The sequence below is a fragment of the Numenius arquata genome, chromosome 9 (genome assembly GCF_964106895.1).
Source record: "Numenius arquata chromosome 9, bNumArq3.hap1.1, whole genome shotgun sequence".
NCBI lineage: Eukaryota > Metazoa > Chordata > Aves > Charadriiformes > Scolopacidae > Numenius > Numenius arquata.
Genome location: NC_133584.1, coordinates 60,760,467 through 60,828,421, shown reverse-complemented (window position 1 = coordinate 60,828,421; position 67,955 = coordinate 60,760,467). Strand labels below are relative to the sequence as shown.

The following is a 67,955-nucleotide window of genomic DNA, read 5'->3' as shown; positions in this document are numbered from 1 at the left end:
GAGTGTTGCCTCCAGCTCTGGGGCCTCAGCACAGGAGAGACATGGACCTGTTGGAGTGGGGCCAGAGGAGGCCACGGAGATGCTGGGAGGGCTGGAGCCCCTCTGCTGGGAGGACAGGCTGAGAGAGTTGGGGGGGTTCAGCCTGGAGAAGAGAAGGCTCCGGGGAGACCTTGGAGCCCCTTCCAATCCCTCAAGGGGCTCCAGGAAAGCTGGGGAGGGACTCTGGATGAGGGAGGGGAGCTCTAGGAGGAGGGGGAAGGGTTTGAGACCGAAAGAGGGGAGATGGAGATGAGATGTGGGGAAGAACTTCTTTGCTGTGAGGGTGGTGAGAGCCTGGCCCAGGTTGCCCAGAGAAGCTGTGGCTGCCCCATGCCTGGAGGGGTTCAAGGCCAGATGGGAGGGGGCTTGGAGCAACGTGGTGTGGTGGGAGGTGTCCCTGCCCAGGGCAGGGGTTGGACTGGATGGTCTTTACTTTACCCCTTCCCACCCAAACAACTCTGTGATTCAATGATTCTATCACCTCCAGGCTGAGTCAGGCAGGGGACAATCAGTGCTGAGCAGTGAGGATGATGCTGCAGAGAGGCCAGGACACGGCGACACTCACAAGGGTCTCATTGTCCAGCCGTTTCCTTAAAGAAGGTACTGGCTGCAACATTCCCCACACCAACGCAGCCTCTCCAAGCTGGGATCATACCCAGGAGAGCGGGCAGCGGTGCCAGGTGAGTCATCCTTCCCACACCAGCATCCCACAGCACAGTGGTTCCATCTTCCCTGCCAGGACCCAGAGAATGCCTCTGAAGGACACAGCCATGTCCCAGCTCAGGATCATTCTCTGGAGCCTGAGGTGAGCACAGAAAGTCTTTGGCAGGTTCCTCAAAGCTGCCAGAGCACACTCAGCCCCGGCCCCTGCTCCACGCAACACTCCTGGGAACAAAGCCAATGGCTTCCCGCAGCACCAGGGTGCTCATCACCCCCGTTTCCCACCACCCTGCTGGCCCAGCTTGCCACCCCAAACCCTGCTTTTCTCCTAAACATGAGCTCCACGATGTGATGCCCATCTTGCTGCAGGTCCTGACCTGCCCTACATGGCACTCAGGACTACCTCCCCACCCCACTGCCTGCACCTCTCTGGTCCCAGAAGATGCTCTTCCCACCCATGGGAAGTCAAAATGGTGTTTGCCGAGAAACATGTTTTTTCCTTCTTCTCCTTTATCACCCTGGAGAAGTTTCCACCTTAAAGGACACCATGAAGATGCACTGCAACCTACACACAGCTGTGGGATTCTCTACTGGAGCGTAACCACTTCCCAGTCTCCCTCCGATCATGTCACCTCACTGAGAACTGTTTTACCCCCAATGAGGCTTTGGAAGCATCATCCACGTCATACCTCCGTGACGGTGGAGTGGAAGGCCACCTCGTGCAGGTGGAACTGGGGTACACACTGGAAGGTGACCATGAGAGAAGATGCTCTTCTCACCCATGGGAAGTCAAAATGGCATTTGCCGAGAAACACGGCTTTTCCTTCTTCTCCTTTGTCACCCTGGAGAAGTTTCCACCTTAAAGGACACCATGAAGATGGACAAGGATTGCAACCTACACACAGCCCTGGGATTTTCCACCAGAGCTTAACCACTTCCAGTCTCCCCCTGACCATGTCACCTCACCAAGAACTTTGTTTACCCCCAAGGAGGCTTTGAAAGCATCATCCATGTCATACCTCGGTGAGGGTGGAGGGGAAGGCCACCTCGTGCAGGTGGAACTGGGGCACACACTGGAAGGTGACGGTGAGCACGACGCCCAGGCAGCCAAGGTGCAGGCGGGCAGCTTGGAAGATGTCCGCGTTGATGGACTCGGAGCACTCCAGGATCTCCCCCGAGGCTGTCAGCAGCGTGAGTGCTACGACCTGCCGAGAGGGAATCAAAGCTTCAGAGAGGGTTCAATGTGTCCCATCTCCACACCAAGACCCTGCGGCCACCCCCAAAGGGCTGGGGGTTAAGAAGGGAGACCCCCATGCCACAACCGGCATCACAGGGTGCTTTCTGCTGAGCTTGGCTCCACCAGCCCCTCTACTGCCACCTTTGATGTAGTGACATGAAAGGATCCTTCTCTCTCTAGGAAAAGCTACCAAATAAAGAAGCAAAACTCCCCCAGATCACTTCACCATCACCATGGGTGGAATGACCATTTGAGCTAGAAGTGGAGAATTTTCACAATTGTCTAGTTAAAAATAGACGTGGGCCCTGCAGATACTTGGGTTTGGGGGACTCCAGTACAAGAACAGCTTTCCCTTTGGTACAGATCTTATTCATCGATTGTAAGTCCATAAAGCTCAAGGACGGAGGAGTTTTGGGCTGGATCATGTTTTGGATGTCAGGTGAGAAGGTCCCACTGTGCATGGGTGACTTGGGGGTCCCCCATAGCAGTCCCATCCTGGGGGACAGGACCTCTTCTGCTTGCTGAGGACAGCATGCTCCTTCCTTACCCCAGGGCTGGGCACACCAGACCCAAACAAGGTGGTGGGACATCTCCTGTGAAGCCCTCAAGATGCTGGTGTCCGGGCATCAACACACTCCCGACTCGTGTCTCACCTGGGTGGGGAGGATGCCGTGCTTGATCCCGGTGTTGTGTGTCCCCGTCCCAATGACACCGGCCGCTGCCACCTCAGAAACAGCTCCTAAGCTGGGAGACAGACAAAAGGGCTGGTGAGGACCTGAGCATGTGGGACGGGTGAGTTTGTTGGCCATGTGTGCATGTCTCCATGAGACATATCTATCAGGATGCTGCTACAGTCCATGGGGAGGAAAAGGCAGCTGGTAAGCCCAGGCCACCATACAATCATAGACTGGTTTGGGTTGGAAGGGATCTTAAAGACCACCCAGTGCCACCCCCTGCCCTGGGCAGGGACACCTCCCACCACACCAGGTTGCTCCAAGCCCCCTCCAACCTGGCCTTGAACCCCTCCAGGGATGGGGCAGCCACAGCTTCTCTGGGCAACCTGGGCCAGGCTCTCCCCACCCTCAGTGTGAACAATTTCTTCCTGAGATTTCATCTCAGTCTCCCCTCTTTTAGTCCCAGGGACAGTCCCATGCACATGTCCCACTCACTTGGCCAGGGCCAGCCCGTGCTTGCTCAGCTCGACATTCAGATCTGAGAGGAAAATCCCACCTTCCACGGTCACTTGCTGCTTCTCCTTGTCCACCTGCAAAGGATGGGATGGGAGAGGGGAAGGTCACACAACTCGGGAGGAGAAACATGACTTGGGAAACACCTCTGCTCTACCAATGTGCTTGATAATGTCCATACAGGAGAGCTGTGGACCATGAGGGACTTGCTCCACCCTGAGCTCCCACCTGTCTCCCACAGGGACATTTCCCACCTGACACAAGAGCCACGGACACCAGGACACCATGGACCACGAGCATCCAGCCAGGTCTTTGCCAGGCTGCTGCCTCTCAGAGACCTTTGCAAGCTCACATCTAGCAAGCCACGAAAGCTCATCCTGCCAGGAACCTCCTCCCCATCCAGGAGACCATGCTGTGATGAGGACATTGTGCCAAGGTTAAGCCTTTGCTGAATACACGGTGGGAAGACATCACCTCTTTGCATTTTTATAGCTGCTCCACACACCTCCTTTGCACCAGGGATGCCTTTATACCAGGAAAATGCCCGTTCCACACGGTTTCAGGGTCTGGTTTGGGAAAACTCCTGGCTGTGAGGAGGAGAAAGCCTCTCCATCCTTCCACCTCTCACCCTGGGTATGGCAGTGTTGCTTTTCCCCTCAGTGGCCACACAAACAGAGGTGCCACCACGTTTCAGGGCCACCTCCCAGGTGCAGGTCTCACCTTGAGGACCCTGTTCATCTTCCCCATTTGGATCATGAAGTCATCGGTGCAGGCGATGTCCGAAGGAGAGTGGCCGCCCCCCACCACCTTCACCCTCTTGTCCCGCTGCCTGGCCATATCTAGGATCTGCAGAGACAACAGGCAAGCCCTGAGCATCCAACACCTCCCTCAAAGCCGTGTGCTAAGGGAGGTGCCAGAGGAACTGTGAGACATCCCAAGCTAAAATCTCACCCATCATTGACATCACCCTCACTTGGACATGAACTTTAAAGATGAACTTTAAAGGTTCCTTGCAACCCAAACCATTCTCTACCCACCCGAGAAACCCTAGGGTGACAGAGGTATCTCTGGATTGACAAAAGTGACACAGGACTCCCACCCCTCAGCATGGCAGCTGAGGCAGGCAGAGGACTCCAGAAGGATGCCAGATGCTGATGCCCAAGGAACAGAGTCCAACTGGGGCCAGGCATGATGTTTTCCTGCAGCTTTTAGGTGTTTGACACACCTGCTGGAGCACATCTGCAGTTCAGTAGGGTGGGCCATCTCCTGGGACTGAGGGAAGGACTCATGCTGTCACCATCTGTGACTGAACCTGAACACGATGGAACATCACAGTCTTTACTGGCCTTTCCTCCATTTCTAACACATTGTCTCCTGGGAGCATCCCACTTACCTCCCGGATCTCCTCCACCGAGGTGGGCTGGAAGTACAGCTCCGGAGAGGAGCCATAAGTCTTGGCCCAATTCTGAAACTTGACTCCTCCTTGGCCATGAACCTGGACCAAAAACAAGAGTTAAAGCAGAAGAAAGCAAGTGCCTCCTTTGCTTTTCCGTATATCCCATCCTTCATCTGTCAAGGCCACTGTACCAGAGCCAGGTTTCCAAAAGGATTAATTATTTACGGACACAGAAGTTCAACTCAGCCCCTTGAGGCCCAAGACTGGAGATGTTCCCATGTGAGCAAGTCAGCTCAGGCTTCTTTGCAGTCAGCAGGGAGAAGCAGAAGGATGCCCCAGTGCGTTTAAAACATCTCCCTTGAGCACAGCCCATCCCTTCCTCCTACACCATGATGTGTCCTGGGGTCCTCTTGGTTTGCTTGGCCTCTTCTGCTCTGGTCTCCTCTCAGACCTGATCTCAGTATCCATACCCACCTTGTGGCTTCATGTTCCAGTGTCCCCAGATGGTCTCACCGTGAGGGGCTGACTGGACCAGGTTGGGACCTCCCTCCAACCTCATCCATCCTCCCTGAGACACTGTCCCCAGGCCTGGCACGAAGGGGTGCAGCCAAAAGACCCAGCCCCATCCCATCTCCAGACAGAGGTTACCCCAAGGTGGTTTGGATGGGTCCTGGCTGGGGTGGGGGGGTTACAGTTTCTCCCTGGCCTTGGGCCAGTCCAGTTGGGGCTTAGGCAAGGAAGGACGTGATGTGGGGTTGGGCACCAAGCCCCAGAGAAGATGGTGACTCCCTCTGCCCCAGGCAGGACTGGATCCAACAATGTTGTCCCACCAACTCGTGTCCCACCTTGGCTGCAGGGGGGTGATTTAGTCCCTTGCCACCTTCTGCTGTCTCCTTCCTCCTGTGGCCTCCAGCTTCCTCTCCATCAGCAGACCCTCCACCTCCCACCTTCCCACCTGGGCTCCCCCCTCTGCCCTCCCCTCATTTTTCCTTCACATCCTCCCTGATGGGTTCAACTCCCATCCAAAGAACAACCCCCCAAACTGGCCAAACATCTCCAGGGCTGCAGAAGGGGCTCTCCCAGGGGTGTCCGCAGCATCACCCCCCCTCCCCATTCCCCTCTCCCCCCCCCCCCGCCCCCACCTCAGCCTCCCCTAGGCTGATTTTAGGGCGGGGTGATGGTGGCCCATCACCCAGCCCAGGGAGGTGGCACTGCCCGGAGCCAGGGCCATCAGGAAGCTATTGTAGATAGCCCCGATAGCAGCAGGGAGCCCTCGGGGCGAGGGGGAGGCGGGGCTGGGGGTGCCTCACAGCACCCCCCATCCAAGTTAAAACCCAGAGCTGGGCTGTGAGCCAGGCTACAGAGGGAAAGAGACAGGAAAAATGGAAAAAAAATCCCCAAAAGAACAAAACTGAGGCAAGCGAAGGACTCCTATCCAGCAGCCAGAGCCTGACCTGATTTATCCAGGGAATATATTGCTTTTCCTTCCCTCTCTCCTTCCCGAGACACCTTTCCTATCATGGTGGTGTTGGTTATTAAATCCATATCAAAGACAAAAATAAAATCTCATCGTCCCCACAGCCCCAAACTTGGTGTGTGGCTCCACCTGGACCACCCCCAAAACTCTCCAAACCACCCCAAAAACTGGGAAATTCCCCCCTTGGGTTTTTCCTTACCATCCCACTGGCCTTTCTGGGAAGATGCTGCTGACTCCAGCTGCTCTGGCACCAGGGACGAGGGCTGATCCTGGCTGGAGCAAGGCTGGTAGAGCTGGCTCCTGCCCTGTAGGTCAAGAAGGATCTTCTCTCCAGGCTGGAAGGATAATGAGTAACAGCCCTCCCCTTGGGCTTTGCCTGATTCCCTGGGGGAGGAAAGGGGCTGAGCCCTTTGCTCCCAGCTGCAGAGTGGGATCTGGGCATAGATTTGAACCTGGGGTCCCGTGTCCTACAGGGATACTGCAAACTCTGAGGGTTTTGGGGAGAAGGTGCTTCTGAGGATTTTGAAGAGAAGATGTCTCAGAGGGTTTTGGAGAGAAGATGCTCCAGAGGGTGTTGGGAAGAAGATGCTTTGGAGGGTTTTGGGGGAGAAGGTGCCTCAGAGGTTTTTGGGGAGAGGATGCTCCAGAGGGTTTTGGAAGGGAGATGCCTCGGAGGGTTTTGGAAAGGAGATGCCACTTCCCTTTTGGGGGTTCTTGCCCTGGAGTGGGTCCCCTGAATCTGCACCGGGCAAGCTGGCCAAAGGGGGGACAGGGAAAAGGCCCTGCCAGGTTTGGGGACACCCAGCAGCGGCCACACGGGGGGGGGGGGGGGGAGGTCAGGCTGTGGGTGGTGGGATGGCCTCTCGGTACCACATCTCCAGGTGGAGAACGGGGTGCTGGGGGTCTTCACTCCCTGCTTTGGATGGAGGAGGGTGCTCCACGCCTTGCACCCTTTGCCTTGCACCCCAAACTCGCTCTGGCGTCCCACAGGGAGCAGGGGGACGGAGGGACACCAGGATCCGGCCGAGGAACGGGTCTCCTCTGAAGGACGGGCGAGGAGCGGCGATTTGCAGGAGCTCGGCTCCCTGGCTGCGCTTTGGTGATAAGCAAACCCTCCCCCGGCCCTCATTAAAGAGGGGGATGATAACGATTTTCTTCTGAGCCGGATGACTCGGGCAAGGTGACCCCCGGGAGGGGGCACCCCTCCCAGCCCCCCCCCCCCCCGCCCCCAGAACCACCGCTGCCTCCGCCCCACCGCGGGATGCTCTCGCAGACCCGTCCTTTCCCCAATCCGGGGGAAGGGAAAATTAGTTCTTAATTACAGTGCAGCCTCGCGAAGGACCTCCCGGCACCTCCAGCTGCTTGCTTTTTTTTTTTTTTTCTCTTTTTCCGTGGGTCTTCGCATCTACTTGATCTTCCCGGCTCCTTGACCTCCTGACCATCCTCCTGCTCTTTTCCCGGCTGCGATGCAGCGAATTAATGAATAATCCCCCCGACACCCCTCCGGGCGCAGGGAGACGCCGGGGGGAGGGGGGACACACAGTCGGTTGGGGTCGGACACCTCCACGGCTCCTCCGGGTCCAAGGGTCATCAAAACCTCCAAAAATACCCCCCCCCCCCCCGAGGAGTTATTGATTAACGGTGAGGGGGATGCAGGCGGGGAGGGACCCAGCTCTCGCAGCTCGGCTAATTACAGCCCAACAGCGGGGAATAATTCAATTAAAAAAGGGGTGAGGTGGGAAAGAAAGCGGTGTTTTTCCAGGTGTCGAAGCCTGTTTGTCAATTTATTTGTGACATTTTTGGTGGGAAGGGGAAATGCTCCGGCGCGGCCAGGGCTCTCTCCTGCAGGGATCCGGGCAGAATGGCCAATGCATTCCTAAATCGCAATGAGTTCCCAAGTTGCAGTGCATTCCCAAATTGCAATATGTTCCCAAATTCTAAGTTGTAATGGACTCGCAAATTCCAATGCATTCCTAAATTGCAATGAGTTCCAAAATTGCAGCACATTCCCAAATCCCAGGGCATTCCCAAACTGCAGTTGCAATGAGTTCCAAAATTGCACTGCATTCCCAAATTGCAATGAGTTCCCAAATCCCAGTGCATTCCTAAATTGCAGTGCATTACCAAATTGCAATGAGTTCCAAAATTGCAGCACATTCCCAAATCCCAGGGCATTCCCAAACTGCAGTTGCAATGAGTTCTAAATTGCAGTGCATTCCCAAATTGCAATATGTTCCCAAATTCCAGTGCATTCCCAAATTGCAATGTGTTCCCAAACCACAACACACTCCCAAATTGCAATGAGTTCCCAAATCCCAGTGCATTCCTAAATTGCAATGCACTCCCAAATTGCAATGAGTTCCAAAATTGCAGCACATTCCTAAATTCCAGGGCATTCCCAAACTGCAGTTGCAATGAGTTCCAAAATTGCAATGCATTCCCAAATCACAACACACTCCCAAATTGCAATGAGTTCCAAATTGCAGCGCATTCCCAAATTGCAATATGTTCCCAAATCCCAGTGCATTCCCAAATCCCAATGCCCTCCCAGGCGGCAGGACCCTGCCTTGCGACCCTGCCGGAGGCTGGACGTGCAGGACCGTGACCGTGGGATTTGCCCTAAAACACCCTAAAATGCCCTAAAGTGGGGCTGGATGCCCCTCCCTGCCCTCCACCCTCCTCCCCAGAGCTGCCCCCCCCCGCCCCAGCACGGTGGGGAAACTGAGGCAGGAGAGGGCTGGGAGCGTCTGGACCAGGCAGAAACCAGGTGGGGTTGGGCTTTTTCGTTTTTTTTTTTTTTTTTCCCTTCTTTCTTCTCCGTTTAAAAATAAATCAGTAGAAATTTAATTATGGGCAGCTTTTATTCTTTACTCCTCAGTCTCCAAAGGGCTTTGGTGGCTTTTTTTTTTTTTCCCCTCTATTTTTTTTTTCCCAGTTAATTGCTTCTTTTCCACCACGGGGCCAGTGAGGAGCGTCTGGAGGAGGGGAGGACAAGGACCACAGGAGATGTTGTCCCCAAATCCTCACCAGCGGGCACAGCCCGAGGTCCCACCGCGTCTTCCAGCACCCATGGGTGCCTCGCAGCCTTCGGAGGGAGAAGCTGATGAATTTCACTGAATTTCACTGAATTTTTTTAGAGTTGGAAGGGACCGTATAGATCATCTAGTCCAACTCCCCTGCTGGAGCAGGATTGCTTAGAGAATGCTACTCAGGACTGCATCCAGGCGGGGCTTGAAGATCTCCAGAGAAGGGGACTCCACACCCTCCCTGGGCAGCCTGTTCCAGGGCTCTGGCACCCTCACCGGGAAGAAATTCTTTCTCATATTCGAGTGGAACCTCCTATGTTCCAACTTGTGCCCGTTGCCCCTCGTCCTGTCACTGGGAACCACTGAAAAGAGTCTGGCTCCCTCCTCCTTCAACCCACCCTTGAGATACTTATAGGTGTTAATAAGGTCTCCCCTCAGCCTTCTCTTCTCCAGGCTAAAGAGCCCCAGCTCTCTCAGCCTTTCTTCATAAGGGAGATGCTCCAATCCTTCAATCATCCTCGTTGCCCTTCGCTGGACTCTTTCCAGTAGTTCCCTGTCCCTCTTGAATTGGGGAGCCCAGAACTGGACGCAGTTTTCCAGTTGTGGCCTCACCAGTGCAGAGTAGAGGGGGAGAATGACTTCCCTCCACCTACTGGCCACACTCTTCCCTACGCAGCCCAGGATTCCGTTGGCCTTCCTGGCCACAAGAGCACACTGCTTGCTCATTGTCATTTTGCTGTCTGCCAGGACCCCCAGATCTTTCTCTTCGGAGCTTGACTCCAGCAGGTCCATGCCTAACCTGTATTGGTGCCTGACATTCTTCTTGCCCAGGTGCAGGACCCTACACTTTTCCCTGTTGAACCTCATGAGGTTCTTCCTTGCCCAGCTCTCCAGCCTGCCCAGGTCTCGCTGGATGGCAGCACGGCCCTCCGGGGTGTCAGCCACCCCTCCCAGTTTGGTATCATCAGCAAACTTGCTGAGGAAACACTCTGTCCCCTCCTCCAGGTCGCTGATGAGTATGTTGAACAGGACTGGACCAAGTATTGAAAAAACAAAGTGTGAAAAAACAAAGGAAAATAGCACATTTCCAGGGTTGGGTTTTTTTTTTTTTTTGGTCCAGGGGACAAGCAAAGCTGGTCACATTGTGCCACCAGGGTGGGTTTGGGTCCCCGGGGGGGGCGGCTGACGCTGTGGTTTGAGGTGTGTTGGACCCAGAGGGACCTTCGCCCTTAGCACCCAGAAAATGGGGTGGTTTTGGTCCCAGCGGGGTTGAAATATTAACCGGGCATCCCGGGGAAAGCCGAGGCCGTCCCAGAGTCCAGGGACGGGCTGGGTTGAAGTTTAACCGGGTGCCATCAAGCTCGGTGGCTACAGTCCTGCCCTCCCGTATCCCAACCCCCCCGGAGCGAAGGGAGCCCTGCCCGCTGGTGGGAGGGCTGGGGGCTGCTGTGGGGTCAGGTCCTGCAGCCCCCACAGACCCCCAGTGTGGCCCTGCCAGGGTGTCTGCACCCCTAGTGGGCACCTTGCACCATGTCCAGAAGATACTTCCCATCAGAGACTCATGGCAGAGACTCCGGTGGGGTCAGAGGGATGGGAGGAGCCTTGGGGGTGACTGTCCCCTCCAGATCGTAGAATCATGGAATGGTTTGGGTGGGAAGGGAACTTAGAGACCATCCAATGCCACCCCCTGCCCTGGGCAGGGACACCTCCCACCACACCAGCTTGCTCCAAGCCCCCTCCAACCTGGCCTTGAACCCCTCCAGGGATGGGGCAGCCACAGCTTCTCTGGGCAACCTGGGCCAGGCTCTCACCACCCTCACAGCAAAGAACTTCTTCCCCACATCTCATCTCCATCTCCCCTCTTTCAGTGTCAAACCCTTCCCCCTCCTCCTAGGGCTCCCCTCCCTCATCCAGAGTCCCTCCCCAGCTTTCCTGGAGCCCCTTGAGGGACTGGAAGGGGCTCCAAGGTCTCCCCGGAGCCTTCTCTTCTCCAGGCTGAACCCCCCCAACTCTCTCAGCCTGTCCTCCCAGCAGAGGGGCTCCAGCCCTCCCAGCATCTCCGAAGAGAAAGATCTGGGGGTCCCGGCAGACAGCAAAATGCCAATGAGCAAGCAGTGTGCTCTCGTGGCCAGGAAGGCCAATGGAATCCTGGGCTGCGTAGGGAAGAGTGTGGCCAGTAGGTCGAGGGAAGTCATTCTCCCCCTCTACTCTGCACTGGTGAGGCCACAACTGGAATACTGCATCCAGTTCTGGGCTCCGCAGTTCAAGAGGGACAGGGAACTACTGGAAAGAGTCCAGCGAAGGGCAACGAGGATGATTCAAGGATTGGAGCATCTCCCTTATGAAGAAAGGCTGAGAGAGCTGGGACTCTTTAGCCTGGAGAGGAGAAGGCTGAGGGGAGACCTTATTAATGCTTATAAGTACCTGAAGGGTGGGTTGAAGGAGGAGGGAGCCAGACTCTTTTCAGTGGTTCCCAGTGACAGGACGAGGAGCAACGGGCACAAGCTGGAACATAGGAGGTTCCACTCAAATATGAGAAGAAACTTCTTTCCAGTGAGGGTGCCAGAGCCCTGGAACAGGCTGCCCAGGGAGGTCGTGGAGTCCCCTTCTCTGGAGATTTTCAAGCCCCGTCTGGATGCAGCCCTGAGTAACATGCTCTGACACGCTCTGGGCAATCCTGCTTCGGCAGGGGAGTGGGACTGGATGATCTCTATGGTCCCTTCCAACTCTGAAAAAAAATCAGTGAAATTCAGTGAAAACAACCCCAGCCTTTCGCCAGCTGCCCCGGGGGCTGCCCCTCACGCTTCGGGACGTTATTTCTTCCTCTGCTGGGATTTTCGAGACCCACCCTGAGGTTTTCCAGACGTTTTCTTCTTCCTTTTCACATCCAGGAGCTGAGAGCGGAGCAGGATGTGGCCACCGTTGTGCTGTGCAGATGGAGACCACCTCCACCCTGGGGGTGTGTGTGTGTGTGTGGGGGGTGTTGCTGGTAGGAGTTCCCCAGCTCCTCAGCATCCCCAGGGATGCGGTTCCCCTCTCTCTGCCGCACAGGAGACCACCAGGAGGGACTTCGAGCTGCGAAAAGAAATAGCCCAGAGGAGCTGGGTCTGCAGCCAGATTTATTCCTCCGTCTCTCCGTTGCCGGGCCCTGCGGGCGATGTTAAGTGGCGGTGGCCACCGGTGCCATCGCTCATGTTTATGGCTGGAGGATTTCTCCCGGGAATAAACCCTCTGAGAGACGGAGCGAGGCCCCAGAGGAAAGCGGGGTGGGATTTCACGTCTCTTCTGATGGCGTTTGCGTTGCTCCAGCTGTGCCAGCATCGAAGCCCGAGTATGTGCTGGCTCAGCTGGTTTCCTGGAACCCCGCTCTGCAGGTGGTGGGGTGTCTCCAGCCCCACTGGTCACCCTGGGCTAACTCCATCCCACCCACCTACGTGGGCATCGGAGCTCGCTGAATGTGCCAGGGATGCGTGTCCCCAAGGGTATGTGCATCCCGGGGATGGAGGATGCAGGGACCCAAGGGACCAAAGCTACATGTACCTCGGGGACCGAGCACACGAATCATAGAATCATCGGATGGTTTGGGTGGGAAGGGACATTTAAAGGCCATGGAGTCCCACTCCCTGCCCTGGGCAGGGACACCTCCCACCACACCAGGTTGCTCCAAGCCCCCTCCAACCTGGCCTTGAACCCCTCCAGGGATGGGGCAGCCACAGCTTCTCTGGGCAACCTGGGCCAGGCTCTAACCACCCTCACACCAAAGAAGTTCTTCCCCACATCTCATCTCCATCTCCCCTTTTCCAGTCCCCCTCCCCACCCAAGCTGGTCCCAGCATCTGCAGGGGGGCTGGTGCAGGGCTGGGTACACCCAAAGCCTTGCAGCCCCCCAAGACGTGGGTGGAAAGCCCCAGATGAGGCCCCTGCCAGGAGCTGGGGGTGCGGGGGCGGGGGGGGGGGGCAGGAGGCTGCAGACACCTCTCAGACCCACAAATCCAGGTGCCGGTGCCAGGGGAGAGGCTGCTTTGGCAGTGCTCAACCAGTTTTCCGGGCAGGGCTCCAGGGCGGGTGCTTGGCCGCGGGTCCCGGCTGCCCGGGGCTGATGCTCTTGGATTTTTCATTTCATCAGCAGACTCCAAAGCAGCTCCCAAACCCCTTCCCGAGGCTGCAAACCTGGGGCTGGGGGGACAACAGCCAGGGTTATGGATAACTCCAAGCTGGAGGGAGCAGGTTTAAACCTCTCACTGCCCACCCAGGGGCTGGTTTTTTCCCCTCTCCCCCCACCCCAAATCCACGCAGCTCCTTTTTTTGTTTGTTTTTTTTTTTTTAAGGATGAATCTGGATGCAAAACATTCCCGTGGGCAGAGCTGGGAAGGGCTGGGAGGAGGGATGCAGACAGACAAACCGCAGAGCCCCAGCTGAAAATAGTTGAGGGCTGGGGAGAATTGTCACAGGGGGAAATACCAGGCGTGTTTGCCCAAATCCTTACGCCATCCTGCCTGGCTGCTGGGGCCAGGAGAAGGGCCGGGAGCTGAGGGGAAGGTGGCTACAGGCAGGGACTGAGCCCTGGCACCACGGGGATGGGCCACAAGGAGAAGGGGAAGAGACAGGGAGATGCTGCTGCATCCCGGGAACCTGCACCCCAAGGACCACGGGGAGAGCCGAGGGGTTCGGGTCACTTTGTGCTTTATTTCTAGACGTTAGAAGGCGATTTCTCAGGCAGCATTAATTATTATTAGTGCATTAAAACCTCCACGCAACGCCAAAACCAACCATGTGGTGCAAGTGGCCACCCTCCAGGACCCACTAGCCAAACCCCCGAGCAAGGGAAGCCCCCTCGGGGTCGGGGTGATGCGGCAGCCCCATGGCCTGAGGATGGGTCCAGCCCCAAATCATCTCCCGGGACCCCCCCGCCCCAGAGCATACCGGGACCCTTTTAGCTGCACAAAGCGGGGGGCGATGCTCTGTGCCACCCTCCTCACCCATTGCTTCCACCCAAACCCCCCCCCCCCCCCCCCCCCCCGAAAAATACAAATCAAGCCCTGGAGGCAAAAATCAAGCCCCAAAGGCAAAAAATTAAACCCTAAAGATAAAAAAATCAAAGCCTAAAGGTAAAAAATTCAGCCTGGGGAGGAGGGAAGGCCCGGGGCAGGGCTCCTGGCTTCGCTCACAGCCTGGAGATTTTGGGCAGGGGGGTGTCGGGGGGGAGCCCCTCCAGCCACTCCACCAGGATCCTGTTCAGCGCCGCCGGCCTGGGGGGGAAGGCAGAGAGTTGGGGTGGGATCTGTTTTTCCCCCCCAGGAGAAGGGGAGCACAGCTCCGAGGCGGGGGGGGGGTGTGGATTCCATGGATGCCAACCCCCCCGGTACCTCTCCATCTGCGTCCAGTGCCCGCATTCCTCCAGGTGCTCCCGGCGCAGCTGCGGGATCTATGGAAGGATGCACGAGAGGGGCTGGCTTGTGCCCCCCACACCCCCAGCTCTTTGTTTTGGCAAGAGCAAAGCCCCTCCTCCCTGCTGCAAGTGGGAAATGCCCCCCTTCCCCCCCGCATCAGCCTGTCCCCCTTTATCAAGTGATGTCCCCATATCTGGTCCAAATCCATCTTGGCATGATGGACCTGCCGAAGGCCTTTCCCGTGGTGGCATCTTATGGAACTGGGATGGCTTGGGTGCACACTGGTCCCAGTATGTCCCAGGGCTGGGGTGGGACGGGACCACATGGGCTTACCCACTCCTCCATGCCCTTGCTCATGCTGGGATGCAGCACCACGTCCTTCCCGGCCGTGACCATCAGCGCTGGCACCATGATCTATAAAGGGGACATGGGTGACGAGGTGGGGGAAGGTGCTGGGGGCCGCAAATGCTCCCCCCCCCCCAGGGCAGGATCAGTCCCCCACCTTCCTGTCCTTGGCTGAGAGCGCCCAGTGCCAGTTGGGTCGCATGTTGCGGTACCAGTTCAAGGGGCCACTGGGAGAGAAGGGAATGGGGTGGAGATGCTGGAAAACATGGTGGAAAACAGCCCCTCCCAGCCCCCCACCCCCTTGCCCCTTTTGGGGGTTATAAAGCAAGGCCAAGGTGGAGTTGGGGGTCCCCCCTTCTGCAGGGGGGGGTCCCCCACCAGCCCCCCAGGCTCCTGCTCCTACCTGAAGCCGGATTTCTGGAAGCGCTGGATGTAGTACTGCAGCTCGGGGCCGTGCAGGATCTGGCTAGCGGGGGGGCTTTCTGGGAAGCCCACCAGCAGCCCCCCTGCAAGAAGAGGTGTGGCATTGCTGCTGTGTCCCACCCCACGGCATCCCCACCCCACGGTGGGGTCTCCCCCCAGTTACCTCGCTCCCGGACCCCGTGGAAGTTGAGGGCGAAGGGCAGGCGGTCCTGCGGAGAGAGGGGAGTGAGGGCAGGCAGGGAGCAGCACCGCACCCCGGTGGGAAAATCCATCCCCGCGGGGGGGTCCCCGTAGCTGCCAGGGAGAGTTGGGGCTCCTCTTGGCCCCTCCTCGCCGGGAGCCAGCACAAGCATCGCTGCATCCCGAGGGATACAGGAACCAAACATGCAACCCTGGGGCACAGAGCCAGGAGCAGGTACAGAGCATCACTGCATCCCAAGGGATGCAGGAACCAACAATATGGAGCCAGGAGCAGGCACAGAGCATCCCAAGGGATGCAGGAACCAACTGTGCAGCCCTGGGATGCAGAGCTGGAAGCTGGCACCAAGGATTGCTGCATCCTGAGGGATGCAGAAACTGACTGCACAGCCCTGGGACGCAGAACTGGGAGCAGGCATGGAGCATCACTGCATCCCAAGGGATGCAGGAACCAACAATATGGAGCCAGGAGCAGGCACAGAACATCCCGAGGGATACAGGAATCAACCATGCAGCCCTGGGACACAGAGCCAGGACCAGGCACGGAGTATCACTGCATCCCAAGGGATGGAGGAACTGACCTAACAGCCCTGGGATGCAGACCTGGGAGCAGGGACGGAGCATCGCTGCATCCTGAGGGATGCAGGAACCAACAACGTGGAGCCAGGAGCAGGCACAGAGCATCGCTGTATCCCGATGGATGCAGGAATCGACCCTGCAGCCCCGCGGCTGCGGAGCCGGGAGCAGCCCCGGGCTGGCAGAAGGATGCTGCCGTTGAGGCACAGCCTCCCGAGCGCTCCCGGGGCGCTGTTATTTTAAACCGCGACGGTTTTTCACCCTGAAGGCAGACATTAACATTTGCAGGGCTCAGGGAAGCGAGCGGCACTGGCGCTGCGAGGGCACGGGGAGAGCAGGAGCCTCTGCCAGGCCGTGCCGAGACAGCCACCCCGCAAATCTGCTGTTCCCCGGGCTGGGATGTCTCCCCCGGAGGCAGCACAGCTTTCTAGAAGTCTCCTCAATCCCTGCCCAGGGTCAGCTTTGAGTCCTAAAGAGGTGTGAGCCCTGCGGAGCTGCCCACAGGGATGCGTTCACTCTGGTCCCTACTGATGGCTGACTGAATGCAGACTTTGCTGAGGACGGGCAGCAAATGGATGGCAGACACGGGGTGGGACATGCCTAAGGGTCACTGTGGACCACCACAAAGCCACTCCTGAAGCTTCTGGTTCCTGGCACGGGCAAGGTGGAAGGGGAGAGGGTGGCACAGGCCGGAAAGAAGAGCTCCAACGAGGCTAGAAGGGCTCAGAGAAGACATCAGGCTGGGTTGACTGTGGAGTGGAGCCTTCTGCTCGCCCCCCAGGTCCACCCTCAGCCCCACACCTACCTCCCGGCGCGTGGAGCGGATCAGGACCTTCAGGGTGCGGCCGATGTCCTTCTCCAGCTCCGCTTCTGCGACACCCTGCATGGGGGAAAGGAAGCACCGCGGGCGATGCCAACCCTCCCCAGGGGCCCAACCCACCCTGGGGAAGGATCCCACCGCCCACTGGGATTCGTCTGGAGATGGGTTTTTCCAGAGTTCAGCATGGGAAGAAGGTCTGGCAGGGGGACAACAACCCAACTATGGGGCAGGTGATGCCCAGCCATGAGCTGGAGCCCCCGACATGGCACGTCCCTGTACCCTGGAGGGGTTGGGGGGGGGCTTAAGCCCCCCAAAAAGAGGGGTGGAGGATAAGAAACTGTGGTCCCAGACTCACCGGCTCCTGGAAGTAGAACTGGTAATCAAAGGTGGGGTAGGTTTTCATCTTCTCCACGATGTCCACGGTGGGGTCAGCGGGTCGGTACGGGGTGTTCAGCGAGGCCACGGCTCTGGGACATCACGGGGGACACAAGGAATCATCATCACACCCCGATTTGGGGTGTCCAGAGCGAGCGGGGAGGGGGGGAATGGAAAGGGAAGGATCCAGGGTGACCGGAGGGACTTGGGGGGGACAGGATGGGTCCCCAGGGAGCCACCTGCGTGGCGTGGACCCACCTCACCCTCTCGGGGTAGAAGAGGGCCATGTTCCAGACCACGGCACCGCCCCAGTCATGACCCACCAGCACCGTCTGCGGGATGCCCTGCGGGGAGGGGGGGCCCATCAGTGCACCCCCATGGCCGAACCCCAGGGAGCCCCTCAAAATCCCCCCCAAAAGCAGCGTCCAGGAGCAATCAGCAGGTGAGAGAGGAGCCTTCCCTTCCTCCAAAGCAGCAAAGAGATCAGAAAACAGCAATATTTTCTCTTTTTTCCATTTTTTTCCTCTCCCCCCCCCCCCCCCCCGCCCAGGAACAAGCATTACCTGATCCCCTGGAGCAATTTGCTGCAACTTAATTAAACGTTTCAAGTACCTGGGCCCTCCAGAGGAAAGAGGTTTGATGTTATCAACCAAAAAACACGTCTGGAGGCTGCTTGTCCCCTGGGATCACCCATAAGGGTCCCCCCCGGCTGCTATCGCACAGGGTGACAGGAATATCTCAGTATAAATATATAGATAAATATATATATATATAAAATATAAACATCTCGCAGCCGAATAAACCCCCAGCCCCTCCGGGAAGGGGCTCGCAGCATCCCCCACGGCTGGCAGGATCCTGCCCTGAGCATGTCGAGCTCACTGTTCCCGCCCCCCCACTCCCTCCAATTCCTTTTTCCTGACCCCTCTGGGCACCTACAAATAAATCCAATTAAAACCCGCGCTCCTGACGATGTAGCAGCCGGTTCATAATTAGCTGATATTTAGAAATGTAATTAAAATTCCCTCCCGGCGGACACAGCTCGGGGCTGGCTCGGTGCCGGCGAGCCCTGCTCGCTGCCGTCCGACGGTGGGAAGCGGCGTCTGGGACCCCCCCCACGGGGGGTGCGGAGGGTTTGGGGGGGCTCCCGACAGCTCCCACCTCCATTGTGGGGCTGGGGAGGGTCCCCCCCTGTGCTGGTGGGTTTCATCCCAGCATCCTTGGCCATCACCGTGATGGTTCCTGGACCGCTCTGCATCTTCTGCATCCCAAATCTGGGCTCAAACAACCCGTGAAGCTTCATGAAAGTCATTTATCTTCCCTCAAAATCCCCTGGGTTGTCCTGGGGGGGGTGAGAAGGAGCCCCCCCAGGGGGGAGAGGAGCAGGATGGGTCCTGATGGTGGTGAAGGAGCATGGAAAACCGAAGTCCCATCCATAGGACTCACATCCCACCTACCGAGCTCACCCCGAAGCACAGCGGGTGCCGACCCTCTTCCCAATCAACGGGCACCTCTTATCCATTTTCCTTATCGTTTTTAATCCCACTTGAAGGCGATTCCCCCACCCACCCCCCCCCAAAAAAAAAAAAAAAAATCACGGTGATTTATTTATATTCCGTGATAAACCTGTGACATCCAGCTTGGTCCCCTCCCAAAAACCCATCCCTGCTCCGATGCTGGCACAAAACCACCCTTGCTCCTTGCACAAGGAGCCTTTCCAAAACCTCAAGGGCTTTGCTCTTTCCCCCCCCTCACCCCCCCCCTTTCTTGAGTTATTCTTTTTTTAGCGCCCCGTTTCGTGAAGGACTCGCTCCCTCGGAAGCTGCTTCGCAAGGAAAAAGCCCTGCAGATGTTGGCATTTGCGGGCTGCGCTCCTCCCCTCCGCTTCATCGCTTCTAAAAGGTGCAGAAACCAACCCCATCCCCTCCCCGGGGTGGGAATTAAACCCGGGGCCTCCAAACCCAATGGAAGGGATGTCAAGGTGACACCAGATTCCAGCCGTGACAAGGGACAACGTTGGTCCCCAGCCACTCAGGAGATGCTACGGTTGGGGTTTAAGGGGGGGGCAGAGGCGATGCAGCCCAGCATCCTTCTCCATGAGTATCTCACCACCTTCCCAAAACCCAAACCAGCCCATCTCCTTGTCCTCAGCAAGGACATGAGGTCCAGGAGAAGGTGACATGGAGCTGGAGCCCCTCCCAAGGATGGGTTCTCCCCACCAGCAATGGGTTGTATGAACATCTCCATCCCTAAAATCCCACCCATGAGGAACACAAAGATGGGACTTGGTGTCCCCCCAAGCAGTTTGGACCAAAGTTACCGAGAAGCTGAGATGTCCCAGCATGGGACAAAGTCACTGAGGAGCTCAGTTGTCCCTGCATGGGAAGGAAGAGGCAAAGGATGGCTGAGGGAACACACACCCAAACCTTGCCAAGAAGGGGGGTTCCTCACCAGTTTGTCCAGGAAAATCGCCAGGTCCTGGGGGAAAGGAGGAGAAAAAGAGTCAGATCCTGCCCAGGCCCATGTTCTACCAGCCCACAGCACCCTCCACATCATGTTCATCCTGCCCTGCAGCTCCTCACCTTGCAGATCTGCTCCTGGGAATATTCTTCTACGTCTGCATGAAAATCATCATCATTTTAACATACACACATTTCTAAGGATGGATTTATTCTGCATCCGCCTGAGCTGCTGGAGGAGCAGAACAGCTTCCAGCCCTCCAGGAGAAGACTCCTCCACCCATCTCCTGCCTTGGGACCAGCAGCTCCAGCCCTGAAGGTCCGTGTCCCCCCTTCACCCCAGCTCACCTGGTGGGGCCGTGGACTCCCCGTAGCCCTTCATCTCCAGAGCAATCACCCTGAAGCCAGCATCAGCCAGAGCTGGGATCTAGAAGGGGAGGAGCAGTCTCCAAAAGATGAGACCCCCCCAAGGCCCCGCTCCTCCTTGATGCTACCACCCATCCTGCATCTGCCCACCCCAGCGTGCCTGGAGGTGTCCTCAGAGAGGCAGAGATGGGCTGGTGAGGCTGAAGGGTGGGGAACATTCCTGGGCTGTGTCCTGTGTCCCTCAAGGCTCAAGGCTGGGTGGTGAGACACCCCCAGGACGCCCCAGAGGTGGTGGCCATGGACCCCCTCCACTGTGCTCCAGCATCCCACCTCCAGCCACCATGGTGCACCCTTCTCCCCATCTCCTCCATCACCTGGTAGCGCCAGGAGAGCCAGGACTCGGGGAAGCCGTGGCAGAGGCAGACGACAGGGCCATGTCCCATCTCCACAAAGTGCAGCTGGACACCAGGCTAAAAGGGATGGAGAGTCCTCAACGGCTGTGGGTGGCATGGCTTCACCCCCCAACCCTCCACCCACCGCTGGGAGCCCACCACCCCCTCCAGACCTCAACGATGGGGTAGCTCAGCATCCCCCACTCAGAGCAGCCCACACAGAAAGGTGGACAACCCAACAAGCCACCCCTCAGCTGGCACGTCCTTCCACAGGACTCAAACACCCTTCCCAGGATGACTGAGCCACCCCCAAGCCCTGCCAAGCCTGGGGACATCTTGTCACCAAGGCAGTCTCCTCCATCCTACCCGGATGGGCACGTATCCATGGGTCACGTTGGATGGATCACATGCAGTTGGCAGCGGTTCTTCTTGGGTGAGAAGCTGTGGGGTGAGGAGCACAGGGTGAGCTCCTGAGCAAGGCTGGAGCTCCGTGGGATGTCCCCATCACCCTGCTGCTGGTGGGACATCCATGAGTTTTAGATGGACACGGCTCATCAGGTGTAGGGGATGGGATTATTTGGAGGTGGGCAGGGTTTGCAGGAGATCCAAAGCCACCCACAAGTCCTGCACCAGCACCGCATCACAACAAAACCCAGAAGCCCGAGCCTACCCCTCCCATCTCTCCAGGGATCCCCATGAGAGCAGGGGACAGAGAGGACCCAGACTACCTCTACGTGCCTGGACACCCGAGAGCTCCTCCAGCTCCTTCAGGACGGTTTCCGTGTCTCTGACGAGGATGGTGGCCATGCCCATCTCGTGGGCCGGCTTCAAGTTCTCCCCGATGTCATCCAGGAGGATGACCTGGAGATACATCAGAGAGAACCAGGCTCAGCGCTGGGTTTGGCCAAAGACTTTGGTTGCTTGGAGGGACCCTCCATGCCCCGTTTTTGGGGTGGTGGCCATACCTCCTGTGGCTTTGCCTTCAGTGCATCCAGGGCGTAGACGTAGATCTCGGGGTCCGGCTTCTGCGCTCTGAGACGGCAGGACTCGATCACCAGGTCAAAGTGACGGCGCAGCAGGGTCATCAGCGTGGCCGTGAAGAGCCGCCCACCGCTGTCGTCCACCCAGTTGTTGGTGAGGACACCAGTCTTAAACCCTAGGGAAAGGCCCACTCCTGTTCTCCAGAGATCATTTGATTTCACCTCTCTCCCCCCCAGCCATGTTTCTTGGACCTTCTCAGTCTAAAATCTCCTATTTCTGAGGCTCTGTCTGGACCAGGACACCCCAGCAGGAGACAAAAGGATGCTCTGAGGAGCTTATGCCCAATTTGAACTTCCAGAAAAGCAAGGGTCAACCCTCCCAACACAGGTGGGACATGAGCTGGAGCTTGGACACACCAAGACGCTGAGGACTGAGGTGATGGATCAGCCATGGTGCAGGGTGAAGGGCCACAGAATCCTGCCAATTGTTGATAACGTATCTGATGGATTTGGTAGCAGGGCTAGGAATATCTAACTAGAGGTGCTGAGAGTTCTTTGATGATGATGAGGGACCAACCAGGACCCCATGGTGGGACCAACCAAGGAACCCTGCGGTGGGACCAACCAGGGAACCCTGTGGTAGGGTTGACCAAGGAAACCTGTGCTGGGACTGACCAGGATCCCATGGTTGGACCAACCAAGGAACCCTGCGGTGGGACCAACCAAGGAACCCTGTGGCTGGACTGACCAAGGAATCCTGTGGTGGGGCTGACCAAGGAACCCTGTGGTGGGGCTGACCAGGGAACCCTGTGGTGGGGCTGACCAAGGAACCCTGTGGTGGGGCTGACCAAGGAACCCTGTGGTGGGGCTGACCAGGGAACCCTGTGGTGGGACTGACCAAGGTTGGACCAACCAAGAAACCCCATGGTGGGACCCAGCGGGACCCTCATGGCACCTGTGTGGAAGGGGAGCAGCACCCTTCCTCCAGCACCCCTTGCCTAGAAGCCCCCTGGCACCCACCATTCCTCCGCAGCACCCTCGCTGCCCGCAGAAGGGGGGCACTGAGCATCCCCTTGGCCGCCATCTCCTCGAAGGCTCGGGTGACGGAGAAGGTGGGCGGCAGGACAATGCCGGAGGTGGAGGCGTGTTGCCTGCAGCCCTTTTCCATCTCCGAAAAAAGCTGGAAAACACCCACGTAAATCATTTAATCGACCCCACAAATACAGCAACAAATCCCGGAGCTGCTCTTCCCGAACCCCCCGGTGATGCTCCACGGCTGGTACCCAAGGACTCACCTGGGACAGGGTGATCTGTCCCCTCATGGCTTTGGCGTAAGGACTGTCGGAGCCACCGGCCAACAGGACATTTCGCAAGAAATTCCTGCCAGGAAAAGAAGGAGGGATCAAGTCCATCTCCCCCCAATACCAGGGGTGGGACCCCAATATGGGGGGTGGAGGGTGGGGGTGGGGATGTTGCTTCGGGGAGGTGGGGAGGCTCCGTGGTGGGGGGGACACGGAGCTCCATCCTCCCTCATCACCCAGGAGCGGGAAGCTCCATCCTCCCTCATCACCCAGGAGCGGCGCTTCGTTACGGGGAGGGTGGTGGGGGGGGAAAATCGCTGCTCATTTATTTCCCTTGGCAGCTCAATTACTTTGCCCCGCAGATAAGACGAGCGGGGAGTTTTGCCAGGAACACACACACACACACACACACACACACACACAGAGAGAGAGAAAATAATTAAAAAAAATAAAATACAAGGCAAAGAGCGCGGCGCTTCGTAAGCCGCAGCTCAAGGAAAATAATTTGCCCCTCTCACAAGAACACAAAGGGCCGTCTCGGGCGGCAATAAAACAAGATTAGAGGCACCAGCTTTAAGGACAAAGCTCTCCTCCGAGTCGATAAAAACGCAGCTGGGTTAAAAATAAAGCGGCTTTACCTGTTCCAGCAGAATTCCCTCACACTTTTTCTTGGGTTTTTTTTTTTCTTTTTGAAAGGGAAGCGAAAAAAAAAATAAATAAAATGTTTGATGGCCCGATAATCTGGGAATTTATGGCTCCATCTGCTCCGCGTCCTCCAGCATTGAGCTATTTAATATTTCATCCTTTTATTTATTTCTTTTTCTATTGACTGCCTGCGTTTATTTATTTATTTATTTATTAAATTTTTATTTTTTAACACCCACGCGCTGCCGAGAACAGAACCTGTTCGGCTCCTCTCCAGGAGATGCTGGGGATTAGTAATTCCCAATTATCCCCGTGTTAAATGGGGCAAAGGGCTCGGGAGGCTGCTTGGGACCCGCTCGGGGGGGGGTTCCAATGCTTTGGGTTTCGCCAGCTCATGCAATGAGTTGTGTCCGGTCTCAGCGCTGGGGCAGGGATGGGCTTAATTAATCATCCTGCTTAATTAATTACAAGTTGCTTTTCTTACTGCTTCTGCCAACGTCCTCTATAGTGTTCCTGTCTCTTTGGGGGTTAATTTTAACGGCTGACCTGCACCCCACATCCAGGACAGGACCCCCCCTATTCCCCCCTAGCCTGCACCCCACATCCAGGGGTGGGGTGACCCCCTGCCAGCCTGAAACCCACCACCAGGCAGGCGGTCGCTAGCCTGCACCCCCCACTTACCCAAGGACCCCAACTTGCACCCCACATCCAGGACAGGGGGTCCCCAGCCCGCACCCCGCACCCAGCCCCGACCTCCAGTTATGGTGGCCCCAGTCGCGCAAACCCCGCGCGGGCGGCGGCCGCACACACAGTATTTTACGCCTCGTCTCTACGTGTCTCCGGCCGAGCGGCGACTCGCCGAAGTGAGGAAGGGCGAGTGCCGCCGGGCTGGGCCGGGCCGGGCCGCGTCGGGCCGGGCCGGGCCGTACCTGTGCAGAGCGCAGTCCTGCTCGCAGGAGCCCAGGAAGTGCTGCAGGCCGGGCCCGAAGAGCACGCCGCCAAGGTCGAACAACACAGCGCGCCGCGCCATGGCCGCCGCCGACACGCGGGCCTCGAACCCGTGGCCCCGCCGCCGCCAGCGCTGCTGGCCCTCCACCGCCCCGCAGGCCCCGCCCCCGCCGCCTCGCCCCGCGCCCTGCCCGGGCGCCGCGCTGGGTCCTAGCGCCGCCGGCGGAGGGTGCCCTCCCGTCTGCCTGGGTACCTCCCGCAGGGGGGACACCTCCCTCCCCGTCCCACCAGCACCCTCCCGGTCCCCTGGGGCCGTGGGACCCCCGGCCCCCACCTTTGAAGGTGGCAGGTCCCCGGCCACCCCCTGCCGTGGGTGCCCTCCTCTCCACCCACTCCCTCCCGGCGCTCCCCGGGGTTTTGCCCATAAGCGCGTTTTCTGGCATTAACGGGGAGCCCGAGACGCCCCCCCCGGCTCCCGCAGCACCCCCCGAGCCAACCTGCCTGCACCCAGCTCCGAGCCGCCTAATGGGGCGGGGGTGCACAAGCAGGACTGGCCATGGCGCTGCAGGCGTGCACAAGCGTGCGCACACGCGTGTATGCACACATGTTCACGTGCGCACAGATGGACATGCATACATGCAGGAACACATGCACGCATATATGAACTTATGTGCACACATGCTTATGTGCACGCCTACATGCATGCACACACGCACACACACAGGTACACGTGCCCACACAAAAATGCACACGTGCAAGCAGGCACATACATGCAGGCAGGTACGCACACATAGAAGCGTGTATGCACACATGCACACACACTCATGCATACATATATGCACATATATACACACACATGCACACACACGCACACATGTCTGCGTATGTGAAACACACGTGTGCACACTGTGCGGGTATGCACACGCTCAGGCACGTTGCTGAGGGGGTGTGTGCACCGTTAAGTGTGCGTGTGCGTCTCTGAGCACACGTGTGCACACTGAGGCTGTGTGTGCCCTGCCAGGCGTGTGCGTGCACGCTCAGAAATCCTGAACAACCCCCCCACAGAGGGGCAGCCCCGGGGGGGGCTCACACACATGCGTGTGACCCTCTGTGCACCCCAGACCAGCCCAGGCCTGCTCGGTGTCACATGTGGCCGTGACCATTGCCATGATGGTGGCCACGCGTGTGCGTGGGCCAGTCCCGTGCCGTGCCGTGACAGTGGCGTGGCCGAGAGCGGTGAGTGGGACACGGGGAGGGGGGGACACACCAGGAGTGATGAGCGGGGGGGGGGGGTCGCAGGCAACCCCAGCCCCCTGCCTCAGTTTCCCCACCTGCGAGACAAGCGGAGCGGTGCTGGGGGGAGATATTTGCAACCCTGGGGGGGGCGCTATTCTTTGCCGGGGTGGCTACTGCGGGAGGGAGGGGGGGGGGCAGTGATTTTAGGGGGGTTCAAGCCCGGAGAAGCCATGCATTTATTGGCAGCATCCCGCTGCTGGGGCTCGGTGCCCCCCATCCCTCGTCCCCCACCTCCTCCTGTCCCCGGGGACCCCTTAGAGGACCCCCCCCGCCAGCATCCTCCCGGGGTGTGGGGGTGTGTGTGGATGAATCCCACCCCCACCCCCCCCCCCCGGCTCCTTCCCTCCCTTCTGCCCAGGGAACTCCCAGACTTTTCCTCCTCCCAGCTCCGGCACAGCCCCCTCCGCTCACCCCAAAACCGGGGGCCGGCAGCGGGTGTCGTCGTCGTCGTCGTCCCCCCGCGAATCCCGTGACGCCGAGCCCGGCTTCTCCCTGGAGAAAAGGTGGGAGCGTTTCGGAGTTTTCTTAGGGGGGGGGGTGTGAGCAAAAAAAGAGGGGGAAAAGGAGGAATTTGGCTGGTTTGATGCTATTCCGGTGGGAAGAGGAACGACCCAGCCTTGGTGCCAGCGAAATGCCAGCATGGCTACGCCGCTGAGACCCGGCCAACTCGTGGCAGGGCTGGGCCGCTGTTTGGGGGGGTCCCCCGGCTGCCGATCCCCCCCCACCTCTTTTGGGACCCTTCCCTCCAGCACCCCTGCCAGGTGCTGGCTTGAGACCGGGGAAGCTCATTGCACCCCAGGATGCTGGCAGGGAGCCCTGGTGCCCGTGGGAGCCCCCGTGCCCGTGGGAGCCCCCTTTCTCTCTGCAGGGGGGGCTCGGGGCGGGCTGGGAGGGTGCGGGGTGATGGTGGGGACCCCCCCCTTGAGCCCCCCCCCCCGCCGCTGGCTGCCTCGGCAGCCCCTGGCACCCGCTCCCCATTCCCTGCGCCGAGACTTTTCCGGTGGCGGTTTTGAAAGAGCCGCATTGTCTGCCCCCCCCATCCCTTCTCCCCTCTCTCCCCCCCCTTCCTTTTCCATGGCTCCAGAGGGGGAATTTGGGGGGGGCAAGGTGCCCCCCCGGCAGGATCAGCCTCACCCCAGCCTTTCCTTAACCCCTCCGTGCCTCAGTTTCCCCATCGCTGTGCTCCGTGTGCTGCGCTGGGGGGGTGGTGTGTGTTGTGCAGAAAGCCCCCCCACTTCTCCCCACTCGGGGGGGGGGGGGGTGTCCTCCATGGTGTGGGGAAAGTGGGGTACGGCACCCCCGAATCCCGGCATCCAGAGATGCATGTGCCAGGAAAAATAAGGTGTTTGGGGGGACATTATTGGTGTGAACTGGGGGGTTCCGGGGGGGGGGGGCAAAAGGGTCTCAGAGGCTGTCTCAGCCGCAGCCTTGACCCCCTCCCCGCCCCATTTCTCTCTGCTCCTTCAGGACACCATGGTCCCAGGGGGCCTCGGCTGGTGGCTGCTGGTGGGGCTCTGTGTCCTTGTCCCCCCTGCCACCACTCAGGGGGGACCAGAAGAGGCGAGACCCGGTGTCAGGACGGAGGATTTGGGGCACCAGGATGGGGATCCCCCCCAGGACCCCCAGCGCTGCGGCATCACCTTCCACACCCCCAGCCCTTGCAGCCCCCGCAGGCCGCCCTCCTCCCCCTCTCGCCGTGAGCTGGATCATCTCAAGAACCTCTTGCAGGACACCAAGGCCAGCCTCAGGGAGGTGGAGATGGCGGCCACCCAGGAGGACAACGGGACCCGCTACCAGGACATCATCACCGAGGCGCTGCCCGCCATCCGGGGGGCCAACCTGGAATTTCGGGAGAGCCTGGACAACGTCCGCAGGGAGCTGGAGGCTCACGTGGCCGAGGTCGATCACCCACGGACAGCCGAGAAGAAGGAGAAGTGGGTGCCATGGGAAGGGGATGGACCAGGGGAGATGCTCCATAGAGCTGGTGCCCCAACATCCATGGGCGGGGGCCAGCCCCCAGCTGTAGACACCCTGGGAGGGAGGGTGCTGGGTGTCCCCAAGGCTCCCACAGCCATTGTGGTGGCTCTCAGGTGACACGTGGGGGTTGGATGCTCAGCAAACTGCTGCTGTTAACATCCATATAGGTGTCCCTACCCTAAACCCACCACGGTGAGGGGTCCCCCGAGGGCAGGGTGGGGTGTCAGGAGCAGGGGGGTGTCACTCCTAAACCAGTGACCCAGCTCAGCTGAGCCACAACGTGACAATGGAACGGTGGTCTCCAGGATGGACGAGTTGGGGACCCTCCTCTCCCGGGTTGGGGACCCCCAGTGCTGCAGCATCACCTTCCACGCTTCGCTGTGGGGAGGCTGGTGGGGACACAGGGGACACTGAGCCCTCTTTTTCCCCCCCTCCAGGCTGCAGAAGGGGGTCCGCATGGTGGCCCACATGCTACGTCTCACCAGCCACCTGGCCCAGACCCTGGATGCCACCTCCCACCGCCTCCACCTTGAGCTGAGCCAGCGCCTGCAGAGCTCGGTCGCCCAGGCCACCGCTGCCACCACCGAGCCCTAGGACAGCAGGGACAGGCTCCGCTGTCACCCCGCGCGTGGCCTTGCTTGCTGGTAGGACCCCAACCCAGCTCCTCTCCGCGGCTTTTGGGGGGTCCCGGCTCCTCTCCCCGGTGCCGGCAGCTGAGACTCGGCCAAATGGGGGGCCAAGACTTGGTCTGGGGCTGGAGCCGGTGGCGCCGGGGGGGGGGACACGGGAGGGTGATACCTGGTACATGATGCCATCAAACACATCATGCCATCAAACCTGTGATGCCCTCAAACATGTGATGCCATTGCACACATGATGCCATCAAACACGTGATGCCATCGCACAGGCAATACCATCACAAACACAACGCCATCGCACACACGGTGCCATCGCACACGTGATGCCATCAAACACGTGATGCCATCGCATACACGGTGCCATCGCGCACGTGATGCCATCTCACATGCGATAGTGTCACACACATGGTGCCGTTGCACATGTGATGCCATTGCACATGGGATGCCATTGCACATGTGATGCCAGCACACACACGATGCCATTGAACACGTGATGTCATCAAACATGTGATGCCATCACGCATGTGATGCCATCACACATGATGCCATCACACATGCAATACCGTCACACACATGATGCCATTGAACATGTGATGCCATCGCACAAATGATGCTATCGCACACGTGATGCCATCACACATGCAATACCATCATGCACATGATGACATTGCCCATGTGATGCCATCGCACACACGATGCCATTACACATGCAATGCCATTGCACGTGGGAAGCCATTGCACACGTGCTACCATCGCACACACAATGCCCTCGCGCACACAATGGCCTCACACACATGATGCCATTGCCCGTGCAAAGCTGTCGCACATGTGATGCCGTCACACACATGATGCCATTACACAAGTGATGCCATTACACACATGAGATGCCATCACACACGATGCCATCGCACACGCAGTGCCCGTAACCCCAGGCAGCGTTCCATGCCCTAACCCCACAGGAGCTCTGCCATCACACAGCAGAGCCTGGTGCCACCGCCTGTGCCCAGCCCCGTGCCCAGGGGGTGCCCCATCCTTCCCACCCCCCAGCAGCCCCCTGCAACCCTTCTCTCCTACCGGGAAGAGCTTTTTTCCCAGGGGCTCCCTTTTTCTGCTGCTAACCCTGAGTGCCAACAGCTTTGCCATCCCCGAAGGGATGAACTGGGATCCTGGGGCTCCCCAGAGGGTTTTAAAAATGAACCCCAGCAACCTGAGGCTCGGCTGCACCCCACCGGTGGTCCAGTAGCATCACCACCCGGCCCCGGTTAATCCTTCACCCTTGGAAACACCTTGTCCGGGCTTGGAAGAGCCCTTTTTGCCCCCCCTGGGGTGGTAAGAGCAGAGGCTGGGTCTGGAGTTCTGCCCCCCCCGGGTGGGCAGGGTGGAGGGGACAGGGGTGCCCGGGGCAGGGGGAGAGCGGCTGGAGACGAACCAGCCCACCAGCGGCGATAAATCAAAGCCGGCGACTCGAGTGCTCCCAACCCGCTGAGGTCTGGGCAGCGGGAAAACCAGCTGGAAGCTGAAATTCCTTGTGGGGCTGTAAGCCCGGAGGTTCTCCCCTGGATGGGGGGTTGGCTGGAGGGAATGGCCAGGGGCACCCCCGTAACTCCCCGGGGCAGGAGGCAGGGATACCCCCGGGGCAGCGGCACCTCTGCCGGAGCTGCAGGCAGTGAAATAAAGATGGATCGCGCTCTGCCAGCCGTCAGCGTTCTCGCCGCCTCTGTTTTCCTCTCCATCCTCTGCTGTCTGGGGTATTAACAGCCCCCCCGCCTCCGAAACTGCCACCCAGCAAAGGGGACAGACCTCCCCAGCATCCACAAACCGCCCCCAGCCTTCAATCCACCGTCCAACAGCCCGTTCTCCTTTTCCCTCCCCGGAAAATCAATGTTGGTTGTCTCTATTTCCCCCTGATTAATTCACTACGGTCTTGCCCGATTCATCCTTCTCCCTAATTCCCTTCCTTTGGTGGGACCCCATCGATCTCCTGGAACTGCCCTTGCAATTTCCAGCTGCCCCCCTTCCCTCTGGCACCCATCTCCCCAGCTTTGGGGGGGTCCATCTGACACCCAACACCCCCGCCTTGGGCCTCGCAGGCACCCATGGGGATGTGGCCGTGGGCTGAGGACCCTGCACCGTGGCTTGGGGACGGGGTTTTGCATCTCCCCACCGGCTACAGCGTGGTTCTCCGGGGCGAGGGAGGTTTGCCCGGGGGGGGTTGATGCCACTCTAACATTGATGATGAAAAAAATGGGGTGGTTTGATGCAATCGTGACAACCATGAGGCACCTGGATCACCCCCAGCGTGATGTTCTGCATCGGTGAGATGTTCGTGGCCATGGGGCTGGAGAGGGGACAACCCAATATCTGCCTGGCATTGGCATCAGGTGCTGCCGGAGCGGGGTGGGATGGTGGGATGCCATCTCCATCATCCTCTTCCTCACGGATTACTGGTATTCAGCATCCCGGGGATGGTGGGAACCGGGGTGCAGGCAGGATGGGGGTCCTCCAATGGAGGTGGGGAACAGCAAATTCAGGTGCCCTCCATGCCGGGGGCTGCCTCTTCGTTTATCTCTCAGGGGAAAGGAAGGAAACGGTCGGGCAGGTCCCCCAGGGCTGGAAATGACAGTCCTGGCCTTCCCTGGCAGGAAGGTCAAGCAATCAATTCCCCGGCAGGAAGGAAGGAGAGAGGCTGGTCTGGGGAAAAGGCTGGGTCACGGCCCGGGAGGTGGGGAAGCCAAGGGGGGGCTCTGGGTTTCCCATCCTCTTGTGGTTGGAAAACCACCTTTCCTGCCCAAAATAACCCTGTCCCCATGGCTGTCCCCATCCCCTCGGGTGGGGACACCGGAGGCAGGAGGGGGACAGGGTCTGCGGTGGGTGGGTGGGGGGAGATGCTGGATGTTGCCCTGACTTTGTTTTCCCAATTTTTGCACTGTCCCCCCACCCTTGGCAGGGTTTTATGGGGACAGGCACTGCTTGGGAGACCTTGCACCCCATTTTCCCCCAGGCAGGGGATGTTGCTGTGCCCTGGAGCTGCCCTGCCCATGGGCAGGTTGGCACCAAACCCCCAGCCCGGGGCAGTGGGGCAAGTGGGGAAACCCTGGGCTGGTGGGGACTGGGGCGAGCGGCCCCCTGCTTCCCCCCACTGATGGAAGAGCCTGGACCTTTGCAATGCCCCCTGCGATGCCCTGTGAGATGCCCCATGCAATGCCCTGCACAATGTCCCCTGCAATGACCCTTAATGCCACATGCAATGCCCCATGCAGTGCCCCATGCAGTGCCCCATATGATGCTCCATACAATGTCCCATACGATGTCCCAAATGATGCCCCATACAATGCCCCATACAATGCCCCCTGCAACGCCTCATGCAATGCCCTGTTCTATGTCCCCTGCAATGCCCTTTTATGCCCCATACGATGCCCCACGCAATACCCCCTGCAGCGTCTCTTGCAATGCCCTTTAATACCCCCTGCAATGCCCTTTAATGCCCCATGCAATGCCCCATGCGATGCCCACGTGCAATACCCCCTGTAATGCCCCCCTGCAGTGCCCTGCGATGCCCCCCGCAATGCCCCCTTCTCTGCTCCGGCTCCGCTGCTCCACCGCACTTTGGCTCCCCTTCCCCTTTCCCTCTCCCTCCTCATCCTCACCCATAAACCCCAACATCCCCTTCCCTCTCCCCCTTGGAAAAACCTGAGAAAACCCTGGCAAATCCAGCCCTTGCCAACCCCAGGGAAGCTTTGCCAATGCACGGCGGGGGGGGGGGGGGGCAGGGGAGATGATATTCCCCGCCAAGCCTTCCTCCCCCTTGCCCCCCCCTCACCCCCCCCGCTCCTTCCCAGCCTGGGCATGGCTCTCCCTCCTCCCTCAGCCCCTGTCGTCACCGCTCGGAGTAAGAGCTGAGACATCCTTCTCCGGGGTTCAGTCCTCGCCGGAGCCCTCCACAGCTCAGCATCCCAACCCCGGCACGGCAAAGGGAACGGGGCGGGGGGGGGGGGGGGCGCTCCGGGAACCCCCTCCTTGCTCCCCCTGCAGCAGGTAAGGGGGTTTCGTTGGGTCCGGGCTGGGTGGGAAGGAGAGAAGCTGTTTTTTTTCCCTGCAAATATCCCCGATTAAAGGACGGGGAGGGAGCGATGGGGAGGGAGCAGTGGGGGAAAGTTTCCCAGCTCTGCATGAAGTTCTCATCTAAAATCCAAACACTGACCCCCCCCCCAACACCCCAATACCCTCCCACCCCGCTGTCTGCCTTTAAAATCCAATAAATAAATGAGTTATTCCGGCTGCCTCCCTGCCTGCACGTCGGGATGTCCACCCTCCGGTCCAGCCTTTAGCATCCTGACGGAGCAGGTTCCCGCATCCCTGCAGGACAGTGGTTGGGGAGTACCAGCCGGCAGAGGTTTTGCAGGCAGGTCGCTGCCCCCCTCTCTTCAACGCCCCCCCACTCCCCCCCCCCACCCCCGGGGCATCCCTGCTGCGGAGTCAGCACGTTTCGTGTCACCGAGCGATGGGACATCCATCAGGGGACACGGTTTGGAGGCAGGGAAAGGCGGCAGAACTGTAGCCCCCCCCCCACCTACCCATCCCCACCACCACTCATGGGTGCACGTCTCCCGTGGGCTCCTCTCCACCCGTGTGTCCCCCCCAAACCCTCTTTTCCACATAAAGGCGGTTTCAGGCACAGCTTTGCATCACCTCCTTCCCCTCTCCAATATCTACCAGAGCTTTGGGGAACCCATGACATCCCACTCACATGACCCTATAACCAAGCCCGGAGTGGAGGCTTCTCCCCCAGCACCCCCAGCACTCCCAGTATTCTCCAGTATATTTAGATTTCTCAGCCAGGAGAGGCACATCCGTAATTTTCCCTCCAGCTCAGCGCAGTGGCCGGGTGTTTCTCCTCCCGTTTCCCACCCCCCCCACCATCCATGTATTAATCACTTGAAAACTGCGCAGAAGAGGATGATGACTTCAGGGGGGGCTTCATGGTTTTACCGGGCAAGGGAGGAATTTAAGCTAAAGGAGCTTCTCATTGAGAAACATCAGTCCTGGACTGAGAACCTCCTCTTTGAGGATGGAAGAAATTGTGGATGGAAGAAATTGCCTCCTGGAGAGGGGAGGATGCTCCCAGCAGGGCGGGGGGGGGGCCACGGGTCAAGCATGGGAGAGTCACCTTGTAAGAAGGAGCGGAATTTGGGGGGCCTCTGCAGAGCAAGTGATTCCTCCCCTTGCAGAGATTTGCTTTGCTGGGGAAGGGAACCAAGAATATTCATGGATGGATGGGTGGATGCATAGATGATGGATGCATGGATGGATGAATAGATGCATGGATGGATGGGAAGATGGATGGATGGATGGATGGATGGATGGATGGATGGATGGATGAGGGTGGACAAGGATGATCCCACTTCTCAGAAGTGAGTGCTCCCAGAGAAACCCACCTCCAGGAGCCTGTTTGGGGCAGCATAGTCTCTTGGAGCAGCTGAAATCCCTCCCTCGTTCCCAGGGCACAGAGCAGCTTTGACTTGGAGACGGGAAAGGGATGATTAAAACCAGTTATTTTTTGGTGACTCCAGTAAGGTTTGGATCACTGGGCTCCATCTCTGCTATTAAATCACCCCAGGGACAGACCTGGGCTCCCCATGGCTTTAACTCACAGGGTCTGGCTGCCTGAGGAGCACTTGTCAAATGGGGAGCAGATACTTTGGGGACATTTTCCCTTTACTTGGTGGCTGCTCAGGTCAGCTCCAAGCCCTGCTCGCAGCTGGGAGCAGCTTTGAGGGGACCACAGCGGGACTGTCACCTCCCAGACCCGCACTGCGGTGGCATCGCGGTGACGGTGCCGCTCTCTGCTGTCTTTCCAGGAATTAAATTCGGGGCTGGTGACTTGGCAGAGCGTCCCAGACCACGCACCCATCCTGGCCAGGCTGTGTCCCCACTGAGGTTCTCCCACCCCACGTCCAGCTCCATCCATGGCTCCTCCAGCGCTCATTGACAATGGGGACACCCCGTCGGAGGTCTCCTGTGGTGGCTTTCCCTGCTGAGCATCCTCTCCCACCACCATCTCAGCTCATCACTCCCCCTGGTCCCTCCCTGGGGTCTTTGCAAACTGCTCCAGGGAGGGGGTCCGCAGGGGACACTAGTCCAAGGAGGATGGGGTGGCTCTCCCATGGCATCGTCCCCCTCATCGCCTGGTGCTTCGTCACCTTCCAGACGGGTAAGGGTGGGAAGTAAATTTGGGGAGAGGGGAGGGAAAGCCAAGGGGGCCGTGGCGCATGCACGTTGGAAAACCAGTTCTCTCCCAGTTTACCTCCTGCAGTCTCCCAGTATCCCCAGTCTCCTCACTGGCATGGTGTCCTCCACCACGCACCGTGCTAGGACAGGCTTCATGTCCACCCAAGCGTTTGGGTGGTGTTAAGCTGCTCTGAGTCATGCCCCCCCCCAGGGGATGCACCTCTGGGACCCCAGGTCCATCCTCCGCAAGCTAGAAATTTTGGAGGGATGGAAAAAACCCCTGGATTTTACTTCCACCCCCCATGAATGCAAGACCACCCACAAACTGGGCATCTTGTTTTTTCACTCGGGACCAGCCCTCCCCAATGCCTCTAAGACCCTCGATGCTGCTCAGCACGTCATCCCTGGCCAAAGTAGAAGAACTGAGGCCCCTTACTGGGCTTTCCTGCCCAGTGGGGAGAGCTTGCGGGGGCACAGGGCACGCTACGGGGCCATACACCCATCCTTCTTCAGGGCAGAGCCACCCGTACAAGGTTTCTTTTGGTTGCACTTCGCTGTGCAAAGCCCTTCCTTCCCTCCATCCCTCCCTCCCTCGGCCTCCTTTGACTTGCTGGTGGAAATTTATGGGGCTCTGCAGTCAGCAAGGACGGCTGAGCGATGCACCGCAAGCTGATGGCACTGAAGACCGATGCCAACGATTTCTAGGCAGAGCAAAGAGCCTTGTGCTCATCATCCCAGCCTGGTGAGGGATCATCTATGGGCAGGGCTGCAGCGATCCCAAGGACTGTGCCAGGCTCCACCTTGCAAAGCTGGACCAGTTAGTACCAGTAAGAGCAGCTGGAGGAGACTGGGAGAGGGATCACAGACACCCAAGGGTGGGATTTTCTCAGCCAGCGTTGCGTGGTTGACCTTGCACCGTTCTTCGCTCCCCGGAGAATGGCCTTGAGGGGGCTCATTTCCGTCTCCACATCCCAGGGTGGGATTCACCATCCCTGTCTGCTGCAGCAGAGATGGGGCTTGCCCAGAATCATGGAATCACAGAATGGTTTGGGTGGGAAGGGACCTTAAAGCCTACCCAGTGCCACCCCCTGCCCTGGGCAGAGACACCTCCCACCACACCAGGTTGCTCCAAGCCCCCTCCAACCTGGCCTTGAACCCCTCCAGGGATGGGGCAGCCACAGCTTCTCTGGGCAACCTGGGCCAGGCTCTCACCACCCTCACAGCAAAGAACTTCTTCCCCACATCTCATCTCCATCTCCCCTCTTTCAGTTTAAAACCATTACTCCTCATCTTATGGCTCCCCTCCCTGATCAAGGGTCCCTCCCCAGCTTTCCTGGAGCCCCTTTAGGGGCTGGAAGGGTCATTCCCTTCCAGTGGGGTGCAGAGGGTGGAAAGGGGGGTATCATCGAGCTCTCCCCCATCCCATCCCCATCCCTGTCTCCCCACAGCCTCTTGCCTGCCGGACCAGCGCGGAAGCCATGCTGAGGAGCGTCTCTTCAAACACCTCTTCACCGGCTACAACCGCTGGTCACGGCCAGTGCCCAACACCTCCGACGTGGTCATCGTGAGGTTCGGGCTCTCCATTGCGCAGCTCATCGACGTGGTGCGTAGCCCACCAGCAGGGACCCCAGTCCTGCACGGTGTTTGTCTTTTCACCAGTTGGTCCTACTGGTCTGCCACAGCAGGGCGTGGGGACACTGGTGTGAGGTTGGGTTTGGGCAGTAGCAACCTCCTGGCCATCTCCAGCGGGTGACAATCGACTCGCTCTGTCTCCCCCAGACCTCCAATGAGCAGAGGGATCTCCATCCCTCCTCTCCACCCCAAACCCTCCCTTCCCCTGACAGCAGGAGAACATCAGGGAAAACTGCAGCTCTCCATCCCTGCCATGTCCTTACCCACCATCTACCCACCCTGGGGCACCTCTGGGTTTGTCTCTCCATCCATCCCTCCCTCATTCCTTCCATGTGCACCCATCTGTCCACACATCAACTTGTCTGCCTATCCATCTCTTCACCCATCCACCTATCTACCTGTCCATCTATCCACTCATCTACCTATCCATCTGTCAACCTGTCCACCTATCCATCTATCCATCCTTCCATCCACCGACCCACGGGAGCGTACATTTGTCCATCCATCAGAGAAGCTGGGCTGTACGCTGCGATAATGCTGTTTCCTGCTGCCATCTAGTGAGCAGATACCTCGGGGAAATATAGTCTCATAGAATCGTCTTGGCTGGAAGACCTAAGAAGACCTTTAAGGTTGGAAGACCGTTAAGATCATCAAGTCCAACCATTAATCCAACACTGCCCAAACCCAACACTGACCCATGTCCCTCAGCACCACGTCTGCCCGGCTTTTAAATCCCTCCAGGGATGGTGACTCCACCACTGGTCTGGGCAGCCTCTTCCAAGGCTTGACAACCTTTTCAGTGAAGAAATTTTCCCAAATATCCATCCTAAACCCCCCCTGGACTCGTACTGGTACCAGTTACTCCCAGGAGCTGACCCCCAGAGGCGGAAGGCAGAAAGTGAAAGCAGTAATTTGGGGGGCTAATGCATTGATGGGGCAAACGCTTGGGCTCTCCCTGCCCTTCTCCTCTCATCTCTCCCTCTTTCCCACCACAGGATGAGAAGAACCAAATGATGACCACGAACGTCTGGCTGAAGCAGGTAGGACCCTGTTCCTGCTCTGGGGCAAAGGCAGGAGCATATCAAGGAGGGCACAGCATTTGGGGGAGAAAGCCGCTGCTCAGGGGTCTTGGTGTCACCTCCATGGTGCTGTTCCTCAGAGAGATGCTGCCAGAGGAGGAGGAGGAAGGCAGCATTGGGCAGCCTGGTCCCACCAGACCAAAGGTCACCTGATGCCCTCCCCTCTGTGCCTCCCTCCAGGAGTGGAGTGACTACAAGCTGCGCTGGGACCCGGCCGAATTTGACAATGTCACCTCCATCCGGGTGCCCTCTGAGATGATCTGGATCCCTGACATCGTGCTCTACAACAAGTGAGTGGCGCTGCCAAGATCCCATCCCATCCCATGCCATGCCAGTAGCTCCCTGGCACTTCCAGCCCACCCCAGACCTCCTGCCCCCCATTCCACCCCACTGGTAAGGATGCAAATCAATCTACATCTCTCTCTCCCCATGTCCAGTGCTCCCACTCCCACCCATCTCCATGCTCTGGATGATGCCCAGGAGGGTGAACCCAGCACTGTGCATGGATGCATGATGGGACCACAGCCTCAAATCAAGGCTCATCCCAGCCCTGAGAGTGGGGGGGACCTCCTGACCTTGTTTCTTGGGGGAAAACCTTTATCTTCCTCTGACCTTCCACTCTCCACCCCTGCAGTGCCGACGGGGAGTTCGCTGTGACCCACATGACGAAGGCCCACCTCTTCTCCACCGGGACGGTGAAGTGGGTGCCACCCGCCATCTACAAGAGCTCCTGCAGTATTGATGTCACCTTCTTCCCCTTCGACCAGCAGAACTGCAAGATGAAGTTTGGCTCCTGGACCTATGACAAGGCCAAGATTGACCTGGAGAACATGGACCACCACGTGGACCTCAAGGATTACTGGGAGAGTGGTGAGTGGGCCATCATAAATGCCATCGGCACCTATAACTCCAAGAAGTATGATTGCTGCACTGAGATCTACCCTGACATCACCTTCTGCTTCATCATCCGTCGCCTCCCGCTCTTCTACACCATCAACCTCATCATACCCTGCCTCCTTATCTCCTGCCTGACTGTGCTGGTCTTCTACCTGCCCTCTGACTGCGGGGAGAAGATCACCCTCTGCATCTCCGTCCTGCTTTCCCTCACTGTCTTCCTGCTGCTCATCACGGAAATCATCCCCTCCACCTCGCTGGTCATCCCTCTCATTGGTGAGTACCTCCTCTTCACCATGATCTTCGTCACGCTCTCCATCATCATCACCGTCTTCGTCCTCAACGTTCACCACCGCTCCCCCAGCACCCACACGATGCCTCGCTGGGTCCGTAGCTTCTTCCTGGACTTCATCCCTCGCTGGCTCTTCATGAAGAGACCCCCGGCACTGCCTCCCCCCGAGGGGACCGCAGGGCAGTACGACCTCCCGGGGACAAGGCTCAGCACCTCTCGGTGCTGGCTGGAGACCGACGTGGATGACAAGTGGGAGGAGGAAGAGGAGGAAGAGGAGGAGGAGGAAGAGGAGGAGGAAGAAGAGGAGAAGACATACTCCGGCCGCATGTCCCAGGCGGGCTCCCGTGACCAGGGTGCCCAGTGCCGCTATGGCTGCGGGCGCCAAGCTGGGAAGGCATCTGCGGGCTCAGCCCCCCGGGTGCCCCCCAAGGAGGAGGAGGAGGCAGGATCGGACCGGGGGCTGACACTGTCCCCCAGCATCCTGAAGGCCCTGGAAGGGGTGCAGTACATCGCGGACCACCTGCGAGCTGAGGATGCTGACTTCTCGGTGAGTGGATGCCCCCAAGGGCTGGGGGGTGTCGGGATTCCAACACTTGTATGTCCATGTGGGGGTCCCTTCTGGGACCCCCAGTTGAATCCCTGGCTGCTGAGGACCCACTTCGAATTCTGTGTCCAGTTTTGGGTCCCTCACGACAAGAAAGACATTGAGGAGAGGCTGGGGGTGTTCAGCCTGGAGAAAAGGAGGCTGAGGGGAGACCTTCTCACTCTCTACAACTCCCTGAAAGGAGGGGGTAGCCAGGGGGGGTCAGTCTCTTCTCCCAATGAACAGGCCATGGGACAAGAGGAAATGTCCTTAAGTTGCACCAGGGGAGGTTTAGGATGGAGATTGGGAACAATTTCTTCATGGAAAGGGTTGTGAAGCCTTGGAAGAGGCTGCCCAGGGCAGTGGTGGAGTCCCCATCCCTGGAGGTATTAAAAGCTGGGCAGACGTGGTGCTGAGGGACGTGGGTCAGTGGTGGTTTGGGCAGTGTTAGGTCAATGGTTGGACTTGATGATCTGAAAGTCAACCTAGACCTAGACAATTCTATGATTCTGTGACCCAAAGCCAGAGAGATCAACAATCACCTCCTGGGAGATGCCTGGTCCGAAGGGTCAGTTGAGGGTTACTCCAGCTCCCGTCCCTGCTGGCTGCAGGGATGTTGGAAGATGTTCAAGACCAGGCTGGATGGGGCTTTGAGCAACCTGGTCTGGTGGGAGGCGTCCAGGCACAGGCAGGAGTGGAACTGGATGATCTTTAAGGTCCATTCCAACCCAAACGATTCTGTGATTCTAAGTCCCTCTCCTGCCCGCACTGTCCTGTCCTGGGAGAGCAACGATGGCCCAGCCTGCCCTGCTGGGACCCAGCTCAGATGCTGCACCCCTACTTTTATCCAGGTGGTTTCAGAAAACCCTGGGTGGGATTAGCTCTGCCCCAAGCAGTCTCCCCAGAGAAGTCCATCCCCCAGCCCTGCTGCTCCAGGAATTTCCCAAGGCATGGGGTATCTCCTTACCTTAAGGCAAATGGTGGATGTAGAGGAAACCCCAGGTGGTCTCCTAACCCCAAGGGGTCCTCACAAATGGGGTGCTGCATCCTCTGCCCGTGTTCACAGCCCCTTTCTGCTCCACAGGTGAAGGAGGACTGGAAGTACGTGGCCATGGTGATCGACCGCATCTTCCTCTGGATGTTCATCATCGTCTGCTTGCTGGGCACCGTGGGGCTCTTCCTCCCGCCCTACCTGGCTGGGATGATCTAGGGGCCGGGCCAGGTTGCGGTGGGGACAGCAGGAGATGCACGGTCCCTTCTCCTGGGAGGAGACCTCCCCTGTCCCTGGGAGGACACGGGTGCAACCATGGAAGACCCTTGGATGGGAAAGGCAGGGTGAAGGAAGGGCTGTGCTAAGGGATGGCCTGGGGATGGTGGGGGTGGGTGGTGGGCACAGCCATCCTGGCACCAGGAAAGGCATGGAACAGGTTCTCCATCACTCGAGCACAGGCTGGAAGCATCTAGGAGAGGCATCTGCCTCCTCAAGCTGCTGCAAGTTCTACCCAAAACCCAAGAGCTGCATCTGGTTGTGACTCCCAACGTGCTGACCAAGAAGAGGGGACATCCCAGCTGCTTTAGGACACATCCTGACCTCCGGGTGCTCAGGACCACAGGCTAGCGAAGTCATGCATGACATGGGGCAGGCAATAAGGCTTTGGGTGGTCCATGCAGAAGGGGTACAGCCATGGGAGGAGAGAGAGAGGTCCCTGCTCAGCTGCACGGCTTGGGGGGTCTTTGCTCTGCAAAGCCTACCCCAGGAGCAGACCCCCTGTAACCTGCCGGCACCAGCAGTTGCTTTCACACCATCCCACACCGGAGCTTGGGGTGCCAGGGAGGTGGGAATGGCTGACCCAGAAACCAGGGTGGCTTGGAAGGGACAACCCACCTAGACATGGCCAGAGAGAGCCCACAGACCCCGGGAGCTCAGGGAGCGCTGAGGCTGGTGGACCCCACTGATGGCGGGGGGGGGAACAAATCCTCCTCTCCATCCCACGGCAGATCCCAAACTGATGATTGCTACAATCTAGTTTTTAATTTCTAGCTTCCAGAACATCTCTCTTTTTCCATGCCCTGAGAGACACCAGATTTCTCCTGCAAGGTTTTCTTCTCCAGGACCTCGACCCATGGTGGTGCTGGATGCAGTCTGAGGGGGGTTTCAGAAAATACATCATGCTTTCAGGAGTGAAATGGGCTGGAATAAATGGTGCCACGGAGGGACGTGCCCGTCCCGAGGGTGTTGTAGCCTTTGGTTGGCTCAACCTGGACACACGGGGCTGAGAAACGCGATGTGGGAGGGAATGGGTGCCCAGGCGTGGATGGATGGATGGATGGATGGATGGATGGATGGATGAGTGTGGGGGTACACGTGTGTGTAACCCCCAAACCCGCTACCCATGGGCTTCAGGGCTGGAGAGAGCTCTCCTCTGAGGATAACTTCGGGCTTGGCTGGGGCTGCGTCACCCTGGGGTGTTGGAGGGGTAGATGGGAGGGGATGCCCAGCACCCCGGGCACTGCCAGCCCATGGCACAGCTTCAGGAGACCTCGCCGCCATGGGCCAGAGGGGAAACTTGCTCCCCTTCCCACAGTAATCCCTCCATCCCCCTCTTACCAGCTGCAGCCAGCACCCACCACCCCTCTTTGGGTGATAAGGCCACCAGAGCAATCCCCGCAATGTGGCACTAGAACCCCCCAAACACCCTTCTTTTGTGGGGGACCCCATCTTCATGGCTGTGCTACCCTATGTGAACCACCTCCCAGCAGCCTCCACCACGGCTGGGGGTTTGGAACAAGATGGTCTTTAAGGTCTCTTCCAACCCAAACCGTTTTACGATTCCTGATGCCTTTCCAGAAGCAAAGGTCTGCAGATACTTTCTTGGGGTGGGAGCAGGGGGAGTCCAGGACACTCGTATGGATTGTGGGCTTAAACGGGAGGGAAATGGGGTTCCAGGGAGGCTGCAGATCCACCAGACCCAGGATCACCCCAGAAGGTCCCCTGTGGATGCCGCCACCAGGATGGTGCTTCCCCAAGCCAGTGAGATACCTCAGCTCTGAGCAGGATAACCTCCTTCTGAGAAGCTGGTGGTGACCAGGGGAGGTGTCCCCAGGGTAGGGGAAGGGGGTGACAGGCAATCACAGGCACGGCAGGACTTTTGTGCATGATTTATCTCAGCCGGAATGAACAGCGCTGTGGGAAGATGCTGGGGAAAAGCCCGAACCGTTACGGTTTCCAACTGGAAAGCACAAACCGAACAGAGACTTGGTTTTGCCGTTGTTGCTTACACAGAGCAGCTGCGAGGAAACTCAGCTGGAGGAGGCACCGTTCTCCTGGTTTGTGTCACCGAAGGCTGCGGACACCGAGGTCCCATCCCTCCCCCCCGTGCTCTGCAGGCTTGGAACTGGTCAGACTCCGGCCACGGGCGCCGGAACCAGCTCCACCGCGACGCCTGGAACCACCTCCCATCGTTAAATAAACTCTTCTATACAATGTACAAGGAAACGCAAACAGTCCCTCTGGCCACCGCTCCCATGGCTCCTGGGGACCACCCCTGGGATGCCAGCTGCCCCGGCCACCGTGTCCCCCGGCGGCGAGGAGCGGGGTCCAGGTCCCCATCGCGACACGCCGCCCGCGGCCGTCTGTCCTCGGAGGGGCCAAGGGACGGACACACGGACCTGGGGGCAGCCGGGGAAGCCGCCGAGCCAGAGGGACCTTCAGCTGCCCTCGGAGACGGCCAGGTCCCCTCCCCAGCCCTTTCCAGGGACGAGTCACCAGATGCCTCCCTTCTTCAGAAGACCAACGAGACGACGCTAAAGACATGAGCGGCTGCAGGAGGAGGGGGGACAGGGAGGGCAGGACGGCGAGGCCACAGGAGACACACAAAAGCCAGCTCCTCCGCAACGCTCTCCTCCCATCTCCGCTGACCAGAGCGCGGGGGGTCCATCTCCTCCTCTCCTTCCCCACCCCTTCTCCTTCCCTCTCTCCACCCCTGCCTTCACTCCAAGCACAGCTTCACCAGGTTGGCCTGGACCTTGGCTTGGTCCACGGCATCCAGGAGGTTCTTGGCATCCACGGCCAGGGTGTGGGAGGCCGTCAGCATCTGCCGCTTGCACTCCTCGCTCAGTGAGGTGACAGCGTTCTGCTGCGCCAGGCGCATCTTGTTGATGAGGTCGGCCAAGTCCTTGTTGAGCAGCTTCTGGGTCCCCTCGATCTGACCGTGACAGGCAGGGGGTTACAGACAGGGGTGCCACCAGCACCCGACCCCATGCAAGACCCTTCTCCTTCCTCCCCTGGTCCTACCTCGGTGCGGGAGGCGGCGGGCAGGACGGGCAGGATCTCATCGACGCTGCCGATCAGCTTCCGCAGGGAAAGGCCCACGTTCTGCGGGGAGGGCAGCAGGGTTAGGATGGCTCCAGGCACGGGCACAGGGACGTGGGACATGGGAATAGTCTGTGTCACTGAGTCAAGGATCCCATTCGGGAGAGGGGCATGGTGGGACACTCTCCCATTGTTGACCAAGGACCCAATGGAGGAGCAGGGAGTGCTGGAAATAATCCCTGCATTGACCCAAAGACCCAACAGAGGAGCAGGGAGTGCTGGAAACTCTCTCACCATTGACCCAAGGACCCAATGGAGGAGTAGGGCATGTTGGAAACTCTCCCATCATTGACCCAAGGATCCAAAGGAGGAGGTGGGAATGTTGGAAATGCTCCCTCCTATGTGTGTGAGACCTTCTTGAGAAGGATGCTTGGTGGGTGTCACTCGGCAGACTCATTCCCCACTCCCTCCCCCATTGTCTTCTCCCTGCTGTCCCTACCTTCACCACGAGGATGTACCCCTCTGGGGGTAGGAGGGTGATCTCGTTCTTCAGCTGCAGCACGGCTCGCACCAGGTCCATGACGTTGCTGTACACAGTGTCATCTGTGCGGTCCAGGTTGGCGGTGGGGGCTGGTTGGATGGACTGTTGAGGAACAGGGACATGTTGGGATCAGATCGACCAAAGGGGCAAGTAGGGAAAGACCAACAGCTACGAGGAGGCCTGGCCAGACCCATCCACCTCCCACCTGCAACCCCGATGCTGCTGGGTTCGTCTGACCCCTTTGGGCCTGGGAGAGACAGAAAATGCCCATCCTGCAGATGCAGAGGGATGATGGTGGTGGAAGAGGAGAACTGGGACCATGGTGGCCCCATCCAGGGAGGTCTTACCTGTGCCCCAAGTCTTGGAGGCTTCTGGGGGGGCCCTGTGAACTCCGCTATGCCGTCAGTAAGGGAAAGAAGGAGAGTCACTCTGGCTGTCCCCCTGGACACATGGACACGTTGCAAAACCCCAGGGACCCGTGCCACGTCCCTCACCACCCTGGAGAAGCATGTCTTACTGTGGCTGGACACCCTCACCCACCCCAGCTGAGCCACCTCCCCACAGGGTCAGACCCCCTTGGGCCCCCATAAACCAGGCAGACTCCTGCCTTGGGCAGGCAAAGCTGCTCCCCACGATCTGGGAATTCTTTCATGGACAATCCCAAAGCTGGGGGAGATATGGCCCCATGGCTCCTGGCAGCGCAGTGCAGGGCTCCCTGCTTGCAGCCCCAAAGTGGGTGCTGCTGGGTGGGGGTCACGGGCAGCCCCGCACCCCAGGCAGCTCTGGGCACTCACTGTAATCCGTCTCCTTCTCTGGGAGCAGCTGTGGAGGGAAGAAAGAGCAAATGAGAGGCACAAAGTCCCATCTGGAGGCAACGAAGAGGGAGGAGACATCACCATCCCCTCCCGGGGTTCTGGTGGGGAGCTCCAGACCACCAATATTTCACCCCTTTAACATTTTCAGATTAATTTTCCCAATGTGAGGGGCACGTATATAAGTATTTATCACCCATCCATGCCAAAGCAAATCCAAATACCCCCAGGAGAAGGAACCCCCTCCTCCCTCCCGCACCCCAAATACATCCTGACCCGGTCTCTCTGGGGCCAGCACCACTCACCGGAGGAGGGTTGTTGTTCATAAACACCGTCGGGTCCTGCAAAGGGGGAGAAGCTTTGTGAGAAACATGGAAAAAAGGAAAAAGAAAGGGGAAAAAAAGGCGTTTTCCTGTTTTCTGGAAGGCTCATGAAACACATCACAGGAACGTATCTCTGCAGGGGCCAGGAATGTGGGAGGGGAAGGGGCTTCATGCCCATGGTTGGTCCCATCTCCATCCCGTCCCATCTCTATCCCATCCCTTCTATCTGCTCCCTGCCTGCTCCTGGGGTACCAGAACCCTCAAACTGCTGCTCCAAAAAAAAAAAGAAGTTTAATTTAAGCAGTTGTTTGCAGCCACTTGTGGGGGCGACGGGAGCTGGGCTTTGCTTCACCAGCTGCGTGAATCCGTCAAATAAAAAGATTTTCTGTCTCCTCCCAAGCCTGTCTCACCACAAGCTGATGGATTAGTCACACATTCCCTCTCTCCAGCCCTTATTTCAAAAACATTATAAAAGCTCATTAAGACGCGACTGCAAGTATTTAAAGTTTTGCCCAAGTTTCCAAATATTCATTTTGAAATGAAGCAGCTCCGTGAGATTCTTACGGGTGTGGGAAATAAAAGGTTTGGCTGCTGGAGGAACTGTTCCTCCAAGGAAAACCGGGTTTTCCAGCCAGGAAGAGCAACCTCAATGGCTGCTGTGGCTGTTCCACCACCTTCATGAGGGTGCAAGGACTGGAGGCCACTCACCAGGGACTTCTCCTCCTGCCGCAGCCACTGGTAGTCCTCCACCATCTGCTTCTGCTGCTTGTCCAGGACCTGCCGCATCTTGAGCCTCTCCATCTCCCAGAGCTTCTGTGCCTCCTCCCTGCTGCTGGGACGGAGGAAATCTTCCTCCTGGTGTGCAGAGATGGTGGTGACCAGGGGGCTGAGGACTCAGAGCCCCCCCCTGATTTCGGCACGGGACCCAGAGCCCCACTCCGGGCATGCAAGCCATGCACCAGACCCCAACACCCATGAACCCCCAAACTGAATTTGGGGAGCACTTGGGTTTCCAGCAGGGAGAGGAAGCCAGCAGGTGGTCCTACATCTCCCACCACTGCATCCCAGCACCTTCCATGGGCAGCATGCATGGGTCACCATGGGAAGAAGCTCAGTGTGCCCATGGTGTGGCCACAATTGGTACCGTGGTTGTGCTGGCACACTGGCAGAGCATCACAACATGCATCCCACCACCCAGCTCTGATTTTGAGGCTGGAATAACCAATCCCAGGCTCCAAACCACCACTGGCATCTCAGGTGACAACGTCAAGAGTGGTGAACGGACCCAAAGCCCTGAGGAGCGGCAGCCACCCGTTTTTGGTGATGTGCACCAACATATCTTCAGCAGGATATGTGTGCAAACATGCACAGCGGGTGGCTGGAGACACCCTGGAGCCCTTCACTGGCTCGATCCCTCCAAACAGCATCCACGGGGTGACAGGATTTGACCCTCCTGCAGCTGGGTTGGGAGCAACATTGAGCTGGAAGCAGCGGAGACGGCAGCGCAGAGCGGAGCGTGGCGCAGCGAGAGCATCCCTCCCACCAAGCCCTCGCCTCGGATGAGGCCACCGGGGACCGGGATGTCCTCTGGATGCCGCGGGATGGGGAAAAAAAAATCCCTCTCTTACCCTCATGCTGTGGCGCTTGAAGACGTTGTGGCGGTTGAGCGGCGGGGTGTGCAGGGAGTTGGCCGGAGACTGGTACTCGATGGGGTTGGTGAGGGTGGGCGAGCTGGCACACAGACCCTCCGGCACCTGCGGGTGGGCGGGGGTGGGGGGGGGGGGACAAGCAGCAGGGCGGCGAGGGCACAAAACAAGGCCACGGGGGTGTTAGTGCGGACAGACGGATGGACAGACGGAGCAGACAACACGGGGGAGAGCGGCTTTTGCACCCCGAGCAGCCTCACACCCATCCATGCAGCAGGATGGGGACCTTCCTCCCCTGCTCGGCTCTTCCTCGCCCCAAGCACAAGGTTGAGACCTCCCACGCTGCTGCTGAAGCCGTTGCCCAGCCCCCAAAAGAGCACCCAAAATTGTTGCTCTTGAGGGTTTCACCCTGACGCTGCGGGGACCAGCACAGCTCCTTGCAGATGGGTTGACCTGTTCTCCTGCTGGGCAGCCAAACTCAGCCCAGGTCACACCAAACCTCCTCTCCTCCCAGCCAGGCATGAAAACTGCCCTTCCCTGGGGCAAAAGCCTCTCTACCAGCTCCCAGGGATGGACCAAAGATGGGGTGGGCAGGGCTGAGCCCCTGAGAGGTGCAGTGTCCTGCTGGCAAGGCGGCTGGAGACACTCAGACGTGGCATGGGCCACCTCAGAGCCCCAAAAGCCACAAGCCTCCGAGGATTTGAGCTCCAGGCAGGGTTTTCCAGCATCAACCCCTTTGCTCATGTGCCTGCGGGATGCTCCAGCCGTGCATCCTTACCTGGAACTGCAGCTTGGGAGCCAGGAGGTTGTTCTGGGGTGGTGGCTTGTACCTGGGTCTGCTGGGCTACAGAGAGCGGAGGAGAGAGAAACACACGGTGGGTGCAAGATCAGGGGGGTCCCACTTCTGCAGCACCCACCAACACATCAAGGTAGGGTCATGAATCTGCCTTCACTGCCTTCTCCTCACCTTCGGAGGTGGCTCCTGGAAGGATGGTTCCATGATTTTGGGAGGCCGGTGGCGGTTGTTCCTCTCCTGCTCCTTGGCGAGCTCCTTCTCCATCAGGTAAATGTCACTGCAGGGGGAGATGGAGGGTGACAGACCCAGGAGGGAGTGCTGGCACATCTCCCATAGCCCAGAGCGTGGGGATGCTTGAGCTGGATGGGCCACGGAAAACATGAGGGAACAAGGAGGGATGGGAAGAGTGAAGGGAAAGGACTGGGAGGACTTTGCTTGGTCATGGCCAACCGCACCAGCATCGCCATGGATGGTCCCAGTGCGATGTGGGGTCAGGACTCTCCTGCAAGACCCCTCCTCAGGAAGCAAAGCATCTCCATTTCAGCCCAGGCACCACCACCACCACCCTGGGGGCAGGTGGGCTTGAATGGTCTCAAACGGTCCTAGGAGCTTGGACTTGGCCAGAAAACTCCAGACCCAAAATCTCATGCACCTTCATTTTTCTCCTTCACGCAACTTGTCCACTCCTCCATCAAACCATGGACCACCCCACCCCATCATCGATCCCCCCACCCTCCCTGCTCACCTCAAGCTGCAAACCAAGTCCTTGAACTTGGGCCTTTCGCTGGGGTCATAGTCCCAGCAGCGCGTCATGAGGGTGTAGAGGACGGGGGGGCAGAGGTCGGGCTTGGGCAGGCGGTCCCCCCTCTCCAGCACCCCGATCACGTCCTTGTTCTCCAGCCAGAAGAAGGGCTGCTTGCCATAGCTCAGGATCTCCCACATGCACACAGCTGTGGGAGAAACATGAGGAACCTCAACTGATGCTACAGCTGAGGGGCCAGCCCCACGCTCGGGCTTTTGGGGACCTGGTGACATTGCTACTCTTTGCGGCGTGACACCAGGTCACTTGGCTGCTCGGCCTTTCTGGTCTCTGGGTGAAAAATGAGCTGAGGAAAGAGCTGGCTGCTCTCCCGAGGAGCTGCAAGGAGCCCACCTCCTGGTCACTGCTGGCCCCCATAGACCTGTTAGGGCCAGACAGATGGACAGAGGTCATGGGGATGGGTGGACAGGCAGGAGGATGGATATTTGGAGGGGGAAGAGTTTAACTTAGCCCCTCCAACTATCTTGACTTCACTGGAGGAGGAAGCATCTAATGATGGTTGAATTGGAGGAAGCTCTGCCCCGGGAGCCCTTTCCTCAAGGGCAAGGCTGGGATAACTCACTGCCCCAGAGCAGGATTTGTCCCTATGCATCCAGACAATGCCACGGGAGGTGGATCCCCGTCCCACCACGCACCGAACATCCAGACGTCGCTGGCTGTCGTGAAGCGACGGAAGTTGATGGACTCGGGTGACATCCACTTGATGGGGAGACGGGTGACAGAGGCTGGAGGGAGAGACAGACGGTGGCCGTGCTCAGTGCAGGAGGGATGGAGCAGCCCCAGGGCAGGGCAGTGAGGTCTCACCACGATCTCTGCCCTCCCAGGGTTGGAGAGAGCCCCAACTCCATCACGCAGCCCTTACCTTTATAGTACTCCTCATCCTCGATGTACCTGGAGAGCCCAAAGTCCCCCAGCTTCACGCACTCTGGGGAGGCCACCAGGATGTTCCTCACAGCAATATCCCTGCAAGCAGAGAGACTCTTGGCTGGGGAGAAGGGATGGGGAAGGAGAGCTCACACCCAGCAAGGAGAAAGATCCTTGGCTGGGGGGAAGGGATGGGGAAGGGATGGGGAAGGGATGGGGAAGGGATGGGGAAGGGATGGGGAAGGGATGGGGAAGGGATGGGGAAGGGATGGGGAAGGGATGGAGAAGGGATGGAGAAGGGATGGAGAAGGGATGGAGAAGGGATGGAGAAGGGATGGAGAAGGGATGGAGAAGGGATGGAGAAGGGATGGAGAAGGGATGGAGAAGGGATGGAGAAGGGATGGAGAAGGGATGGAGAAGGGATGGAGAAGGGATGGAGAAGGGATGGAGAAGGGATGGAGAAGGGATGGAGAAGGGGAGCTCACACCCAGCAAGGAGAGAGCGCCTTGGCTGTGGAGAGGGGATGGAGGAGGGATGGAGGAGGAGTGCTCACACCAGCTCACCAGGCTGCAAAAAGTGTCTGCAGCAAAGGATGCTTCCAGCCTCTGCCCGCTGCTACTCCCCACCCGCCTGTCCCCCCCGCGGTCCCTGCTGTCCCCTGCCTCTCCCACCATCCTCCCTGGCTCCTTTTCCCTCCCTGTCCTACCTGTGCACGCAGTTGATGGCCTCCAGGTAGGCCAGGGCTTTGCTGATCTGCAGCGCGTAGAGGATGAGGGTGGGCACGGTGAGACAGTGCTTGTTCTGCTCCAGGTACTGCCCCAGCTGCAAGGGGACAAGCCGGGGCGGGGGGGGTCAGGGACCGAGCAGGGGGCAGGAAGAATGGCAGGGGGATGGGACGGGCTCCGCTGGTGGGACCCCACTCACCTCTCCATAGGGATAGAGCTCCATGATGATCCAAGTGGGCTCCTCTTCGGCGATGCCGATGAGCTTCACAATGTGGGGGTGGTCCAGCTTCTTCATCAGCACTGTGGGGAGACCACGTCCACGTCAGACACCCTGAAATGGGGAGGGGGTCCCCTCTCCAGGAGGCCAAACCTGGGGTGTAGGGGCAGGTCTCTGCCACGGAGCCGCAGACAGAGCAGAAGGAATCACCACCGACAGCCAAGTGAGTCCCCAAAGGGGTTGGGGCTCCCAATTTCTAGCTCCCCAGGGATCTTCATGCAGGTGGTGCCCGTCTACTCTCACACAAGGATTTAGAAGCCTTTATTGTCCCCCCAGTAGCCATCCCTCCCATAAACCAGGTGTTTTGGAGAAGAGCCGTGTCACAGGGGCAAGGCCACGTGTCACCTCCCTCCTCCTGCCCTGTCCTGTACTGAAACAGCTATTTGTCCCCAAGCAGGGACCAGAAGATGCCAGGGCAGGGTTCCACCATCCTGCCTCTAACATCCTCACTATTGCAGTCCTGCAGGCACTGCCAGGTGTCCCCCCCCCCCCCCCCATATCTGTCCTCTGCCCCACTCTGTGAGCCCCAGGGGGGGACTCTGAGCTCTGTCCCCCCCTCAAAATGCAGCAGGACCTCCTGACATACCTGCCTCGCTCAGGAACTTATCCTTGTTCTCCGGGCTGCAGTCCTTCTTGCAGGTCTTCACCGCCACGTTGACCCGCTCCCCTTTCTGCAAGGAGAAGGAGGGGTGGGGGGGTGCTTTGCCCCGTTCCCCACCCTGGGCCAGGGAGGAGGCAGGAAGGGCAGGGAGAAGGCAGGGACGCTCACTGGGGTGGTGTAGATCCCCTCGTAGACCTCTCCGAAGAAGCCTTCTCCCAGGATCCTGCCCAAGGTGACGTCCTCCCGGGAGATGCCGTAGTGCTGGACTTTAGGGACAAGGGGAGCAGGGCAGAGGTGACAGTGCCAGCCGGGAGGAAGCTGCCCGTACCCCTGCCCACCCGCGGGAAGAGCCCGCCCATGCTAAGCAGGAGATGTTGGCCATCCCTGGGTACCCCGCTTCTCAAGGACCCACAGCTGCCCCATGGCATGTGGGGTGATCCCAGATCCTTCAGTCCCTCTGGGCCATCCCTGGGTACCAACCCTCTCCATCACCCCCCTTCTCAAGGACCCACAGTTCCTGCCCCATGGCATATGGGGTGATCCCAGCTCCTTCAGCCCCTCCGGGGGTGGGGGGGTTAAGGTGAGCAGTAAGGCTGCTCCCAGCTTTGGGAGCATGGGGTGGGGAATTGGGGGAGTCAGGAGAAGGTAGGAGAGCTTGGTTGGAGGTGGGGGGGGGGCTGGAAGGTGAGCAAGAGGGCACCCAAAGTGGGGCTGGCACCTACCTCCAGACCTCGGCCTTGAAGACTCATCGGGGATTTCAGCATAAATATCGGAGTCTAGGGCAAGAAGGAGGTTGCAGGCAGGGGTTCAAGAGCTCTAGGTGGGGAGGTTTCTTCCAGCAGCCCCATGGGGCTCCGGCCACCCAACCCTGAGTAGCCCTGTGGCCATCAGGAGTGTGCAAGATGCCAGCCTGGCCCTCCCTTGGGAGCTCGGCTTCATCTCGACCCCCAGGACACCTCTGGGGGTGTCCAGCTCAACCAACCCCCCAAATCCCCGTGTCCTGGTGTCCCACAACCCCATCTGTCCCCCGTCCCTCGCCAGGCTGGTGGGAAGCAGGGAGAAGAACCCCAAAACTCACCCACGCTCACGCTGTCGGACAGCGTGGACTGCCTCTCCTCCAGGTGCCTGTGGGGTGGGAGGAGGTGGGGGTCAGGGAGAGGGGTTGGGGGGGTGCAGGATGGGGGTTCCCAATCCCTCTCCGGGACCGGGAGCTACTCACGGGGCCGGGATCTGGGGCAGGCTGATCCTCTTCTCCCGCTCTGTGGAGAGGACAGCAGACAGGTCATTTCCCAGCCAACCCCCACACACGTGCGCTGAGTTTGGTGGGTCTCAGCTGGGGGTCACTCCAAAGCCACGTGGTGATGCTGTGGCCACGGAGAGAGCAGAGAAGGGCTCTGGGGGAACCCTGCTGGGGTCGGTGCGCCCCCCCCCCCCCCCCCGGGTGCTCACCTCTCCTGGGGAAGACAATGAGGGAGGTTTCCAGGTCCCCTTGCAGCCGGCAGTAGCCATCGATGAGGTCGGCCATGTTCTCTGCCTCGGCCAGGGAAGCTGTCTTGATGGCCAGGGACTGGGGGAGACAGCAGGGACAGGGGGACGGGTGAGCCCAGAGCCGGAGGGGGGGCTTGCTGGAATTGGGGGGGGGGGTCTCCCCCATTCCTCTCCACCTCGGGATAGCTCAGTGACCACCTCCCTGCTTTCAGCAGATCCCAGTTTCTCCAGCATTTTCCTTCCCAGCATCCCAGGACACCCCTGCCAACATGCCCAGCTCCAAACCTTTCGGGGGGGGGACACCCTCGGGACAGTCTGGAGCTGCTCTACTTTGGGGGACAATCTCACCTCGGCTGGGGCTGGAGGCAGGAGCTCTCCCGGTGGAAATGGAGCCATCCATAGGGATGTGATGCCACCCCATGGCATCCCCCATCCCACCCACACCCCCCAGCACCCGGGGAACGCCCCCCCTCACCTGGGGTGTGCCGCTGAGCCCCAGCTGCAGCACAGCCCGTCCCTCCTCCACGCTGGAGCACTTGATGGATTTGATGTGCTTGAATTCGGCCAAGCAGGTGGGCTGGGGAGAGAGGCAGAGCCCCGGCGTCGACTTTAATCACTAATTCAAGAGCAGACACCCCCCCCAAATCCCCACCCAGCCCCCAACTTTCCCCCCTACGCCCCCCATACCTTGGCCTCCTTGCTCGTCATCTGCCGGATGCCCTTGGGTCCGATGACCAGGTCCACCGTGATGTTCCACCCTTGCTGAGGGGCAGCAGAAGGAGGATGCAAATTTGAGGGGTGGGGGAATGTACCCCCAGAGCCAAGTTCCACCCCCCCTCAAGCTGCTACGATGTGGGGGATACCCTGGGAAAAAAATCACTGTCCCGGAACGACCTGGAGAGAGGGCGGTTTGGAGAGCGGGTGGTGGATGATAAAGGCAAGGAGCCCAGCGTGGGGGTTTTTCCTGGCCCCAAAGGGGGGCCCAGAGCTCCTGGTTTGCCGCCTTCTCACCCCAAAGGGGTTCAGCAAACTTCAGGCACCAGCTCGCACCCACTGGGCTCGGACCCCTGAGTGTGGAAGGTCCCCCAGAGCCCCCCGCTGCACCCCCAGCCCCTCTCAGCAAGCAGCATCCTCCAAAAAGGCTCCCCCAGGGGCTTCCCCTGTTGTGGGGAGGGGAGAGATGCTCAGCTCTTCCTTGGAAATCACAGCGAGTGATTTCCAAGCCTTGGGAACTCCCCACGGGGTGTCCCCCGAGCTCAGCGTGGCCGAGTCCCCCTCTGAGCCCGGGGGACATGGCAGGGAGCGAACCGCAGCGGGGTGGCTTTGTCCACGCTGCCACCCGCCAGCATCCCCGTCTGCACTGCCCAAACGGTGATGGGAGATGCTCTGGGTGGCAGCTCGCTGCCCCGCCATGCAGGCCTAATTAACAGCTTAAGAGTGTCCCACCTGAGCCCATCCCATCCCCATCCTATTCCACTTCATTCCATTCCGATCCCATCTCATTGCACCCATCCCATCTTCATCCCATCTCATCCCGTCCCACCTTATTCCATTCCCATCCTCATCCTACTTCACCTCATTCCATCCCATCCCATTCCATCCCCATCCTATCCCATCCCAGCACATCCTATCTCCATCCCCATTCCACCTGATTCCATCCCATCCCCATCTCATGCCATCCCTATTCCCATCCCATCCCCATTCCATCTCCATCCCATCTACATTCCCATCCCCCCTCATTCTATCTCATCCCCATCTCATCCCACCTCATTCCATCTTCATTCCATCTCCATCCTCATGCTATCCCACTTCATTCCATCTCATCCCTTCCCATCCCACCTCCTTCCATTCCATCCCATCCCCAACCCCATCTCATCCCATCCCACCTCATTCCATCCCATCCCACCTCATTCCATCTTCATTCCATCTCCATCCTCATGCTATCCCACTTCATTCCATCTCATCCCTTCCCATCCCACCTCCTTCCATTCCATCCCAACCCCATCTCATCACATCTCACCTCATTCCATCCCATCCCACCTCATTCCGTCTTCATTCCATCTCCATCCTCATGCTATCCCACTTCATTCCATCTCATCCCTTCCCATCCCACCTCCTTCCATTCCATCCCATCCCCAGCCCCATCTCATCACATCCCACCTCATTCCATCTTCATTCCATCTCCATCCTCATGCTATCCCACTTCATTCCATCTCATCCCTTCCCATCCCACCTCCTTCCATTCCATCCCATCCCATCCCCAACCCCATCTCATCACATCCTACCTCATTCCATCCCATCCCATCTCATTCCACCTTATCACATTCCATCCCCATCCCATCCCATCTCACCCCCCATCTCCATTCCATCCCCATCCCACCCCACCCCACGGCGGGCCCTCACGATGAGCTCGCAGCGGTAGCTCTCCTGGTCGATGTTGGCGAAGGTGGCGAGGGTGTGGAGGAACTTGAGGATGCACTCCTCCTCCCGCAGCAGCGCGTACTGCTGGAACGTCTGCTGGATCATCTTCCGGAACTGCTTGGGCTGCGGGCACAGCGGCTGCTAGCCACGCTGGCCACCTGCCGGCCACGCAGCGGGGACACGGAGGGGGAACAGAGCCGCACCGGGACGGACACACGGACGTGGACACGCACACGGACACACACACGCATGCACTCACCTGCAAATATGGATATGCACATGAAGCTGCGTGCACACCCCTGTATGATCACACATGGGGGCAGATGTGCAGGCACACGTGTGTGCAAACCAACACGTGCACACATGGGCATGTGTGTGCATACATGCGCACATGCATGTGTATGCAGATGCATCATGTGTGAGCAGATGTGCCCGCATGCAGCCATAAGCATAAACATACATTCACACATATGTACATGCCTTCACACGCATGAGAAGACATGTCTACATGTACAAATCCACCCGACACACACAGGAGCACACACGTCCCCATGTGTGAATACACACGCAGAGGCAGACACACCTTCACGAGTGTGTAAAGCTCCACGAGGGTGGGCAGACATGCATGTACACGTGTGTTCAAGCCCACACATGCACAATGAAGCACACACCGAGCCCCATATGTGCGTGTATGCACACGTGTACACACGTGTGTGTGCACAGATACACCTTCACATGTGTGAGCACAACCGCACACGTGCACAAGTGTGGGCAGATGTGTGCACACATGTGCAAATCTACATGTGCGCTTCTCTGCACACACAGGAGCACCTACAGGCATGTCTGTGCACACTTACACACCTTGCACGTGTGCACCCAGCCCCACGTGCGTGCTCCCACACACAGCCCTGCGTGTCCCTCACCTTCAGGTTCTCCTGCATCTGGCTGGGGAAGAAGAGGTCCAGGCCCACCTCCTTCCTGGAGAGCAGAGACCCCCACCCATGTTAATGGCCCCACGGGGACTCCCACTCCCAGGGCCGTGGGAGGGGGGCTCCCTGGGGGAGCTGCAGGGTGCTGGGGGGGTGATGCGACAGGCAAAGTGGGTGCTGGGAGGAAAGGGGGTGCTCCTGGAGGAGAAGCCACCAACCCAGCACAGGGTGAAAGGTTCCCGTCTCCCTCTCCTTGCATCCTCCCCATGAGGATGAGGAGCTGAGGGAGGATAAGGAGCTGCAGGGAGGATGAGGGGGATATGGAGCTGGGGAGAGAAAAGGAGCTGCAGGAGGATAAGGGGGATGAAGGAGAATGAGGAGTTGCGGGAGGATGAGGAGCTGCAGGGGGACAAGGCAGGATGAGGGGGATGAAGAGTTGTGGGAGGATGAGGAGCTGCGTGGGGATGAGGGGGATAAGGAGCTGCGGAGAGAAGAGGAGCTGCAGGAGGATGAGGGAGGATGAAGGGGATGAGGAGTTGCAGGAGGATGAGGATGATGAGGAGCTGTGGGAGGATGAGGAAGGCCGTCTGCAGCACCCCAACCCCAGCGGGATGGGCTGTGCCCACTCACTCCAGGAACTCGAAGTTGGATTTCTTGTCCAGCGCGTTCTGAGGCATGTCTTTATAAAACCTCCTGCGAGAAGGGAGGGACATCAGGCAGCCCCCCTGCGCTCGCGTCCCCCCGCCACATCCCCCCACCACGGCAAAGAAAGAGTTGGAAACTCTCCTGAAACCCCCTCCCCGGCCCCAGCCCCCGCTCCCTGTCCTCCCCAGCCCTCCCTCTGCCCCAGACGGGCCGGGGCAGGCGGTGGCACGTACCTGAGCTCCAGGCAGCCCAGCTGCAGGGCCATGCCTTCGCTCACCTTGCTGGCGTAATTCTGCATGTACTCGCTCCGGAGCTGCCGGGGAGACGCAGGGGTCAGGAGGTGGAGGGGATGCAGGCAGGGGATGCTTGCAGGGAATGCAGGCAGGGATTCTGGCAGGGGATGCTCACGGGGGATGCAGGCAGAGGATGCTTTCTAGGGATTCTGGCAGGGGATGCTCACAGGGGATGCAGGCAGGGGATGCTTTCTAGGGATTCTGGCAGGGGATGCTCGTATGGAATGCTTGCAGGGATTCTTGGAAGGAATGCAGGCAGGGAATGCAGGCAGGGGATGCTCGTATGGGATGCTCACAGGGTTGCTCGAAGAAGCTCGCAGGGGATGCTCATACAGGACGCTCAGAGGAGACGCTTGCAGGGATTCTGGCAGGGGATGCTTGCTGGGATGTTGGCAGAGGATCCTGGGAGGGGGGTGCTTGCAGGGATGCTCACAGGGAATGCAGACAGGGATTCTAGCAGGGGATGCAGGCAGGGGATGTTTGCAGGGATTCTGGCAGGGGATGCAGGCCAGGGACGCTGACAGGGGGTGCTCATATGGGATGCTCGCAAGAGATGCTGGCAGGGGATGCTCATAGGGGGATGCTTGCTGGGATGCTCACAGGCAATACTGGCAGGGGATGCTTGCAAGGGATGCTGGCAGGGCTGCTCGAAGAAGCTCGCAGGGGATGCTGGCAGAAGATGCTTGCATGGGATTCTGGCAGGGAATGCTCATGGGGGATGCAGGCAGGGGATGCTTGCAAGGGATGCTCGCAGGGGGTTCTGGCAGGGGACGCTCACAGGGTCCACACTCTCCCACATCCCACGCTGGGATGCAGCAGGGGCAGGAGCGGGGTGAAGGGGTTGGGACCGGCTTCCCTAATGGAGCTGCACAGATCCAGCAGCGCGATGGGACCACAGGGGCTGGGGGTGTTCAGCAGCCCAGGGTGAAGGTAAATGGTCTTGGGGCTCCTGGGAACCATGTTTTCTTGGGCTGGGGAGGAGGAAACTCCCTCCTGGAGCTGAGGAGTGGGTGAGGGCGGCTGGAGAGCAGACCTGACTGGGGCTAGGAGACCCCCAGGGCCATCTCTGACCTGCTGGTAGAAGTAGAGCAAGGTGGTCCTGTCCTCTTTGAAGCGCTCTATGAAATCCTCCGGCAGATAGCGGATTTGGAGATCGTATCTGGCAAGAGGAGAGCCCGTTGATGAGAACCACGCTGGAGGAGCTTTCCCTCTAACGGGGCTCAGTGCTCCCTGCCCTGGGTGGGTTTTGGGGACGTGGAGAGGGACGGACACCATGGGGTCCTACCTCCACTCAGCCTCCAGGTGCAGGCACTCGTACTTCTCCTGCACTTCGCCCACCGTCAGGTCTGGGTGCAGCCAGTGGATCTCGTCTGACTTCACGTGCTTCAGGCGGAGCCCGTAGCACTCGGCCAACTTGATGTCGGGCCCAATGCGGCCGCTCACCAGGATGGACCTGATCACCTCCTGGGGTGGGAAGAAGCAGGGCTGAGATCTGAGCATCCCCAGCCAGGCTCCAGGTGAGCTTTAGGCAGCAGGAAAACGAGGAGAAAATGCAGCACAACCACAACAGAAATGCCCCTGGAGTGAGAACATATCCCCAGGCACAGCCACCAGCCCCACCTCCCCCCTGCCCCATCCACCCCATTGCCCACATACCCGGATCTCCGTCGTCACCGGGCACTTCACCAGCTTGAAGTTCTTGCCCATGTTGAAGCTGTTGCTGTAGAAGCAGACCTTGAGGATGCGCATCTCCTCCTTCTCCATCTCCAAGGTCCCCATGCCCAGGGTGGACTCCAGCGTCCCGGCCAGGCTGCGGGAGGAGCTGCTCCGTGGGCGACCCAGCGCCTCGGGGATGGCCGACATCCTCACCACGCCGGGGGTGCTAGGAGCTGAGCATCCCTTCCCTGCGGGACAGACATCGCGCTGGCACCGTGGGGACACTGAGGGGGCAGGGGGGGTGTCACCCTGCGGGGTGGAGGACAGGGTCAGGGGATGGTGTTAGGGGAGGTAGGGGTGGGATGGGGACAGCGGGGACACTCTGGGGTGGGTTGTGGAGGGAAGGGATGGAGATGGATGGAGACAGAGATGGGGAGAAAAAATAAGGAAAGAAAGAGCGGGACGGAGGGTGGCCTCCCTCCCACCGCAGCCCCCAGCTGTGCACAGCCACCGGGTACCACCAGGGCCCCAAGTCCAGCTCCTCTGAGCAGAGCCTTGTGTCCTTGTCACCTCCAGAGCCATGCCTCCATGTCCCAAGCATCTCCAGAGCAACACCTCTATGTCCCCATCACCTCCAGAGCAACATCTCTATGTCTCCATCACCTCCAGAGCAATAGCTTGGTGTCCTCATCACCTCCAGAACGTTTCCTCTGTGTTCTTGTCATCTCCAGAGCAATAGCTCTTGGTCCCCAAGACCTCCACAGCAATACTTCTGTGTCCTTGTCACCTCCAGAGCCATGCCTCCATGTCCCCACACAGCTTGGTGTCCTCATCACCTCCAGAATGATTTCTGTGTCCTTGACACCTCCAGAGCACCACCTCTGTGTCCTTGTACCCTCTAGAGCCATGCCTTTGTGTCCCTATCACCTCCAGAGCAATAGCTTGGTGTCCTCATCACATCCAGAGCACCACCTCTGTGTCCTTGTCACCTCCAGAGCAACACCTCAGTGTCCAAATCTCCCCCAGAGCACCACCTCTGTGTCCCTGTCACCTCCAAAGCAATTCCTCTGTGTCCCCAGCAATCACCAGTTCCTCGCCCCCCCGGGAAACCCGGGGTGAAGGATCGGGGCTGTGGCTTCCCATCACAGGTGCCTGTGACTGCAGCTGTGGTTCAAAAACATGACCTCTCAGCCCAGCCCAGCTGAATTTAGCAAGTAGCTTTGCAAAAAAAAAATCCCAAAAAAACCCGATAAAAAGCCAAATGGGGTGAGCAAACCTGGTTTCTTCTCACCCGGAAGGGTGACACTCAGTTATATCTGTTATATCGATCTGTTCTTTTATTTTTAGAGGGGATAAAACCCAGAAGCCAACACCAAAAATATCATTCGAGCCGGAGGGGAAGTGGCTTGAGCTTTCCCTTTGCTGAGAAAAAACTTTTAGGGCATATGTGGGACTCAGATTACCCGAATGGATCCAAAATTTTCCTCTTCCCGTGGCTGGGCAGGGCTGGCAGGGAAGAGGGTTTGTTCTGGGATGTTTTCTCCACCTCCCTGGATGTGCACCTGGGCTGAGGCCGCGCAAACTCAGCTCACACAACCCCCCAAGAGCGAAGGAGTTTCTCTCAGCCCGGCCACCAGCTTCTCACCCACCCCGTCCCCTCCCTACGGGTCCCTTCCTCACCTTGCCTGCCTTCACCCCATCACCTCGGGGCACCCATCCCTTCCCCAGCCCCTCCGCCCCTCCAGAAGCTCCCCCAGGAGCCACGGCAGGAGCTTTTCCCAGTTGCGGAGCCGGAGTGAGGCAGAGCAGAGCTGCCACGCAATTTGCCTGTTTGCAAACAGCTTCTCGGCTGTTTAATCAGTAACTCGAGGGCCGGGCTCTGCTGGGGCTCCAGCTCCCGAGCAGCCTAATGGGTGGAGTGCCACGGTATGGTGTTTGATTTCGCTCCCAAACAAGCGCAGTTTGGAGCAGCTCCTTGCAAACCTGAATTTGTCCCATGAATCTGGCTGTGCTGGGTGGGTTTTAGAATCCTAGGATCCCAGAATGGTTTGGGTGGGAAGGGACCTTAAAGCCCCCCCAGTGCCACCCCCTGCCCTGGGCAGGGACACCTCCCACCACACCAGGTTGCTCCAAGCCCCCTCCAACCTGGCCTTGAACCCCTCCAGGGATGGGGCAGCCACAGCTTCTCTGGGCAACCTGGGCCAGGCTCTCACCACCCTCACAGCAAAGAACTTCTTCCCCACATCTCAGCTCCATCTCCCCTCTGTCAGTGTCAAACCCTTCCCCCTCCTCCTAGGGCTCCCCTCCCTCATCCAGAGTCCCTCCCCAGCTTTCCTGGAGCCCCTTGAGGGACTGGAAGGGGCTCTAAGGTCTCCCCGGAGCCTTCTCTTCTCCAGGCTGAACCCCCCCAACTCTCTCAGCCCCCCCTCCCAGCAGAGGGGCTCCAGCCCTCCCAGCATCTCCGTGGCCTCCTCTGGCCCCGCTCCAACAGCTCCATGTCTCTCCTGTGCTGAGGTCCCAGAGCTGGAGGCAGCACTGGGGGGGTGTCTCCCCAGAGCGGAGCAGAGGGGCAGAATCCCCCCCTCTCCCTGCTGGCCACGCTGCTGGGGATGCAGCCCAGGGTGCGGGGGGCTTGCTGGGCTGCCAGCGCACAGTGCCAGCTCCTGTTGAGCTTCTCATCCACCAACACCCCCCAAGCACCACATGGGTTGGGGGGCTGCAGCCACCCCCTCATCACCCAACCTCTGCAAACCACGCGCCGATGGGGGAGATGGCAAGAAAAACCCGCAGGAACCCTTCCCGGGGTTGGCTGCCGAGGTTTTCTCTCCCCATTCCCCCTTTTTCCCTTCATCCCTGGGATTTGCACCATCATTTGCACCGGGCTCAGCGGCGGCTCGGCTGTAATTCCAGCCCCTGCGCGCTCAGGGGACGCCGTGTGCTGCCTCCCACCAGCTTCGGCTTTTTAAAGCAACTCGCCTGAGTCACCAAGGGCCTAAAAATACGCGCCGTGTCGCCTGGCACTTTGGGGTCCGTGTACAAAGGGGTTTGCTGGCAGCGCTGCAAGCCCAGACTTTTGTTTTCCAGGTTTCTCCAAGGGAACCAGGGAAGGGGGGGGGGGGGGGGGAAGAGCCCTCGCATCCCGGCGGCTGCAACGGAGCGTCGCTACGGCGAGGGCGGCGGGATACCGGGATGCCGACCTGGGAACCGAGCACGGCAGCATCGCGGAGGTGGGCATCCTCGCCTAGCCATGCCGATGGGTACCTGCACGTGAGCTCACACCCTGGCTTTGCTTTTTTTTTTTTTCCCCCCACTCTCCTTCGCAGCAGCGTCTCGGGCGCCGCAAAGGGAGGACCTCGCAGCAACCCACATCCTTTGCAGAGCACCCCTCCGGCTGCCTCGTAGCCGGGTCCCCGTCTCACGTAGGCTACCACGGCTGGCCAAAGCCATAGTGGGGATGCTCCGCATCCGAGCGACGCCAGCCCGCAGACCCCACGCTGTGCTGGACCGGTGCTTCCTGCTCAGCCAGGCTCAAAGAACAACGCGGGGTGGGGCAAAATCAGCCCCCCTCCTGTCCCGTCACCAGCTCGGCAGCAGGCGCGGAGATGCTCCTCTTCGGGTTTTGCTAAGAACCTCTCCCCCCAGAAATATCTAAAATAAAGCTCTCCTCCGCTGATTAGCTAAAAAAGCCAACCCTGCGTCCCCTGGGTTTCAGAGGGACCCTCCCAGGGAGGGGGCGGGGGGGACGATGACCCCAGCCAGCCCCTGGGGAAGAGGGAGCTCAGCTCTCGGCTGAAAGTGGCAATGGCTGAGCACAGGCACCAGGAACGTTTCACTTTGGCTCTTCTCCTTTTTCCCCACTTTCTCTTCATTTTTTTGTTTCCTTCCTCCAGTCCCATTCCCACGACGTGTCCCCTCCCGCTCCCAGTGTGGCGATGGGGCTGAGCCCACGGGGCCAGGGCTGGGGATGGATGTCCCCTCTGTGTCCCCGCATCCCCCAGTGATGCTGCTGGGGAGCGGGATGCAGAGAGCATTCCGCAGGTGACATCCCGCAGAGAGCATCCCACAGGTGACATCCCACAGGTGACATCTTGCAGAAAGCATCCCACAGGTGACATCCCAAAGAGAGCATCCCGGTGGTGACATCCCACAGGTAGCATCCCACTGCCCCTGAGCAGCACCTCCGACCATCACAGCTGGAGACGGACAGGGCTGGAGGCCACCAGCATGAAGGGCACATCTTGCCTTTCTATGTCTCCTCCAGCCCAGCAGGGACACGAAGGACGGCTTGGACCCCTCCAGCCAAGCACCCCGCAGTCTCCCAGCCCCTGCACGCCCCGGGATCACGCTCTGCCCTGGCACATCCCTGCCTTCCTTGGCCACGATAAAGCCGGGGAGAGCAGCGAAGGTGCTGCCTTCACCCTGCCTGCACCACGGCTGTGCAGCACCCAGGGGCACATCCCAGCTGCCCCCCGGCCAGGCATCCCCAAGGATGGAGGATGGAGAAGGGGCTCTGGCCATCACCCGACCCCCGCCCCGTACCTCCACCCCATGTCCCCTCCAGCGTGGGGATGCATCCTGGGGGACCCTGTCTCTGTCCCCAGCCATGGCAGATGCGTGACGCAGCCCCAGCTGGGCACACGGGGATGGAGGAACCCATGAAACGAAACCGAGAGCTTTCACCACCACCACTGTTCCCTTGCTGCAGCCTCTGTGTCCCAGCCCCCAGCAGCCCCACATTGCCTTCTCCGGGGGGTGACACCCCACAAGGTCCCCCGGGGTGGCTCAGGGCCACCTCCCATCCTGTGCCCCCAGCACAGCGCCGGACCAGGAAGTTTTTCCAGTTGTTCTCATGCTCTCAGAAAAGTTTGGTGCCCCCGGGGTGCCACCTCCTCCAGCCCTACCCTGAACCCCAGACACACCTGGGCTGAGGTCCCCAGCCCCGGGGACACGCTGAGATCCCACCGAGCTCCTTCCCCAGCTCAGTGTGACGAGTTTGCACGTACTCAGCCTTCCGCCCACCTCCTCGGGGTGAGGCTCTCCGTCCCCCACTGTCGCACCCCCCGGGGGTGGGGTGGGGGGGAGCAACCAGAAAAGAGGGTGGGCAGGAGGCAAGCAACACTTACGGAGAGGTGGCCGTCCCCTCCGTCCCCACGCTGAGGCCGCACTGAGGGAGCTGGCGCTTCCTGCTGTGGCTGGCAAGTGTGCGCAGAGGCGTTTGCATAGCACCCCGTCAGGGAGGCAGGGCCCACGCTCCTCAGGCACGTGCCGCCAGCCCATAATACTGATGGGGAAACTGAGGCACGGCTCACCCCAACCCAGCAGAGCAGTTGGGGGGGTGGGGTGGGGGGGTGGTCCCGGCGTGGGGCAGCGGGATGCAGGCAGAGCAGGCAGCCCCCTCCTCTGCAAAGCCCAGCTCCCGCTGAGCGATGCCACAACCCCAAAGTGCCTGCACTGGGGGGGGGGGGGGGGGGCGGTATCCAGCCCGAGGACCCCACAGGGAGCAGGGGATGGGGACAATGGGTGACCCACGACTTACCCCAGCCACCCAGGAGGGTCTCTGGCTGCCACACCAGCCCACGGGCTCCACCATCCCTCACGCCGGGACCCAGCACGTCCCTCCCCGAACCATCCTGCCCCTTCTCTCCAAGTTGGATCCTGGCTCCATCCAAGGAAAATGCAGCCCCGGGAGCCAAGCAGGGACTCCAGCCCGGGCTGAGTCACCCCGGGGAGCAGCATTCCTGGGTGGCAGGGGACAGTGCAGGCGGGGGCCCCAGCAGGCAGGGCTGCCGGCTCTGCCCCGGGCCCTTCCCCTATCTATGCAGGTATTTCAATGACTCACTGCTTTACTGCTGTGGTTTCCCGGGGGAACAGACCGGCTCTCACCCTGCCACCAATAACATCACATTCCAGCCCTGCTCCAGCATCAAAACCAGTGAGTTTCCACCATATAACTGGGAGAGGGGATGGGGGATCCCCCAAGCCATCATCCGCAGCCGTCTGACCACCCTGCTGAGCTCCCAGCCTTATCTCTCCTTCTACCCCAAACCTGCCTTTCCCAGCTCCCATCCATCACTTCAGCCCTGTCCCCAGCGGCATGGGGACCAGGTTTTTGGCTCCCCATGGCAGATCCTGGTGAGATTTGGAGGGCCACCAACCGCAAAAACATGTCATGTGGCCTCAGGGTGCTGCTGGGACCTCCGTGGTGGCTGGGAGTCAAGCTCCAGCCAGATCCAAACCTCTGCCACAGGCTCTCCTGCATCCCTGCACATCCCATTCCCGTCCCACATCCCCTCTTCCCCTGGTCCTGCCCCACCCCTGGAGCACCTCTCCCCATTCCCACCAGCAAGGGTTCATCCTGGTGGGATTTTGCACCAGCTGGCCCCAGTGCATCCCTGGCAGACGCAGGATGCTGCTGCCTTGGCAGCGGGATGTGACAGCCCTTGGAGGTGGGATGCGGGATGCGATGGTGGCAGGCAGAGTGGTCCAGCTGGCTGGGGGGGCACCATTCCCCATTTCCCCAGCCCAGGCAGGCAGCGCTGGGGACCGAGGGCTCCTCACGTGATGTCCCCGCAGAGGAAGCCTGCATTTCACAAGCGAAGGAAATGACACAGGCTCCAGCCAGCGAAGGGGGTTGGAGCAGGTACAGAGGTGCCATCCCCTCTAAGGGACCCCAAAACACACCCCCCAACCCTGCTGACACCCCCCATCCCTGGTGCAGCATCTCCCCACGACAGCCAGAAACACCCCCAGCATCCCCCAGACCTCCTCAGGTCCCATCACATTTCTGCCCATCTGACACCCATCTTGCTACAGCAGCAGCCCAGGACCCCTCCCCTGGCTCCTGTTGGGGGGGGAGGAAGGGGGGAAGAGACGGTACCCCTCCCCCAGGCAGGCACCCCCCCTTTTTCAGACTGGGAAAACATCGATGTGGCTGCTTTTGGGTGCAGGGGTGGGCACGGACCTGCATCCCATCTCCCCCTGCATCCCACCTGCATCCTGTCTTCCCCTGTGTCCCATCTCACCTGCATCCCACCTCCCCTCTGCATCCCATCTCACCTGCATCCCACCTCCCCTCTGCATCCCATCTCACCTGCATCCCACCTCCCCTCTGCATCCCATCTCACCTGCATCCCACCTCCCCTCTGCATCCATCTACCCCCGCATCCCATCTCCCATCCCAACGCTGTGACTGCGACCCGCCGGTGCAGAACAGCCGGTGGGACGACCGGTACCCGGGCAATTAGAAATAACACCCGGGGAGCTGCCGTCAAAGCCCACGCGCAGCAGCTCAGCTGGAGGGGGTGACTCAGGCACGGGGGAAAGATCTCCGTGTTCCCAGCGCCGAGCAGCGCTGTTTATCTGGAGCCAGGGATGGGACCAGGCAGGACCATCTGGGGAGGAATGGCTCGGCAGGAGATGGGGATGGCGGCTCTGCTGGTGGCTTCTCAGGGAGAACATGCCAGGCTGATGGTCCCCAAGGTGCTGGGATGCCAGGACAAGGCTCCCCATGAGGGTACGCTGGGGCGAAAGGCTCAGGGACCCACATTTTTTGGCCATGATCAATGCCATGCCCCACCCTGAAGACAAAATGTCCTCCCTGAACCTCTCTGCTCCTGGTCACCTCCTCCCTGCTGAGGGGAGCTCTGGGGCACCCCCCAAGCATTTCAAGGGTCCTGTGGCTGCAGGGGGAGGGAGGGGGGGCACAGCATCCTCTCTCCAGGGCAGATTGTCCAGGTATCAGCTGCAAGGTTTGCTACAAAGATCCCTTCTGGTCTCCACCCTGATGGAGATTTTCCTGCCAGAATTGCCTGAGCACCCCACCTTGGCCATACCAGAGCCACCGGCTTCTCCACGCTGCTCCAACCAGGAACAACCCTGCGGCCACGGGGAGAGAGACATCACCCAAGCAGCCCCAGGCTTTACAGGAAGCCAGAAGCCCTAAATCCCTCACCTTTTATGCCAGGAGAGAAACAACTCACACCTGAGCCAGCAAAGCTGTGTTTTCATAATCTCCTGCAGCTGCCAGACCCAAAAAGATCACTGGCTTCCAGATCTGGTTTCCAGCCCATCCCACCAAGGGACTGAGGTCCCAGGATGCACAGATGTGCTATAATCCTGTATCACAGGGGTTGTCCTGGGGCTCCCACTCCTTCTTACAACTAATAATGGAATTATCACTTAGTCTGTGTTTTTTCTTGTACCTTCACAACCAAAAATGGATCCAACGCTGCTCCAACCAAGAACGATGTGACTGCAGTGCAGGGAAAAGGGTCAAAAGTGGCAATAGAATCATAGAATGGTTTGGGTTGGAAGGGACCTTAGAGATCATAAAGTGCCACCCCCTGCCCTGGGCAGGGACACCTCCCACCAGACCAGGTTGCTCCAAGCCCCCTCCAACCTGGCCTTGAAGCCCTCCAGGGATGGGGCAGCCACAGCTTCTCTGGGCAACCTGGGCCAGGGTCTCAATAGCCTGGTAGAGCTCCCAAAATCAAGCCTGGGGGTGCTCTGAAACCCCTTGAGGGCAGTTGTAGGGGAAATGCTGGAGATGCTTCTTATTCTGGGAGGATGGAGAAGGACGGGGTTGGATGTGGCCCCAGGCCAAGGGGCTGGAGAGGGCTGGCAGGGCTCAACCTTCCCCCCCAAACCAAACCACCCGAGCTCACATTAACGACGTCAGGCTAAAAATAACCCCTGAGCAGCACTCAAAGCCTCCCCTCGGGGAGGGGAAACAGCTTCCCAGGAACAGGGTGGGCGTCTTTCCTGGTAACCTTTCTGCGGGAGAGGGAAGGGGAGCAGGCAAGGGCTTGCAGCATCATTTTTGGCACGGCGGGAAGCGAGCCGGCGGGTCCCGGTCGCTAAGCATCCCTGTCGCCAGGCAACCCCTGGGAATCACGGGAGATGCTGCTCCTGCTTCTTTTCAGGAAGGGAAAGGAAAATCGAGCAGGTCCGGAGGAGACCACAGAGATGCTGGGAGGGCTGGAGCCCCTCTGCTGGGAGGACAGGCTGAGAGAGTTGGGGGGGTTCAGCCTGGAGAAGAGAAGGCTCCGCGGAGACCTTGGAGCCCCTTCCAGTCCCTCAAGGGGAGAGGGACTCTTGATGAGGGAGGGGAGCCCTAGGAGGAGGGGGAAGGGTTTGACACCGAAAGAGGGGAGATGGAGATGAGATGTGGGGAAGAAGTTCTTTGGTGTGAGGGTGGTGAGAGCCTGGCCCAGGTTGCCCAGAGAAGCTGTGGCTGCCCCATCCCTGGAGGGGTTCAAGGCCAGGTTGGAGGGGGCTTGGAGCAACCTGGTCTGGTGGGAGGTGTCCCTGCCCAGGGCAGGGGGTGGCTCTGGATGGTCTTTAATGTCCCTTCCCACGCAAACCATTATTCTGTAATTCTATGGTGTCCACAGCCTGGAAAAGCCCTTGACCGTGGTCACACCAGGCGGTGATGACTTCCCCAGTCAAAAAAACCACCAAGCACCAGCTCAGAAGACACCCCCGAGCCCTGCTTCCAAACTCATTTCCCTTTCCAAACTGCTGGGTTCCACCACCCAGCCCTCTCCACACGCTCGGCGGGTTCATTAGCAGGTCCCACGCCACCCATTATACGATCTCTACCGTCCTATAGATGCTATACTGTCCTACGGCCCTTCACAGCCCCCCCCCCGTGCCCCACACTCGGCTGGGTTTGCAAAATGCAGGAAGTTTGCATTTCCCAGGGAAATTCAGCCGAGTTCCGGGGGATGCTAATTGCTGTCGTTTAATGAAGCACTTCATTCTCTTGCTCGTCAATCACCACGCCGCTGCAGAGGCTGGCGCAAGACAGGCTCGCCACCCAACTGCAAGTTTTTCACCCTCTGCAAAGTTTTTCAGCCTTTTTGTGAGAAAGATAAACATTTAAAATATCATTTTAAGTAACGGAATAACCCAAATGACCCTCCGAGGTTCCTTCAACCCTCTGCCCGCCCA

The 67,955-nt window shown here is 59.2% G+C and overlaps 4 protein-coding genes across 5 annotated transcripts in view; 1 reads left to right on the top strand and 3 right to left on the bottom strand.

Moving 5' to 3' along the window:
* LOC141468558 (L-gulonolactone oxidase-like) overlaps positions 1–5,082 on the bottom strand; it is a 15,335-nt gene extending 10,253 nt beyond the window's left edge. Inside the window, exons 1-6 of the mRNA XM_074153668.1 lie at positions 5,074–5,082; positions 4,517–4,618; positions 3,844–3,969; positions 3,106–3,200; positions 2,590–2,680; positions 1,719–1,904 (exon numbers count right to left, since the gene is read on the bottom strand). Of these exons, the coding sequence (XP_074009769.1) occupies positions 1,719–1,904; positions 2,590–2,680; positions 3,106–3,200; positions 3,844–3,969; positions 4,517–4,618; positions 5,074–5,082 (609 nt within the window). The remainder of the gene's footprint in view (positions 1–1,718; positions 1,905–2,589; positions 2,681–3,105; positions 3,201–3,843; positions 3,970–4,516; positions 4,619–5,073) is intronic.
* Positions 5,083–13,689: 8,607 nt separating this feature from the next.
* EPHX2 (epoxide hydrolase 2) lies at positions 13,690–24,393 on the bottom strand. Its single transcript, XM_074153394.1, has 19 exons — positions 24,218–24,393; positions 22,638–22,722; positions 22,363–22,522; positions 21,328–21,518; positions 21,101–21,223; positions 20,729–20,803; positions 20,345–20,440; positions 19,953–20,031; positions 19,728–19,762; positions 19,597–19,623; positions 17,407–17,492; positions 17,129–17,240; positions 16,759–16,833; positions 15,343–15,388; positions 15,160–15,262; positions 14,914–14,983; positions 14,745–14,825; positions 14,388–14,446; positions 13,690–14,270 (listed from the first exon to the last, which is right to left on the bottom strand). The coding sequence occupies exons 1-19, from the start codon at positions 24,316–24,318 to the stop codon at positions 14,186–14,188; spliced, it is 1,689 nt and encodes a 562-aa protein (XP_074009495.1). The 5' UTR covers positions 24,319–24,393; the 3' UTR covers positions 13,690–14,185.
* Positions 24,394–34,294: 9,901 nt separating this feature from the next.
* On the top strand, positions 34,295–40,065 carry CHRNA2 (cholinergic receptor nicotinic alpha 2 subunit). Its single transcript, XM_074154118.1, has 6 exons — positions 34,295–34,358; positions 35,824–35,978; positions 37,003–37,047; positions 37,267–37,376; positions 37,721–38,819; positions 39,940–40,065. The coding sequence occupies exons 1-6, from the start codon at positions 34,295–34,297 to the stop codon at positions 40,063–40,065; spliced, it is 1,599 nt and encodes a 532-aa protein (XP_074010219.1).
* Positions 40,066–42,844: 2,779 nt separating this feature from the next.
* Positions 42,845–58,244, bottom strand: PTK2B (protein tyrosine kinase 2 beta). 2 transcript variants are annotated; one of them, XM_074153100.1, is made up of 30 exons: positions 58,005–58,244; positions 57,634–57,812; positions 57,420–57,507; positions 56,289–56,368; positions 56,041–56,103; positions 55,405–55,459; positions 54,464–54,604; positions 52,748–52,822; positions 52,536–52,637; positions 52,022–52,139; positions 51,792–51,831; positions 51,651–51,697; positions 51,295–51,348; positions 50,741–50,838; positions 50,558–50,642; positions 49,894–49,994; positions 49,676–49,791; positions 48,968–49,068; positions 48,741–48,830; positions 48,031–48,235; positions 47,457–47,562; positions 47,268–47,333; positions 46,472–46,597; positions 45,552–45,698; positions 44,826–44,861; positions 44,503–44,530; positions 44,056–44,102; positions 43,667–43,810; positions 43,150–43,230; positions 42,845–43,060 (listed from the first exon to the last, which is right to left on the bottom strand). In XM_074153100.1, exons 1-30 carry the CDS (start codon positions 58,209–58,211, stop codon positions 42,845–42,847), a joined length of 3,042 nt encoding a protein of 1,013 aa, XP_074009201.1. In that variant the 5' UTR covers positions 58,212–58,244. The 2 variants fall into 2 exon arrangements, with proteins under 2 accessions (XP_074009201.1, XP_074009202.1); XM_074153101.1 differs by lacking the exon at positions 46,472–46,597 and having other exon boundaries at positions 58,005–58,112.
* Between the last annotated feature and the right edge of the window lie 9,711 nt (positions 58,245–67,955).

Coding starts and splice junctions, on each gene's coding strand:
- EPHX2 (XM_074153394.1), bottom strand. CDS start 24,318: ATGGCGCGGCGCGCTGTGTTGTTCGACCTTGGCGGCGTGCTCTTCGGG. Junction 19,763..19,952: donor GGAGTCCACGGCCCCACCAG/GTGAGCTGGGGT, acceptor ATTTTCATGCAG/ACGTAGAAGAATATTCCCAG. Junction 15,389..16,758: donor TCCGCTCCACGCGCCGGGAG/GTAGGTGTGGGG, acceptor CTCTCTCCGCAG/GACCGCCTGCCCTTCGCCCT.
- CHRNA2 (XM_074154118.1), top strand. CDS start 34,295: ATGGGGTGGCTCTCCCATGGCATCGTCCCCCTCATCGCCTGGTGCTTC. Junction 37,048..37,266: donor CGAACGTCTGGCTGAAGCAG/GTAGGACCCTGT, acceptor GCCTCCCTCCAG/GAGTGGAGTGACTACAAGCT. Junction 38,820..39,939: donor CTGAGGATGCTGACTTCTCG/GTGAGTGGATGC, acceptor TCTGCTCCACAG/GTGAAGGAGGACTGGAAGTA.
- PTK2B (XM_074153100.1), bottom strand. CDS start 58,211: ATGTCGGCCATCCCCGAGGCGCTGGGTCGCCCACGGAGCAGCTCCTCC. Junction 52,638..52,747: donor TGACGAGCAAGGAGGCCAAG/GTATGGGGGGCG, acceptor CTCTCTCCCCAG/CCCACCTGCTTGGCCGAATT. Junction 49,792..49,893: donor AGCTCTATCCCTATGGAGAG/GTGAGTGGGGTC, acceptor GTCCCCTTGCAG/CTGGGGCAGTACCTGGAGCA.